General features: G+C 38.5%; 3 protein-coding genes across 4 annotated transcripts; 1 reads left to right on the top strand and 2 right to left on the bottom strand.

Moving 5' to 3' along the window:
* Positions 1–15,792: 15,792 nt before the first annotated feature.
* DUS2 (dihydrouridine synthase 2) lies at positions 15,793–44,123 on the bottom strand. Of its 2 annotated transcripts, XM_054840095.1 has the most exons (16): positions 43,992–44,123; positions 43,378–43,517; positions 40,362–40,407; positions 38,736–38,827; positions 37,790–37,833; positions 36,930–36,990; positions 34,911–34,958; positions 31,581–31,646; positions 27,110–27,180; positions 26,537–26,623; positions 24,136–24,304; positions 23,067–23,188; positions 20,266–20,409; positions 19,126–19,213; positions 18,421–18,494; positions 15,793–17,191 (listed from the first exon to the last, which is right to left on the bottom strand). In XM_054840095.1, the coding sequence occupies exons 1-16, from the start codon at positions 44,095–44,097 to the stop codon at positions 16,954–16,956; spliced, it is 1,596 nt and encodes a 531-aa protein (XP_054696070.1). In that variant the 5' UTR covers positions 44,098–44,123; the 3' UTR covers positions 15,793–16,953. The 2 variants fall into 2 exon arrangements, with proteins under 2 accessions (XP_054696070.1, XP_054696071.1); XM_054840096.1 differs by lacking the exon at positions 43,992–44,123 and having other exon boundaries at positions 34,911–34,954; positions 36,926–36,990; positions 43,378–43,938.
* DDX28 (DEAD-box helicase 28) lies at positions 44,096–46,321 on the top strand. Its single transcript, XM_054840094.1, has one exon. It carries the CDS (start codon positions 44,096–44,098, stop codon positions 45,722–45,724), a length of 1,629 nt encoding a protein of 542 aa, XP_054696069.1. The 3' UTR covers positions 45,725–46,321.
* A 2,467-nt stretch (positions 46,322–48,788) lies between these two features.
* Positions 48,789–66,510, bottom strand: LOC129212058 (galanin receptor type 1-like). Its single transcript, XM_054840107.1, has 3 exons — positions 65,502–66,510; positions 63,852–63,917; positions 48,789–49,106 (listed from the first exon to the last, which is right to left on the bottom strand). Exons 1-3 carry the CDS (start codon positions 66,207–66,209, stop codon positions 48,789–48,791), a joined length of 1,092 nt encoding a protein of 363 aa, XP_054696082.1. The 5' UTR covers positions 66,210–66,510.
* Positions 66,511–66,885: the final 375 nt, after the last annotated feature.

Genomic DNA, 66,885 nt, shown 5'->3' with positions numbered 1-66,885 from the left:
CCAAGGATATCTTAAGTTAGTACTGCTGCCAAATGCTTTGTGTCACGAGACAAAAGTGCAAGAGCAGTAGTAGTCACTGCACATGCCCACAAAGGGCAACAGCTCGAGAGAAACATTCTAATATACTGCCGTCGTATCAATGTTCTTTACAAATGCCAGTGAAAAAACCTGTGAACAAGTATATAAATGAACAGATGATATCTCAAGAATAAATGCTGTGAATACATTGCTGTAGAGTGACTTCAGAAGAAAACCTGTGATGAGGCTGATCAATAGTGAAACTTGGAGAAAGTAAGTCTGAAAAGTAAACAACGAGGTTTATTGCAAGAGATAAAGACAGGGCTATTGAATTATTTGCTACAGGATTTTATCTTGTTAACCTTAGTTTTAGAGATACATTTTGCATTCAGTAAAGAGAAGGATAATCACTTCAAAATTGTCAGAAATAAGTGATATGCAATAGTAAATCATCAGGAAAAACAGACTGAAACTTACTTCAAGTAAGAGAGAATCTTCAAAGCACTTAACAATTCATTGATTTACCCCCTCCCCACAAGTCATACCAGTAACTCTGAAAACAAACAATCTATCTGCTAGGAATGATTGTTGTTCTAAGCCATGGCCCTGATGAATATATTTTTTAGTCTCAGATATAAGAGCTACAAAAGGTTAAAAAATGTGGGTATAGTTCAGATAAACATCTAAGAGTTTGGAAATTCATCTGAACGCTTTCTGTCAGAAAAAAATGTGCTGTAAGTCTCGTGAGAAAAAGGCTTATTTGTGATGTTGCTGGCACTTTTATTTCTGTTCTCAGCTGGAATATGATGAGAGTAGTCAACTCACATGGTGTTTTGTCTTCAAGAGTTGTGGGGAAAAAGTTCAGTTCTAAAAATAGAAGATTACAGTAAAACTCTTATCCTATGTAAACTGACTTAGCTTCTTGTTACTAAAAGAGACAACGGGGTGGTAAAGTAAAACTTTGGTGAAAACTGAAAAGTTGCATGCAGTTAAACAAGAAATTGTTTTCGTTTTACAATTTTAAAAAATCTCCACATATTCAACTTGAAAGATGACTTCTGATTTTTAGTTACTTATCACTAAATGAAAGATGCCCCTCAACTTGAACAAGAACTCTGACAACCACCAAGTTCTTACGGCAGTGCCTTGAAATGAAGCTTGACTATCTACAGCAGTAGGACTAGGGTCTTAGCTAATGACAGCGTAAATTGTCTACAATAGGTAAGTTCCATCCAAAACTAAATTTAATTTCCAAAATACCTTAGAAATTTATCAGTCTTTCATTATAAGTCAGTGGGATATAGTCTTCATTATTATTTCTCAAAATGGAACTTGAACTTTTAAAATACTTAGACTTGTTGACAGTTTTTTTACCAACAGCTTTATGTGGCAAATACATGTATTTGCAGGGACAGGCTATGGGGTACATCTGCACATAACTTTTCATGCTGTAGCTCCTGCAGACTGCTCTGTCTCACCAAGGGCAGCTAGAGAAACAGCACACCACTTCCATAATGGCAATTCTCCCTTTTGACAGATCAGGTATTTTTTTGCTGAAACAAATAGGTAAGGTTTATTCTTCCTTGGAGTACCTCTACTGGGAAGTCTTTAACAGATTTCTAACGTCACAGACATCCAACTCAACCAGGTAGCTAATATCTACAGGACATAGTCTGATAAATACCACTTTTGTCAGCAGTGCTGACTTAAACCACCCTTGCCTCCAGGCTCCTTTTTCCCCTTCTTTTCTTTCTTCCTTTTTGCCTCCAAACAGCTGTTGGGAGGGTTGGTGGAAGGAGTGTAGAGAAGAGGTTGTTATTAACCTGTATCAATTCCCTAATTTGTTTTACCACAAAATCCCATGAACAGTTGTACTACTGCAACTGAGTGACAAAGATGTGGGGAATGAACAGTTGTGGACTGAGAAGCACAGACACAAGAAAACGTGTTCAAACTACAGCAGCCATCCTGTCTGAGCATAAGATGTTTCTGGTACTTATCTAGGCAGCCAATTAAAGGAGAATTCTTGGGAAGCAAAAAAGGTGTCAGTTAAACATGGCAACAACACTTGTCCTTTAAATAATAAACTGAAACCATAGCAATGCCATTTAAATAGTCTAGAGTAGAATCCATTGACTTCCTTGTAAATAAGCACTTTTGTCTGCCTCTTTGCAAATCCGTATTATAGCACATTTACTAAATGTACAAAACTGGGCTTGTTTACACAGGGCTTATGTGTTAAAGATAGTTATTAAAATCTCAAAAATTTTTAAGGGTCATATCTCAAAAGTATCTCTCAGAACTCACAGTTCAGCTGTCATTTTGTGCACAAAGTACATGGCATAGCCCCTTTCTTCCAAAAAAATAACATCCACCTATAATTCAGACTTGTTATGAGGACCAAGGAGATGGCCACTTAAGAAGGGTCACACGCAGCTAAGATCACATTATAATAAACTTACTCTGCTTAGTCTTCAAGGGGATCTCTCCTCCCTCCCACTCCCAATACTGTTGCAGTTGCATACTGCTTTTGTATGAACAAGCTTGTTGTTACTGACTCCTGCAGTTTATTGGAAAATTAAAAATTAAAAATATGCAGACTCTTTTATAACCACATATAAATGTACAAACTTCCAAGATCCAGTATGTTTTCCTATCCCCAAACCAGCTTACACAATACAGGCATTTGTAGGGGAAAATTCATAGACAGAGTTTTAAAGGCTCTATAATACTCAGAAAAGAACTGTTAAGCAGCTGCTCATTCCCCACTTTTATGAATACAGGGCTGAGTTATTACTCCATATAATACAGTACTTGTTTTGACATAAGGTAGGAGGTAATCCCTAACACTTAGTCTGTTTACAGGTCATATCTGCCTCCCCAGTGATACTGCCAGAGCCTGGTAAATTTTCTGAAGGCCAGTGGGACTAGACTGGAGTACCCTTCACATAGTGACCAGTGTATATGCTCCCTATATAGAATCTCTATAAAGATATTCCAAAGAATATCCTTTTGTTTTAGGGAACAGAGGGACATTTTTGTTTTGCTCCTCCCCTCCCAAATATTTCCCTTTAGAAATGACTCTTGGTAATCCTGCACATTTGGGGTTTTTTATTCTATAGACAAAAAATATGGAACCAGGAGTCAGATGAAAACTAAAATGCATAAATCCTTTTAAAAGAACTTCTGTCTTATCTAGGCTTATCTAGATGTGGTAGGAACATGAAGACCTGAGCCAATTGTATTATTTTTGCCAATCTGCCTTAATGTTCAAAATTGAATAATGTCAAAAAGTTTGTATGCTTTCCCAGATATATGTTATTTGGTTCAGAGGTAACAATGCCTAGTCTGTCTGTCACCTATCTCAGCAGCTGTAAGAAGTACCTGCATTCATGAGGAAGACAGACTATAGAAGATGTCATCATCTTCTTAATTTAGAAGATAAGATTCTCAGGAGCAGCATCAAAGAATATTGAAAAAAAAGTTACTGTGGATCCTGGAACGAGTTTTCTTTCAATTCTTTCCCCTGAACCTTTGCCTTCTCCTTACATTTTTCCATCCCTTATGCTCTTTGGGACCAGTCCAGTATGGAGGATCTCTCTGCAAACCTTGGCTTCACTCATAGCCAAGTAAAGCAAAGGATCAAGCTCATTTGTCTGTCTAGAGCAATCAGAACTTCAAGTTTATCATTCAGAAATCATATGGACCATAAACTGAGCATTTATTTGGCTTTTTATTTTTTTGAAAGAAGAACTGGTATCATGAGGCACCTTGAGAATGGAGTTTGTCTTCCCTGCCTTGATCTGAGATGAAGCATTACTGAACTTGAGGACATAGTCAGATAGAGCAGCTGATCTGTATTAAGAGGTGAACTCCTTCACACCGCCTGTAGTTGCCAGTCCTCTCAGATCTACCAGCCCAACTACACATGGAGCCACTCCCTAACCTGGTTCTGTCAAAATAATCTGGGTTTTGTGGCAAATAATCTGAGAACCATAGGAAAAGAATGAAAGAAAAATGTTCCTTTTTGTTGGCTCCTCTTACTCTAGGGACTGGACAAGGTTCTCATTGACAGTTGGTTACCACGGCTATTAATACCCTCAAAGTGCATGAATACCATGATTTAGAAGAAAGGAGCAAAATCTCACTAGAAAACCCTAGGAATATCATAGGAGTAGGCAACTGTATAGCAATTTCTTTAAAGAGAAAAAATGATGACCATTTGGAAAAAAGTCTTTATATTTTAATGATCTGTAAAGTTTAGCCTCTGGCAGTTCTATTTTAAAAATAATCTTTTACAATTAAAACCAGTTAACTCAAACTGCTGCAAGATGAAATATATTTGCTCTCTTGTCCACATTTTGAATTGCCCCCAACTTTTGTTTGCTGCAGACTAACCCCCCTCCAAATATTAAATGCTGATATCTTGCTTGCCTACAGAAGAGACACAGCATCTGTTACACAGTCAAGAAACAACTCTCACTGCCTTACTGCCAGGAAAGACAACTCACTTTGTACAAAGAATGCTATTTGTCTGTTAGCCGTGCAAGAATCCACTTAGCTTCCATTTCAGCTCATTTGTAGTTGCCAATATCTACCCTTTAAATACTTACAGCTGCCACTTCTGGGTTGAAAAAGTATCTATTTTCATCTTTCATTTAGGAGTAAGACACTGTCCAAAGCATCTGGTAACGTGAACTGTGGGGCCCTGGATAGCCGAGGAACTATATAGCCTGGTTCAAAGTCATTCTAGTTGAGAACGAGAGTGTTTCATGAACGGTTCTTCTGGCAGCAGTGGCCCTTGGTTATGAAAAGATTCCACCCAATAAAAACACTCTATTTTGTTTTTACCCTGCATCAGTTCCCCAGTCTAGTTAGCCAAACAGTTGTACACATAGTTGCACTTGCAGAACTGAGAGGGCAATGCAGAGGCAGGAAGAGATGTCCAGGGTTACTTTTCTAGAATTGACTTCCAGACACGCTTGTAAAACTGACTTGACCACACCGTATCTGAATCATAGCAGAGGACTTCAGCCTATACAGACACCAATCCAAATCTTTTCCAAAGCACTAATTCCCAAAGCACAAACATTTAGAAGTGTGCTGTGGATTCAATATTTCAAAATATTCTTCATTTTCAGAAAACAATAGTGGCAAAAGAGGTAAAACAAGGTATTTAATTTTAGATTCTACACTTGACTGAATTATCAGCTGCCACAATCCCTATTGTGGACTAGCAAGAGGCAATAAAATGCCCAGGATTTAAAAGATACGGTCTTCCCTAAAATCACAGTTTAAGTTCAGAAATGGACATTTCCATCACAAACTCACATTGCTGCTATATGCATCAAAATCAATGGGAAGTCCAGCAGAATTACAACTATTTTACCATTAAATAATGCAGATACTAGCCCACCAACTTCTCACGCTGTGACTGACAGTACATGTACACTGTAGGCATTTTTAGAGCTACAGCTCATGCAGGCATAGCCAGCCTGGCTGTCAAGCAGCTGTATTAGCTATTGCTAATGGAACATCAGATTTCATTGCAGGGATGCATGACATTCTACAAAACTGAATAAATACTTGAGAAGTTTAGGCAGCTCTGAGATCTGTTTTGGTCTGGCTCTTCTGCCAGTAGCCAGTCATTTTAACTGGTATTTTAACAATACAACTGCAATTACATGGAAATAACATTTGTGTTAGCTGCTCTCAAATCTCAGAACTTGCAAAGCAAACTGTTTCCTAGTGTACAGTGTTCTTATTCAGGAGGGCTCTATTGCCATGACTCTCAGCATTTGTAGGGATAATTTGATGCAAAAAATGACAACTCCAATTTGACTAACGTGAACCCTGCCCATAAACAAGATCTGCAAATGCCAAGATCAGGCTGCCAGGAGGTACTACTTTGGGCCTGAAGCCAACGAGGCTGTAGCTGTACTGACCTCTGCTAGGTGATGAATATTGACTTTAGCAGTCCCAATTTCCCCTCCTTAGGCACTCTCCATTCCCACGTACCCTTTCTCGCCTCGGTGCCATCCTTGCTGTTGTGCCACCACTAACTAATACTCGTGTGGTCCCAAAAAGAATCAGATCAGGGAATTGATTCACCTGAAAAATAAAAGGAACCATAAGCAAGTGTCTGTGCTGGCACAATCGAGGAGATAATAAGCAATGGCGGTTGCAACAAGAAGCAGTAGGCAAGGACTTGATAACTTGGTTTGAACCACAGCCTATTATGTGAGCTTTTATAACATACAAAGTTTCTATGCTAGCAGAGGAACTGGAACTGTAAGAGGATGAAATCACTAGTGAGTCTGAATAGCTCAATGAAGGAGCTCAGAATAGATGTCATCAGCTTTCATAGTCCCTTGCCTTAGTTATACTCCACACTTTTCAAGAAAGAAAATGTTTAACATTTGAATTGAATGCTACAGTAGTTTATTTAGTAGCTTTGAGTATCTCTGATAATTGTGTGTTATTTGTTTCAGGAATATACTGGCAACATAGTTCAAACACAGTGTCATTCTAATACACCTAGGTGACTCAAGGACAGGTAGCAACTTCCTAAACTGATAGTCATTCAATACCCCTTTTTGGCATTCTTCAGTTCACCTCCCACCTCAGAGAAATAAAATACATTTCACAAAAAATCTCCTGCAGTCCCTATGTAGTACTGGATACCAGTTCCTTTTTAAGCACACAATTAAAAAATTTCAAACAGAAAAGGGCTTGAGGCAAAATTCCTTGCCTAAATAGCTTCTAAGTTTGTGAGAACTTCGATCCAAAATACATTACTTTAATCCATCTGATGTACCCAGCATTTCATCCTTTGTAAGTAATTCAGTCTCAAGTTTTATAGTCAACTAGCAAAACTTGAAACAACGCGGATCTCCATTTTAAATAATCTCCTGTCAAGAACCATATATAAGAAAGTATGTGACTACTTCCCCTATTTGTAGTGGGTAGATCTGAATTGGGGACATTATCCAGCATCTCAGAACCATATCTACATCACCAATAAAAGCACTCAGGGAGGTAGTAAATCATTTTACTCTGACATTGATATGGCTTCACATAACCTCAGTTCCAGATCCCTGACTATTTTAACTTTCTTCTCACTGGTTCATCTAACAACCCATTCTTTAAGCTGCTTTATATGAAATTTTGCTGTCTCCCATGTCTTGATTATGACAAGTCCATTCTGAGTTCCTCAGCTTCCTCCTCCTTTACCACATCCATCTTTCTTTGTAACAGAGAGCACAAAAAGATGTACTCCAGCTTCTCCTCTACTCTCGTGAAAAATGGGTCAGTCAGCTTTGTGCTCCTCCCTACCTTCAACCCTTTGTGTACTGTTATATCCTGTCTGCCCTACCTTTCATGTTTGTTTTCTTAGATGGTAAATTCTTCATAGCGGATGCTCCATATACTCTTACCACTTGACCTATTTTGGATGTTGCTATAATATAGATAATATTCCACACAGACCTGAACTTCATCTCACAACAATAACAACCAAATCAAATCCTGTGCATAATTGCTAATGTTTTTAAGTCATAAAAGTAATGTTGGAGTCTATTTTTAGACATTAAGTTTCACTCATGTTTGATAATCTGCATTTTCCTTCTGTGGAGTTATGTTTTGTTTCTAGTTTAGAAATTGTGTGTTAGATCTCACATGATGACCTTTAAAATAAACCGAGCTGAACATCTTCATATCCACAATGGCGTGGGAGTCTAAAGATGTGGTTGAAGATACTTGTTTCTCGTTAGGAGGAAACTAATGACAGATCATGCCACTTCCTCAGTTATCAAGGAAGATCCTCTTGGTGCTAGTTTTATGTTAAACTACAGCAGTTCATGATGCACTGTGGGTATATTCATAATATATATACACAAGTATATATATTGACAGAGCTCAATACTGTATATTGTTCATTGACTAACCTATACAAATTAGCAGAATAAATTTGATAGCTTTTATCTGTTATGCAAAGGTTATGAACTTGTCCACAAAATACTGAGCAGTCAATAGATGGGAATAATACTGGACAGAAATATGCCAGACATTTCCCAGTTCTGTTTCTTGAATCACAAGGAAGCATATCAGTCAACTGCACATCCAGTTGGTCTGTATCTTCTCATCACACTAATTTCCATGCTAATTTGCATAGAAGCATCAAAGAATGACAATTATTACATTCTTTTAGATCAGCTACGCTGTAGAGAGTAACAGTACAAACTCCACAGAAGGCCGTATCACTGACCCTGAGTCTTGATCTGCAGATACTGTACTGGAAAGGACTAAAAAAAATATATATATATTTTTTTTTTTTTAATGGCCCTTTTCTTTTTCTGCCACTGATGCTTGTGCTGAGGTTGTCAACAGGATGTTGTGTGCTAAGAACTGGACTGTAACCAGCAGCTCATTCCACTTTAGTTAAAACATCCTTACTACCTGCATAGTTGTTATCATGAGTGCAGGTGCTACAGCTGTATCCCCATCCAGTTGTGATTTCCACCTTCATAATGCATCTGAGTTATTCTTGCTACATCGCTGTTCTAGCCAGTCTTTAAATGTCAGGTAAGGCACTTCAGGTGTTGACTGACATTTGGTGGCAGACTTTGTTGGGGCCAGCAAAGGTGGTGGCCACTCTCAGCTGTCTGCTCTGCCCTCGTGCCAGATGCCCCTGCTGAAGGGATATGCGCATGCTGTTGGGGACCCCAGTTACCACATAAGGAAACATAACAAAACCAAACACTGACACCAGTTGAATGCTACCAGCTGTGCACTGCAGAAACCAAGGAAGAAGTATTTGTGCCGTTTAATGATCTCTACCTACAGAAGCGATCATTGCCAAGCAAAGATAGGAAGACAACAGATACGGTTTTTTGTCATCCCAGCTAAATGCCTTCTTGAATGGAAGTCAACCCCTGCACAATACTGTTCCAGTAACTCAGGTGTAACAGCCGAAATCCCAAATTCATTTTAGTGCACCCAGGGATGCAAGAAAGGCTTGCAATGGAAATTCAGGGATTAACAAGGTGACTCTTTATGTTCAGATAAAAAGATTGGTCAGCTTCTAAATACTGAGGTGGAAGAAAAGAATGGTATTTACAAAAGCTAACTTTAGCTTAGTGAGGCTAAGACGACAACTGAGCAGAAACTACTCTGAGTTACCATTCAAAATATCCTCTCTTCCTCACCCACACTGACTGGAGTGACAAGTAGCCTCAATAAGCAAAGATTAGCTCTTGTTAGTATCCCAAAATCTGTTAAAAAGTTCCAGACAGCTTCTCTAAAGGCCAAGCTGTATTTAGTGAAAACCAGTCTAAGTCACAGTTACAGAAAAGCCAACTAAACTTATTAATGCAAGAAGGAATACAGATAGCTGCTTTCTGTGGGTTTAGGATCCTAGAACTGTAAAAAAAAAAAGTATCACTGCATACTAAACTGAGGAATGTCCCTCCCATTTGCTGATAGGCATTTAGCTTTGAACCAGCAGTAAGAAAACTACAGACCTAGGTGAGAATTCTGGCCTTAGAACAGAAACATTTTCCACTGGCCCCAGGTACCCAGTTGCTAAGAATATAATTAGAGGATTAGAATGTCCTAAAACAAGACAGCTAGTATGTTACCTCTCTTATTTTCCAAGAGGGGAAGTTTTCATGGCTTAAGGATCAGGTTTGGCTCCCATAAACCCTGTAAAATTTGTAGAGGACAACGTTCACTTTTCATACATGCATTCACACAGAAACATCATTATTGTCTTGTTTTGTTAGGCCATATAGGATGTCAGTACAATGACAGCATGCACGTGGCGTTCTAAAGCACAGGGGAAGTGAGAAGAGTGAACTGTGTGGGCGAAATGTTCTCTCCGACCAGGTGATCCGGTGAATTCACAGGCTGGGCTGAGGGAAATAGTTCGCATAATGGCAGCCTAGCAATGATAGGTGAAGTTGCATGATGTTTTTAATAGGATGAGGTTAGCTCTTCCTTTCATGGAAATGCATCAACCCTTTCTGGAAAATCTCCTTTTCATCTAAATTACTTTTTTTTTTTTAAATTACGATGTATGAAAAATAACAAAGTGGGGGTGGAACAAATCTGTTTGTCTTCGGTGTGGTTCTCTACAAGAAGAAATGAAATGGAAACTGTCCTCCATCATACTTTGAGCTGCTTTTGCTTCCGTAATGCAGTGGTGTAGGGCATCATTTAAATAAATGGTGTTAACACATTTTGTCTCTAACAAAGAACTGAGAATTCTTTTACTACAGATTAACAAGAGTTTAAATACTGAACATGAGGAAAATGGGTAAATGCCAAATCTATGGGTAAGTGCTCAACCAGTACTATTGCAAAGACAGACGTGGAGTTTTGGGGGGTTTTTGTTTGGGGTTTTTGGGGGTTTTCTTTCTTTTTTTTCCTTCTCTCTATTTATCCCTTCACCCCAGCATCACTGCCATTACAGGATATGCGCATATCTTGAGTCACACTGCGTAGTCTTGCGTGTTACCTATACTAGTGAGCAAACTACCACTGATTTTCCAGTCTACATTACAACATTTGGCATGCTGATAAAAGTTAATGGGAGAGACGATAATTTATTAAATCTCTATTAATTCAGTATTCATAATGCAGTATTTATATAGGCTAAGGGCTATAAACACTGTAAGTACCACAACTGTTTCCCATGCTCAGGCAGAGCAAAATATGAAAGCTGGTATTAAGAGAATGTCACAGGGCAGCAAGACAGTAAACTAGAATTACCATGTCACTGATATGACAGGTAGGCATCATGCTTTAACTGTATAGTGATTTACTGGCTTAATCCTGCAGTCTCAATATTCCAGCTTTCTGAAATGACATCATTCTGATGCCCCTGCAAACACTCTATCTGCCATTGCCTCTCACCTAAGGATCTGAACACTGAATGTTCATTAACTTCTGAAAAAAATTACAAAAGAAACACATTGTATGCCATACAGGGGAAATAAATACATGCTTCTGCTGAAGTGAAACTGTCCTATATTGTTTTTAACACTCTTAAGATCTCATGGGTTTTGTGGTTCATATAGGTATCTCTACCCAGACATGTTTACTTGTGTTCTTGTCTGGTGTCCAGGATTTGGCTCTATTTCAGCACAGTGAGCAGAAAACAATGTCAATGGTTTCAGCTTTTAACTTGTTTGTTGCCTGAGACTTATATGAGTATGTAATTAGAGCAGATACACAGATGGCCAAGAAATTTGCTTTAAATTTTATAATGATTCAGAGAGCTAGTGAAACAGTGAAAGTACTAAGTGGCACTCATGTCTTTGCTGCCTGAGAAACTTAAAGAAAATTGCAGTACTTAATTTAAGTATATAAATCTCTTAAGTCACTGAGAAGCTTCCCAATGAAGTTTGATTAGAGCCTAATTTTTTTTTTCCTAACTTTAAAGGAGAATGTTTTCCCACATTTGAAATTAAAAAAAAGTACAAAAAAGTACTAACTTTTAGTTTAATCTTTGTAACTCTAGCTTTTTTCAGACCACAATGAGGGAATCCATTTGATCAGTTTCTGTTTAAGAAGTTTAACAAAGATCTATGACCAAATGCTAACAATCCTTGCTAACACTTGTGCACAGAACAGACAATGGCAAGTATACGGGCATGCACGGCACATGCAGCATCCTAACACTGCATAGATAATTTTACAGATCAACAAAAAACCTTATTAGGAAAAGTAAAATGTTTACACAGTTTTAAAACAGCTAAAAAGTACAGACTGAGGATCTGTACTCAAATCCAGTCCTGCCAGCTCTATGCAACAGAATACTAATCAAAAAATCCACGTTCACAACTACAGATAGATTATAACCATTTCAGCTGCAATCACCAAGCAATGATTTTTAACAGCAGTTAAACAGGAAGCTCATTTTTCATATCAAACACAATGACACACTGAAGCATTAACAAATGTATGGAGACTATCAAGGAAAATTACGTTAAAATAAGTGCCAGATTTTTACTACAGTGCTTTGTAAGCTCTCACAAGAGGATATCTCTCAGACAATAACTTTCTAAAAATGGAAAACAGAGACTCTCCCATCATGCCAGGGCAAGGGAAAAAATATTTATTTATCTAACAGATATTTAACAGGCAGATTCACATTAACTCCTACAACACAGTTTCATTTTGGAGCTAAGTGAACACCACAAGTGGTGTGTATTTTTTAAGCCTGCTCTCACAAAACCACTGACGTTAATGCTCCTTTGAGTAAGGATGACTGGACTAGACTGATTCCCCCTGGGCTCATCAATTCTTCTCCTTAACTGACCTAGGCAACTGCTGTTTAACAATACAGGAGGCACTCCCTCCTCACTAAAGGCTTTGCATCTGGCTTTTAATGTTTTTCATCAGCTTTGTCATCAGAAACTCTAAATAAAAGCCTCAAACATTGGTCCCCTGCACTGTGGTACAGATGGAAACTTAAGCCTTACAGGCCATCTCATGGACATAGCTTCTTGACTCGCAGTCCAAATATAAGCAGACTCCTGTTAATAAGGCAACAGCTCTCAGAGCTTGCAGGCTTGATGAAAGAGGTGGTGACAAAATGCTTTTGTGAACGAAGACTTCTTCCTAGCTAACACCTGTTTGGGACCTCTTGCAATCTTGCCAGTTAACGTCTTTGAAAGGCATGCCCTTCTGCAGGTCATAACGGGTAAGTAAAAAACAAACCAAAACAAAAAACATCCTACCTCCCCCTCTTCCCCAAGCATGCTTACTCTTTGAATCAGAGAGCAGCTGAGCTGACACATGGTTCACTTGCCAGGTTTCTGAAATTGCAGTACTGGGGAACTCTAGGATTTTGATATTCAAACTCTGTATGTGTACCGCCAACATTTAACCTCACATTCCAGGGTGGGGTTGGGCTCAGAGCCTGGGACATTCCAAAAAGCATTCCAACCAGCCAGGCCCTGGAGGTAGCCCCACAGTGAGCGCATCCATGCTAAAAGGCTAGTAAAAAATATCTGCATTCTCATTCACGTTTCTAATAAGCAGAGTACATGTAGGCTACAGGGAGGACAAGTTACAGTTCCCTCCATACCCGTGGATCTCACATTGGCAGGTATCGTTACAAATACTTTCTGCAGCATCAGTATCAAGAAACAAAACGACTGCTTTTTTGTTTGCTTGCTGTAGCCTTGCGACAGAAAAAACCAACCAGTTGCTTCACTGAATTCCATGGGATTAATAGTGAAACATTTTCACTAAACAAATACTTAAAATAGAGCACAGCTTCCATTAGTATTGATGAAGTATCATATTCATACCACATTAAAATTAAAAAAAAAAAGACTTCTGAATAGTGAGGCTAAGTATCCTCCAACCCAACTGTGGTCTCCATTGCCACCCTATGCAAGAATGCAGAAGTGCAATGGCTGGATTGTTAAATACTGCACAAGTCAGCATATTTTTCTGAAATGAAAATTAAAAATCTGCCACCTTCTGTTTTTGAAAGGTACAGCAGAAAACAGAAGCACAGGGGAAACAGACGAATACCAGTGTAGTTTGCTCTTTAAAACTGATGTGAATAGAACAATTTCTAGAAGAAAAGTACTGATCACTGAAGTAATTACTTCAAAACCAGCGCTGAGAAGGGAACATATGCAGTAAATATAATTATCCTATCTGTAGGACTGGTTAGGATGAATTGAATAATCCAAGTAGGATAATAAATCACATTAGCTGGAATAGAGCTAAGAGGAATGAAAGCATGTAACACAAAATCATTAAACCAAATCATTCTAACCTATACAGGCAGATACACAGAATTGCAACTTTTCTTTAGTTCTTTTTGATGCTGATCAAGGGTGTCAAACTTGTTATGCTTTGTTGCCATTTGCCAGAATTTACAGCTCTTCTATATTTAGCATTGAATGCTCATTCCAACAGAGTGACTCCTCACTCCCATTTTCACGTGCTCTGTTTGGCCTAACTATGGCCATCCATAATTACAGCACAGACAACCTCATTAATGTATACAACTATTACAATGAATTAGAGAGGAGTAAGTGTAAGCATTGGTGACTGCATAATAATTTAAGTAAGGATTTGAAGACATACAGTTATTAGAAAACAGAAACACCTCCCCCCAAACTTTTAGCACCCATTTGATTTAATATAAATACAATACATACACTTCACAGACTAGTGTTAACATAGTGCTTGTTTCAACTCAGAGAGCTACAGATCCAGTATTATCCAATTCACTCCTATCAACCAAACCAAGGCACATATTCTGTAACATAAGATTACTAGTAAAGCATCTATATGCTAGGGTATTCATACCACCTTTGTTTAGGTATCTATCTCCAACTACAGCTCCATGTGAATTTTTGACAGCATGCTGCAGAAATCTGTTCAGCTGTTCAACATAAACCCAAATTTTCTACATTCTCAACTGCCACTGAATTCACCTATCTCTCACCATAAACACGGGCTCTGAATTGCATTTTAAGTTAATTGCTGGAAGGAAACAATATGAAAAGTCTACATAGGCTCATTAAGGAGGCAGGAAGGATGCATATTCATATCATGTGACAAAACATCAGGAGGAAGAAAAAAGGTACAAATACTGTTATGAAGGCCTTGGCTCCTATATTGAATGGCCTGTATTGAATGACCTGAATGATCCTATATTGAATTTCTTTCCTGGCAGAAGTTTGTATCAGCACTGGCAACACTTTCTCCTGAGTAATTTTTTGGGTGGCATTTTTACAAGCCAAGACAGAAATCACATGCTCCCCATGGCTGGCTTATCTACAAATTGGTCCACTGTAATTTCCACCAACCCATAGTAACTGCTGCCATACAAGTCCATACTGTATCTAGGCACCACTACCTATAATAATTGGGGTTTATCTAAAGGTTCAAATTTTAATTTTAGACAGACAATGACAAGAGATGAAGTCAGATTCTTTCAAGTGGCAGAACTAGAGACAATGGGCACAAATTGAAATACAGGTTATTTCATGTAGATACAAGAAGAAAAAAATCCCACTTTTTTACCATAAGGGTGACCAACACTGGAATAGGTTGCCAAGAAAGGTCGTAGGTGGAGTCTCAATCCTTGGAGACATGTGAAACCCAGCTAAAGCAGGGAAACCTGCTCTAGTTGACCCTGCTTTGAGCCAGCAGGTTGGACCAGATGAACTCCAGAGGTCCCTTCCAAGCTCAAACATTCTGTGATTCTATGATGTAAGACCTTGCAAGCCACACTGCTAGCAGGACCCAAGAATGACTTTTTCTTTATTATTCTATGATGGCTCCATGTAGTCCTGACAAAACCAAGATACCCAGATAGCACTCACAATAGGAAAATGGCTACTTCTGAAATTTCCAATTAATATGGAAAATTCTTTTGCTGCTTCGGAGTAAAATTCTAGCCCTAAAGTTATATCAAATGTAAGTATATCCAACTGCATTTACTGCAATGTACAAAATGAGCAAGAAAAACTGTCGTCTTCTTAGACCGTATAGATTTACTATAAATTACTCTGATCTAAACAGCAGACATTTTAAATATGAATACACATCTATTTAATTTCACCAGTCTGAATATTACGTGGAAAGATATTGTTCTTGCTTTGTAAAAGAATAGTTTGACGCTGGCACTATCACTTGTGGAAAAAGATTCAAATTTTTAAATAGGAAGACTATTTATGAACTACATCCAAATGAATTTATTTTTTATGGTCTTTATACAAAATACTTTAGAGATCATGGTATGATATATCCCTGTCATTTTATTTTCAAAGCAGAGCTGATAATTTGAAGATCCCTCATCCTGTTGAGGGCAACAAAATCACCATTTCAATAAACTGTCAATAACAAATCCCTGAATTCTCTTAATCCATTAAGACATTCTTTTGGGGATTCAAAACTCAAATTTAACTCAGACAAGCTCAGATAGATTGCCATGAAGTCAGACTAGGTCTGTATCCTCTCTTGGCATACAGCATGTACTTATAGTTTACTTTAATAGGAAGTTATTATTATGGCAAATTAAGAAGGGAACATGTGCCTTTGATTAAGACCACCAGTATCACCAACAACTAAATACTGAGGCAAACTAGGTCACATTTCAAGAACACACACATAAGGTCATATTTGGATTCCCATTATTGCAAGTAATATACAGTAAACATGTACTAGAATTTCCAAGTTCAAAAGAACAAAAAGCTCAAAGTGCCTTCATTCAACAAATTCATGGCTACCAGGCTTGGCTCCAAGTCCTTAATGGTAAGGCACAGTTGTAATACCTATGACCAGGAAAGGATGGTTAATTCTATTGTCATATTTCTGGAGGGTAAAATGTAGTAGAAATTATGAAAGTAGAATGTTATTTTCATACTTAGTGTTATGATTTCTAAGTCCTTCTTTCTGCAAAAACCTTTTTCTGGATCGATGATGGGTGTAAATAAAACATGCATGACATGCATAAAACTGATTTGACAAAACCATGTCTACTTGGCTACTAATATTTTCCTACATCAATTTTTCTGATTAATGACATAGTTCCATAACAAATCCATCTGCTCATGGATGATGCATTCATACATCTCTTACCAGCACACTGTCAACTTCTTAAAAATAAAAAACAAGTAATAAAACCAATGACAAAATTGCTGTGAAAATATCTGATATTTTTAAAAATTTTATTAATTGGGATAATCTTCTCAGTGTTCTTTAAAATCAAGTTGCTAATTTATCCTGTCTGAAAGGCACCATAGGGACAGCGAGTGGCAAACAGTAAACATCTCATTGGCATTTTTCACAACTGGGGAATTTATCTGTCTCTGAGAATCCAAATGAAATGTGAACAGCAAGATATACAAATAGGAGCGAATTTGTAACTGCATAGGCATGAAACCTCTAATTTCCATGCTATAGTGGCATCTTAGGCACATTCATGTCAGAAGTTTCTTCAATAAAATTAGCTTTTTTATGGGAAGGCTCAGCAAGATCTTCTCCATGGTCTCTGTTATTCAAGCGCTCCTGGTCTTCCCTCTTGCGTTTGTTAATCAGGTGATTTTCTCCCTCACACAGCTTTCCCTCTGGGACACCCAATGTTCTCAGACAGACAATAGCTGCAGCCTGTTCTGCTAGTTTCTTTGACTTGTCCCTGAAGAGCAAGCAAACAGAGCACAGGTAAAAGTAGAAACTGAAGTTTCTACACTGCCAAGAGACAATCAATTTCCTGTCTCTGATGCAACATCATGAAATAAACAGCGTTTGTAGTCATCTCACAGCAGAACAACAAAACAGGTCAGTTCCAGAAGTTACTTGAATCTTGCTAGGTGTCAATGTTGATGCATCACTCCTGATGCAATATTCCTAAAAAATCTGTTGCTATAAGGTCTTGTGTCTCAAACACTCTTCATTTCAAAGGTAGGAAGTCAACGTGTGTTTGGCCCAAGTGGTTGCAATCCTCAGAAAGTTAATTTTCACAAATATGATCACTAAACAACACTAACTGAGTTTTCAAGGATCACTTTTCTTGAAAGACACTCAGACCCAAATATAATCTCTGGTAGGCATACAAGTTCATTGACGCTGCCAAAAGCAGGAACTGTTCTATAATAATAAAAGTTCTGCCACTTCCAAGAGGGACTGCAGATTACACATTTGTGAAATTCAGTATTTGAAAATATTTTCTTCTCAAAGTTTCACATCAGCTGAGTTTAACTTCCTAAAGTCTCTGAACAGGAATGCTGCAAACACCAGTAATTGTTGCGTGCATTTGTCCTCTTAAAATGTTCGATGCTGAGCTCTAGTTTTGCAGTTAAATCAAGATCAATTTAGGTGCAAATGCCTGAAGTCAACTCCAGTATTAATAGACGATGGTATAAAATACCATCATGAAACTTTAGAGCAGCCCTGGATGTAACTGTTGACTAACTGTGATCTCTGAGAAGCCACTAAATTGTCCTCTGCTTCACTGTATATAGACAGTTAATCCTGACTTGTTATTGAGAACAGATCTGGTGTAGTGGCTGAAGACATTACCTCCTTCACTGCCTCCCTGGTTTAGTTTCTGAACTCTTCACAGACAATTGAACCAGGTCACCTATTTGCTCCCCTTCCGATACAATTTGTGGACTAAAGTACTAAGTGAATTAAAATCCATAATGGTTTACTTGATTATGCCAAAGCTTACTTCCTCTTGTCACGTTTAATTCTCAGAAATTTTTAATCCTTTCTCCCTCCCAGAGGTGGCTTTAGAAGGTAGCTTTTAGTTGGCTTTGATAAAAGTCAACTGGAATAAAGTGGAGTACCTTTTCATCGCAAGGTTTAAGCAACATTTCAGAAACAATTACAATACAGCTGCAAAAAACATTAAGGGTAGCTTACCACAGAGTTGATCTGTATTTTTGCTCAGCTACTGTCACTACCGAACAGAATAATCTATCCAGTGGTCTCTGAACCTGGAGAGAAAAAGATTTAAAAGAGAAGGTGGTGTTAAAAAAAACAGTTGTCATTTACAGAACAAACAACATTGTCAAGGTTCTTTGTTGTTCTTGTCTTTACAGCACAATCAAGTAACACCTTTAATACTACTGTAATTCACACCACAAGTTTAACCTTGTGTACTTAAGATTAAAAAATAAGAAGTTGTCCAAACTGTAAATATTTTTGCTCTATGAAAAAAATAAATCAAATAATGTCCCCATCTAACCAAGCAGTTGCTCCTGTCCAATACAGTTCCTACCTATAACAGCATGCAATAACAGAAAAAACATTCTGAATTCTAATTCTTTACTTCACAGAAGTAGTAAAAGTCAGTCAGTCATGGACTCCTAGGAAATGACCTGTAGTTACAGCAACTTCTTTCACACATCAATCAAAACCAGACTGAAGGTCTGACTTTTGAATTTTTATTTTCTAATAAAATAAGCTGCTATTTTCACACATGTATGTATTACCATTTCTGAAGTTGCTTACTCAAGAGCTAAGCCAGACTAGGAAGCAGAATTTCTCACTACTTTGAGTCCTGAAATACTTAATTTCATAGACAATGAGAGAAAGAGGTTTGAAGGGGTTTCTTCATTGACTCACAGTTTCGTAAACAGGCTGAGGATGCTTTTCTTTCCTGCACCATTCCAGAAGATACATTTTTGGAGTAATCTGCGGTGGATATTCTCGCCTAGACAGAAAAATTGGTGGTCAACAACTATGCACAGAGTTCTATTTTAAAACAGATAGTGCTGCTTATTATATTACTTCTACCACTTACTCTTTGTGGTTTAATTTTACAGCTCAAATTATGAGAAAAATGCTGCTTCCTTATTAGAAAATTAATTCAAGTAATATGTCTGACATAATATCTAAAATAAATTCTAAAACTTTTCTATTAATTCTTCCCAAACATTCATATCCTGTAGTAATACAACTAGAGAAAAAACAAATTTACCAGAAAGGAAATTTTAACTAAATATATGACACAGTCCCTTGTATTTGGCAGAAAAAAAATAAAATACTGTAAACCCCCTGTATTCAGTTCTCAGGGAGTCAAGTAATATATCCTGTAAATATTAAAGCATTATGACAGAATTTGAGAAGCATTGTATATCACACTCTTCTTGACCTGTTTGATAGACTTAAACATAGCAAAAATAATGAACACAGGTATAATATGGAAAGTAACAGCAATTATATAGGCTTCACAGATTATAATCAAAGGTTACTTATAATAATATTGTACATTATTCCATGAATTAATTTTTCAAGGAATACCTTACAAGTGGAACACATTTAGAAGACTGCAGATGAGCACACATGTTATCTGCTTAGAAAAGAGTATTATGAAATTTGGGCATGACTTTTTCTATAAAAAGTATTGTTTTAGTTAAATTTCACTAAAATAACTGAACTCTCTATCTTTGTATACTCACATTCTTCTACATACAGATGTTTGAATTTTTTTATAAATCACTCAACGTTTAATAAAGTTAACTGAAAAAATTAAGCAGTCTCAGGAAGCCTGGAACTAAAGAAGGTCTTACAACATCCAAATAGTAGAGGAAGAGTGGTGATGCTAGTGATTATGTAACGATGTACGCAAATTGCTTCATAAAAATGCCCTCAGTAAGCACTGTTATGCAAATTGTTATTTTTAAAAAACCTGTAAGGCACTATCAAATTCATGGTTTTTATTTACAGATGCAAGATAGTAAAAAATTTAATTTGCATGCTTACTTGTCAAATCTAACAGCCATTTTTATTACATCTGGATCCTCCATTTGGTCATCTTCATCTTGTGTCTCAGTTTCTAAAGATGTTTTCTTTGCTTTGAAAACAGCTGTTGTTTCTTCATAGAAGTCAGCCATTTCAAAGACTTCACTATTCAAACAGAATTCCTTTGTATTAGAGATCAGCTTATAAGTTTTTGTATCACATTATGATAGAGAAAAAGTAAAGAAATCAGTTGTGTTTAAATAGAGTACATATGTACAGAGAATCACATGAAAGCGTGGCTATATTCTGCACAGTGACAATATATTGTTTCTCCTTTAATTCTTATCAGACACTGTTGAGCTACAAGTACAAAAAGAACGTTCTTATTTCCAGCACTATATATTCAATTCACAGCGTGAAAGTCCAGGCAAAATCAAATCAGAAATACAGGTCCTGCACTGTTCAAGTTATTAGTTCAATTAATACTTGCAGGGAGATGAATCAGCAAAGAACATCTCCAAGTGACTACTGGTGCATCAGATCCAAAAGGGCAATATGAGCAGAAAGTATGAAATATATTCATCTTCTAATTTTAGTATTTAAAAATACTATAAGCAATAAACACTATAACATCCAAATACCTCAACATCTCAGATTTTCTGACTTCAAAGTATTATTCACAAGTCCCAACACAAGGGAGGAAGCAACTAGGATTTGGGTCAAAGGCAAGAGCCTCAAATCCTTTTAAAATTCAGATCTATGGTAGGCTGCATCTACTTGCAAAAACTGAGACTATTCATTTTCTGCAGATGACAACAACAATAAAACCTGCAGCATAAGAAAACTTTTACTTTCTGACTGTTATGAGAATGTTCATTGGTATGAGGCTGTTCAATGTCCAAATGAATTCTGGTCATCTCCAATGCTTTAAGTGGAAAGCAATGAAGCCAAATAATGCTAACTGATGCTTCTAAGAGAAGACAACTTGTTATGTACTGTTACATTTGGGGTTTTTTTTCTGAAATGCAGCAGCCTGTTCTCTTGCATTCAGTACTGAGGTTAAAACCTAGAATGGCTGTAACGTGCCATCACCACCAGGAGACAGCAGTATTAAGTAACATTTTTGTCTGAAGATGTATATGTGCATTTTCAATAACTGAATGTTCTTCAGTTATCTGAACATTAAACAGGCAGTTTAGAACAGTGGTTAAAAGACTGAGTCTGCTGATAGAAAGCAGTTTTACAAGTTTTCAAGTATCTCTGTCCCTCTCACTCACACACACTGCTTAAGCCAATTTTTAAACTGGTATTGCATCACACATGCAAAAAATAATTATGTTCAATTTTGGATGCCCCTAAAGAATTGTTAGGCATAGCATATAAACCCAAAAGTTTTAAACTAGACCTCTAATTCAGTGTTTGTGTACAAACTGCGACTCTTCTAATTACCTGTTTAAAGGCTTGATTCTTACTTACAATTTCTTTTCTTTACATGCTATGCATTACTATTCATTTAGTAGAGAACACTACCACTCTTTTGGCTAAGATTTATTTGAAGTTGTAAAAGATTGTTTCAGTTTCAGTCTATACTATCTCTCTTCTAACCAAATTGGAAAACTATAAGCAAAGTAGATAGTAAGTTACTATATTAAAAATTGTTCAACTATTTACATTGCAAAAGTGAAAAGAAACTTGCAAAGTGTAAATGTTGTAAATGGATTCCACTGCTCCTTTATGGTTAATGAAGGCTAGCTCCTTTTATATATAAAATACAAATGCCCCTCATTGTATTGTAACATGATAATCATGGACAGCAGCATTTAGAGAGCGCCAAAACTGGCAAATTGCAATAAACTGGCAAAAAGATTGCAGGCATTTCCATTCATTTTGGACATGAACAGAATACAGATTAGGAATGCTAGAAAACAATAACTCCATCTCCAAAATATTTCAAGCTTACAACATTTCTATCCATTTTCATACATATACGATAACACTTTCAGATTGTTTATTTTATAAAAACAAAGAGACTCTTCTCCTCCGTTCCATCAGAAGGACAGTTATAGCACACAACATGGATATGACACATGCAGCTCAAACCTTAATTTTGTTCAGTTTGGGATGGGTCCAAACCTGAATTCGCCTCCCTTCTGTGTGAATTCTTTAATCACATGTCGATTTTATGGTTTCTCTCAAACTTTTCCCTTCTTTTCTGTCTACCCCTTTGAGAAATTTCATCCAGACTGCTTCAGATGTCCAGGATGAAGAGATTCATTAAACCTACTGTATTTCCTTAAAAAAAGGTTGTCATTGTTCATGAGCATATTTCAGGTATGAAAATCAGCACAAAAAATACATTTAAGCATCATATAGATGACCTTCACACATTGTTTTGAGTTTATCTCTAAGTGTTCATTTAAAACAAACATCTTGTCATAAAAATTCCAGAAACATTACAAACCCCACATGCAAAAGGGGAAATTTAAATAAATATCTCTGGAAGAAGACAAGCTCCACACTATTAACCTGCAGACTAGAAAATGCTGAAACTTTTCTTAATCAGTTAATGCAACTATTGGATAAATACCTGTTGCTCAGAGAAACATCACTCAAATTAGTACGTCAAATATAAAGACAGTTTTGGTGTTAAAAAGCTTTTAACACTTGAGCATGGAGGAAACCTGGAAAAGTTTACTATATTATTCCACATCTCACTAACTGGTTTGGTTTTTGTTGGTTGGTTTGGGGGTTTGTTTTGTTTGTATTTTTGTTTTTTTGTTTTTTGTTTTTTGTTTTTTTTTTTTTTTTAAGTACCTGCTTACCAGATCTCCTGTGTGGACTGCGCAGCATGCAGCTTCTTACCCTGTGTAGTTTCCAACTGTTCTCTTAACATCTGACACAAACAGTATTTTGTGTTGGTATAGTGATTATCATATCTCACTGCCTGGAAGAGAGAGACAAAGTATATAAAAACTTACCAAACAAATTTATCTTGTATAATGCTCATGTTTCTTGATGAATTTCAAAATCGTTTTTGAAAGGCAAACCACAATGTACAGTTTTCTCAATAACATATTCAAGACTATTCATGAATGTGAGTATATGCTGATTATTTTGGCATGCTTTCATGAACAGAAGTTCCACTTATTCATACACTTAGGAAGAAAGAGTTGACCAGTTTACATAACTAAAGATGCAGTGATATTTTAGTAACTAGTTAATGGCAGTCCAAATTTTCAAAAACAAAAAAAATTAAATTGATGACATGACCAAAGCCACAGATTTCTGATTTATTTCCTATTATGTCATTAAAATTGTGCATTTTGAATAACAAATAAAACTTTATATAACAGATGACTTGGCTCATGGAGCTACAGATCTACAGCATTACTTTACTGACAAATCATTCGCTTTGCTTCCCTGTGTTAAAAATTCTTGACGGTATTTGTGAAAAGCAATTAATTTCTAAAAATGAATCCAGCAGGACCTAAGTATTTAATATTTCTTCACATTTCTGTTCATTATTATTTGTACTATTTGTTACTATTGTAACATTTGCTTATGTATCATTACCTTTTCAAATTCCTAGACATTTTTAGATAGCCTTGTAAGCCTCACAAATGTTTCCAAGAAACTAGGGCTTAAAAAGCACGGTATGTAAGAAAAGAATGCTCAGAAAAAAACCTGTTTTCTGAATACAGATCTCTGAAAATTTTTTTCTGAACAAAATAAAGTAGAGGAAGCAATGGTTGATTTGCAAGACTCATGTCATATGCAATACGTTAAAATATCCCCAGAGCCTAAGTCTTTGAAATTAAGAGGAGTTAGTAAGATTTGGATTAACAATTCTAAACAACGTTAACTACAAGCAAGATCTTCCAGAAAACATACGTATTTGATGTAATCTTGCATGACTTCCTTCAAGGAGAAAAGACCCTCTTTTCTGAAGATAGAAGGGTTCCACATGGCAGCACGAGCTATCATTACTGATGAGGCAGCTGTTGCTTTCTGGAAGGTCTCAATATCTGTATATTCTTTGATGAAGTCATGAGATCCTCCACTAAAAATTAACATCACTATTATAATCATGAAAGTTTCATTTGCTATTACTTGTACTTTAACACACTCTTGTATTTTTAATGTGATATTACATCATTAATGGTGGCAGAGTCTATGTAGGATATTATCTCAAATCTAAAAGAATAAATGGGTCTGACAGTTTTATTACCAATTGCTCATTAAAACATTGATCATATATATTTTGTTATCTGCATACTTTTCTTAAAAATAGAAGACTTTTTATGAAGAAAGGATATAGTTTGTGTTTTACACAATTCTTAATGGATAAGGGTCACAAAGAATCACATCCACATTCTTTGAAAAATGATACCTTGTAATTGTCAGTTCTGTAACCTTCAACTGCATACTAATTGTGCACAAGTGATACTCAAAACAAGTTAAGCATGGACAGCATCATTCCGTTTTCACTCTGGAGAGTACCTACAAGTAGTACTTCTGGATCAGTTACACAGCACTAAGTTAAATGAAGGTTGCACTGCTTCTGTTGTACTGCCTCTGCTTTCAAGTCAGCAAGTCTGATGTGTTAGTAAGCAAAAAAAACCCCACCACTTTAACCACCTTTTCTTTCTCTTAAAGTTTCACTTCACAACATGTTTTAAATGTAAAGTAAAAGTTGAACTTCTGAACTATAAAGAGTAGGATCTTCATCCCTTCAGAAGTAGAAACACTATTAAATTCAAAATAAAAACTAGAGAATGATAAATTACTTTAAAACCAGACATATATTGTGAAGACAAAACAAGTCTAATGCACTAATGAAAGATGATTACATAGACATAGTATCATGCTAGAAATCATAGTATCAATTCAAATTTTCTTGCCTTTGTTTAGCACTAGCCTACTTCCTTTTAATCACTCCTGTATATTTACTGAGCAAGCTTGAAGTACAAGTGGTTAAAATTTTCAAAATTTCTTTAGAGAAGGAAGAGTTTCATTAAGTGGATTTAAAACAAAGCACATATCCTTTCCAGAGAAACCATAAAAAAATGGGATTGTTAAGGTTAGTTCAGCATGTTGGGACACTTGCAATGAAGTAAACTGATATAGTGATTAATTAGAAGCAATTTATCAACAATAAACCTCTGATATTTTTATATCTTAGTTGTACACTTCTACATCATAGACAGTACTTATACATAGTTGACATTTCTGTGACATGCCTAAAATCTAAGAAAAAATTGTTAGCCTCATCTTTTACTTAGGCAAACAAAGAATTCATGGCAATGTACAATGTGAATTTTGCTTGTTTTTTTAATTCCATATTGTTTAAAAGATTATTCTGAAATCTAGAAAGGGGGTGAACCACTGAAAAGTGGATCAAGAAAGATTATCACAATGAAATATCTCCTTTGGCCATTACAGAAACAGGTCTTCTAACAGCAAAAACCATGACTTTCAACCTATTTTCTATATAGAAATATGAACAGGAAAACAGTTCTCAAATTCCTGATCCAAGTACATGGTTTGCAGAGACGCAGCTTTTCCATGAAAACTCAAGATCAATGAAGAGAGAACTTCATTTAAGGACACTCTTTCTCTGGCCAAGGATATTCTACTGCCACTTATAAGCAGGTAAAACATCTAAATATCTTGGTCAGGCAGATCAGAAACAATTCAGGACAGTTTGATACTTTTTCATTACCCTCTGCTTCCAAGATTGCTCTTAAAACTTACTTGTTTGTAACTAAACTTTTCTAAGACTGAGTTCCTTATTTTACTATCACAGAGTTATTGAAGGATCTGTCAATACAAGCACACAGATTCAGTGGGATCATGTCCTTGTGTCTGGAGACTAAGGAGGTCTTAGGGAAATGTGAGGCCACAGAATATAACACTGGTTTTGACCAGTGGGACAGGTGATCTCTAACGTGCAGGTGTCCAAGATACACAGTAGCAGGGTTAAAACCAGTCATTGCACAGAACTTAAAAGCATAAAGAATTCAACTGCTGGATGCAACCAGAAATGACTTGCATGGGATAGATTGTGACACACAAAAGCAATACTTTGTGAAAAATACATGGAATTTTTAAACTAAAAACTGAGATATGGTGATATTTCATAAGGCCAGCTTCTGTCACTGCTACCTCTGTTCACATTTGATCTTTGGCAACAGGCAATGTTATATTTGTCCTATGTGAAGGATCTTTTTTCCACACTTGCAAATCTTAAGTACAGGCATCTAGCAATAATAAGCTCATTAGTCCAACTTACTTTGCTATTACTGGAATGGAGACTGCTTCAGATATGGCTTTGATCACATCACAACGGACAGGGTGCTGAGGCCTCTCCTCCTTCTTCCTTTCCAACACAGAAAAAAAAGTTAGACCAAAGATTTTCTATGGAATTTGTAGATATCTGAATCACAGCAGATGTAACTCAAGGATTATTGGGACACACTTATTTCCACATATTTATCTTATGTATTTGATGCAATTGTCTTTTTTTCTTTGGAAACACAAGAGAAATCCTTCATATCAAATAGGTTTTAAAACATTGTTACTCTAATTCCATAGCCAGATAAGTAGCATTTTTTAGCTACAGAGCATGCAAGATAATTTTAGTTTTATTTGGTCTTTGAGACAAAAAATTTTAGAAAAATAGCAGCCAAGTGGTTCAATTCTCCAATTACTGGCCTGATTTTCTACAACACCAATTTAGTTAACGGTTGAAATCAGAACCAGATATTACATGTAGAGTATACTTTAGTCACATCTTACTGTGCTACGTACATCAGCAAACAAACAAAAAAATAATCTAAGTCTCTCCTGCCTAAAATCTATTTACCTTCCATGGACTGCAATGGCAGCAATACCAGTTTTTTCTATTCTCTTTACCAGATTCACAGTATCCTCAACCTGAGGGATAAGAGAGAATAACGTGATTTTAGTTCAAAGAAAAAACAATAACTATCATACAATCATTGTACAAACAAATGATGGAAGTCTTTTCTTTTGTCAAGAGGGATATGATTCCTATTTCAACAGTAGCTCCCAACATGCATAACCATTTATTATATACTTCAATTACAGAACTACATATTAAAGCAAAAAGCATAATACATTTTCAGTACTTCCTTGAAACTACAGATTGCAAGTTTTCTCAAATCAGGTATCACGATACTCTGTAGTAGGAGAGTATTTTTCCAATGGGTTTTTAGACTGTCATTTGAAAGTGATACAAAACACTTGATTAGCAAGTCCACACTAATGACTAGTCTGTAAATTGTAGTTGAAATGCATCTTAATAAGAGGATGCCCTCTGAAATCAATGTAACATGCAATCACACATCTATAATCATAGAATCATAGAATGGTTTGGGTTGGAAGGGACCTCAAAGACCATCTAGTTCCAACCCCCTGCTGCGGGCAGGGACACCCTCCACTAGACCACGTTGCCCAGAGCCTCATCCAGCCTGGTCTTAAACACTTCCAGGGATGGGGCCTCCACAACCTCTCTGGGCAACCTGTTCCAGTGCCTCACCACTCTTAACAGTAAAGAATTTCTTTCTAACATCTAATCTAAATCAACCCTCCTTCAGCTTAAACCCATTACCCCTTGTACTGTCGCTACACTCCCTCATAAATAGCCCCTCACCATCTTTCCCATAGCCCCTTCAGATACTGGAAGGCCACAATTAGATCTCCCCGGAGCCGCCTTTTCTCCAGGCTGAACAATCCCAACTCTCTCAGCCTGTCCTTACAGGAGAGGTGCTCCATCCCTCCGATCAGCTTCATGGCCTCCTCTGGACTCGCTCCAACAGCTCCATGTCTCTCCTGTACTGGGGCCCCCAGAGCTGGACGCAGTACTCCAGGTGGGGTCTCACCAGAGTGGAGTAGAGGGGCAGGATCACCTCCCTCGACCTGCTGGTCACACCTCTTTTGATGCAGCCCAGGACACGGCTGGCTTTCTGGGCTGCAAGCGCACACTGCCGGCTCATGTGGAGCTTCTCATCAACCAATACCCCCAAGTCCTTCTCCTCAGGGCTGCTTTCAATCCATTCCTCACCCAGCCTATAGTCGTACTTGGGATTGCACCGACCCACATGCAGAACCTTGCACTTGGCCTTGTTGAGCTTCATGCAGTTCGCACGGGCCCACCTCTCCAGCCTGTCAAGGTCCCTCTGGATGGCATCCCTTCCCTCCAGCGTGTCGACCACACCACACAGCTTGGTGTCGTTGGCAAACTTGCTGAGGGTGCACTCGATCCCACTGTCCCTGTCGCCGACAAAGATGTTAAACAGTGCCGGTCCCAGTACCGACCCCCTGAGGAATGCCACTCGTCACTGTTCTCCACTTGGACGTTGAGCCATTGACCATAACTCTGAGTGTGACCATCCAGCCAATTCCTTATCCATCCTTATTCCTCTCAAATGTGTCTTAAAAACCTAGTATCTAAAAAATTCCAATTATATTTGTGCATGAGCAGCGAATCAAAAGATACAGGGGAAAAAGGAGAAGCTCCCAGTATATCTTCAAGAGGTAAGATGCTGTTAAAAGGCAGAAAGAAATTAGGCACACTGCTGGATTAGCCTGTCTTGTGCCGCTTATGCCAAACAAAAAAAGGTAAGGAACAGTTTCTTTTCAAAAGCTGGAGAATGATCTGTGGCCCATCACAAAAACAGCACATTCAGTCTTTGAAAAACGCAACATCTACCAACTGGCATGGGCCTAGAGACAAAAGCTCACCTGCTGTTCTGATGGATGACATGTTATGCAAAAGCAGCTTGAAACAAAAAGGAAGAGGCTCTAGGATAGTTGTAGAAAATAAAAAGGAGAGGTGCCAGTTCTTTGGTTTAATACTTGAGAACAAAAATTACCTTAGTTACTGATTCTTTTCATACATGCTTCATTTGTTCATTTAATCATTTTAAGTGCACGTGTAAAAGACTTTTGAACAATAGCTAGCTCAGTTACAGTTCATGCATCTACAGAAACATCTATCCAGTTCATCTGCAATCACAGTATCTAGGCAGGTAAGTAAATTTACAATTGCAAAATAATCAGTCATTTAAAGAGAAGGCACACCATCTCCTGGAGGTTTAAAAAGTATGTAGGGAATTCAATTTAAAAAATCCAGTAAGAAAGCTACGTCAGCTGTAAAAGGAAAAGAGTACCTATGTATTTTCACTACATTCTTAGTATTTAAATTCTAGAAAAATACTGACAAAAAAAAGTAACAGCTTTAGCAATGTAACAGTCTTACCACAATTTCTTTGCAATGAATGATTGCACCCAAGAATCTATCTAGAAAAAAGGTCATTCTAGTTACAATGAAGGTGTTGCTTCTGAGAAGGAAGATTATGAACCTCTTTGTATTAGCTAGCAATTTCAGTGCTTCAATCTATCAAAGAGTTTCTAAAAAGGCTGCAGAAGGTGTTTTTAATTCGGGTATCATTTGTAGTATTTATTGCTGTCATTGCATGTACAGTAAATCAGGAATCAAATGCAAAATTTCCTTGCAGCGTAGAATATGAGTAGTTTATAGAGCATAGGCAGTTTTCTTTTGTAAACACAATTTCAGTAGCAAAATCTTCATTGTTAACATGAATGTTGGAAGTTGAAGGTGTAACATTAGGACTTGGTCTTTCCCTCTTGAAGTTTAAACTTCAAGCAGACTGTCAAGAAATTCCAAGTTAATTACACTGTGCTTATTACTCTCAGTCAATTCCACATTTGGTGGTAGTCTTTTAAAATAAGGGTGCATTTTTCCTTTTTATTTTCATGTAGTGTTTATCCACCAGTAAAAGCTTTGGGATTAACTTAGTGGTTACAATAAACAGGACTAAAATGCTTTTTCAATAGAAGTATCCACATTTGGAGTTCAATGGAATAAAACCATGTGTAGACATTTAATGTTTAGTATTTTCTTGACTTTTTACATTAGAGAGGAGAAATAAAGTTTGGCATCTGATGTGAGCAGCCAGAAAGGTGACCTGGTTGGAAGGGGAAAATTACTGAACAGAAGAAAATATCTTTCAAAAAATGCCTGCCAGCCTGAAAACCATTAGCCTGGGAACTAGGCCATTGAATCAGAAGCATCCCTGGTAAGCACAGCTGGGTACCTAAAAACCAGAGACATCTTCAGATACCATTCATAAGTGCAAAACCAAGGAACTGTATCAGCAACTCATCCTCTGAAAAGGTAGAAAATAGTCTGGAAAAAGAGGAAAACATCCTGAAAAAGAAAAAACCTGTAACTGCCATCAGCTATTCTAACTACAAGAACAAGAAAAGTGTCTGGAAAAAATAAAAATCGGTCTGAAAGGACAGAAAACCATTATCTATTGGCTGCCCCAGATGAAAAACAGGAATTAACAGCACATACTGGCTGCTCAAGGGGTGGTGTCCTACACTTTCTTATGCCTATGACATAAAAATGTCTTAATTTTTATCCAAAATGAAGCTTCTCTGTCCCTCAGAGCTTCCCATGCTGCACATACTTTTGCTTTTCCAAAACAGGTTGAACTCTCTGCAGAAGCTTACTACGAGATCTTGGATTCTTGCTGACTCCAAACTCCATGCCACACATCACCTTTGGAGTGAGTGTCTGTCTGTTACTTTACTGGTCCCTCTCCAGGCCTACTTTTGGGGTTGGTTCAGTTTGTCTTCCTACTTCTGGGATGGCTGGGTCCCCTTTTGGGATCTAATGCACTTGATAACAGTATTATTACTATGAACATACATATATATAAAATATATATGTCTATAAAAAAAGTCATCTCAATTATATCTGCTGTTATACTATTGATAGGTTTGCTTCACTAGTGATAAGTTTGTAGTAACTTGTAATAGCATATACCTACTTGATTGTTGCTGTTATTGATTGTTGCTATAATTGATTGCTGCCATATTAATCATTGCTGTTAAACTATTGATTGTTGCTACTAATAATTGGTAATAGCTTGAGATATATATGTATCTATCTTGCTTTATTAATCATAGGTCTATTTGCTATGGTGATTTTTGTGGTATTTGTGGTAATCTGTAATAAAGTTGAGAAATTTAGGGGATAAAAGCCTCTGTGTCCTTGCGTATCATGGAATCTGACAAACTCACAATCATGATCTCTATACACCTGCAGGTCAGATAACCCTTTAGATCATGACAGCATCTCCAAACAAAATTATAATTCCAAGTGCTATTTCACAGTAACAGGTCTAAAACGCCAATATATTAGAATGCCACATACTCTAATTGATTTTAAATCACAGAAATAAAAAACCTAAACACTGTAGCATAATGATTTATGTTCTTACTGAAGGCAAAATGCGGATTTTGCAGGTTACTGGTTTACAAATTCCTTTAACAAGGGTAGTCAATATCTGGAAAAAGAAAAGAAGACAAAAATGTGATCACAACAGTGACATTAAAGCAGCTCTCCTCATTTCTCTCCTGAAGATACAAAGAAATTGGAGTAATAGTTACACTTCCTCTACAAAGAATCTTACATGCTAGACAGACACATCCAGTCTGTAATAGAGTATATCATTTTATCTGATATACAAACCTATTTCTAGTCTAAGCCATTTTTATTTCCACTTCCTTTTTTAACTGGATTTTTACAGAGCAATTAACTGCTGCTGGAGTTTCAACACTATTTTTAATATGAGGTGACCAGTAAAATCTGGTAATTTCAAAATAATGTGCAAAGGTTTTTCATTTTCATGCAACTGTTTTTACAGTTGTCTTATATTAGAGTCATAAGTTTCTTATGAAAATTATATGTAAGTATTCCCTAAAAAGAGATTTTTTCCAAAAGGGAAGAAAGCCTTCAAAATGGAAGAAGAAGAAAAAAAAGAGAGAGGGGAATATCAAGCAGCATCACTGAATCATCTAAAAGAAAACAAAGGTGGTAAACTGAATTCCATGCTTCACACAAAGCACATTTTATTCATTAAAACAAACTCAGAATAGGCAGACAAATGATCAGTTGTTAGGTTAACCATCAAAGAACTGAGCTGTGGAAAGAATCTCTTTTTCACAGGCTGAATTTAAGTCCAACAGACCATACCTAAAAGGGCCACGTAATGGCCTATACATGTTTAAATCACTGTATGATTATACAGTAAGTGGTACCAGAAATCCAATAGCTCTCTAAATATAAGAGTGGAAACCAGCTGATCCTGACTCTTTAGAAATATACTTGGTTTTCAACTGTTTTTTGAGATATTACCATGCATGTTACTCTGAGTACACTTCCTTGTATAAAATGGATGGAACTGCAGGTAAATGATTTCTTTCAGAGTTGTATATACCATGAAACTTGAATTTTGTTTACTATTACTGCCCTTATTTAGCTTCCCAATACAGAAATGGGCTGTTACAGCTAGCACTCACAAGTTCTTATACTTAGAACGAGTAAATAGTGTCACCTTGCACTGTCTACTCAAATCTTTCCTCAGTAGTGTTCTCTCAAATAAAACAGTAACATCCAATAAAATTATCTAAAACACTCCTCTCTAGTAGTTTTAATTTGTATTATTTTTTGCATAAAAATCTAAAACATTGTTTTCCAAACATCTTCACTATAATATTTCTCTTACAATAGCATCATCAGCAAATCTTGTAAGTTTTCAGTGTCAGCCTCTTTAAGGATTCCAATGTGAGAACCAAATTCTACACTTTTTAATCATACGGAAAGCTTGATTTGGACCTGTAATTTCAGATGTCTTTTGCAGGCTATGAGTTTAGTTATCCCTGTCCAGTTGGCTAAGAGTAATTTTTATGCCTAAGATTTTGCTGCCCGTTAACCTCTTAAATTGAAAAGAAAATTCCAAGTTTTTGAACATCAAGCTTTCTGCTCTTCTGAAGATCAAAACAAAAGGTAATGGTTGTAGAGGGAAAGGGAAGCCATTAGAAATCACATTTACAACTGCCTTTCATTCCTATAAGAAATATTTTTGCTAGATTTACTTCTAGCCTGCTAAATATTTTTCTCTCAATTCCCACTCTTCATTTTTTTTTCTGTCAGCCTTCATCACCTCATACTTCGTAAATTACAATTTAATTCTGGATGGTATCACCTACCATTCATGCAACACCACATAGGCTTCAAAAAATTGGGTTCTGGGTCCAGTTCTGTTGCCTATATTGTTAGCCGACTTTCTGCAGATAACACTTACCTGATGCTGCTTTCTCTTTTGAAAAATTGAGACTGATACCAACCTTCTCTAAAAACGTTTTGAGATCCAGACTGGATCACTTGTACTTTTGCTTTTCCCATCAGCTAATGAAAGAGAGAGTACTAGGTCCAGTCTATTCCATTTAAACTCTTGCTTTAGCACAATTAATAATGCTTCCAGTTGCTGAATGGTCAGTTTATACAGCTTGGCTAACAACGTGGCTCTTGACACCAACAGATTCTTACATTTGGCAAAAGGCTAACACTCCATCATGATTATAACTTTGATAACATGCCCTTCTAATGACATGTCCTCAGAGAATGAAATACATGATGCCCAGCAACCTGTTTTCATGTCTGAACTTACAGAGAATAGTAACTATGCAATAGATCAGTTTGTTGAAACTGCAGAAGTCCTACTAGCCTACAAAGCTGAATGGTGTTATCACAGTAAGATGAAGCACTCACAAAAGAAACACTGACACAACATCCGTTTCAGACAGAAGGAAAAGGCATGAACTGCAGGAATCAGAAAGACACTGACTATCATTCAGTGGGAAAAAAAAAAAGAAAAAAGTCGAGCAGATGAATGTAGAGAGTCTGGTCTCTTTAAAAGACTGATCAAAGAACCCTTAAAACAAAACTCAAAAGCCACATGGAAAAAGGTAGAGCAATGCCTTTGGTGTTTTTGTTTTGTCCACATCTGCGTACTTTAGCTAGTACAAGAAATAAAGAATAATTGCCTCGAAACATTTGCCAGTCTGTGCCATGATTCAGTTATTACTGAGAGGTGAATTGTAAACTAGAATTGCCCTCAGGAACTCTGAAGGAGGATACAGTAAAAGCTAAAGGGAAGCAAGACAAAGTTCACAGTCAACTCATCGAACTATGAAGAATTAGGTCTTTAAACAGAAAGAAGATAATGAACTACATTCTAAGAATATTCCTGGGAACTCAGAGCAATGTCTGGACTCTGTTTAATCTCAGGAAGCTTAGAAGTCCTTAGATATGTAATATGTTGGGGTCTTTTTCCTATCTATATTACATATAGATAAATGTGTATATATATTTTTCATATAGGTTCCTACAGGTTTTTATATATATATAAAAAAGTATACACAAATAAATATATACATACATATGAACCTTTTTCATACTGGTTCACACAGGGGTTTATACAGATTTACAGACATATGTATGTAAAATTCTGCCCTCTGCAAATATAGCACCACATTGTGAAATTTTTTAAACTGAAAAGCAAGAAGGTAGCAATTTCATAGTCCAGACAGTGACAAGGAGAACTAAATCAGGATTATTTATCCATAACCTTAATTTTAGTATTCAAAACTGATTATTCCACTCTAGCTTTTATAAATTTGTCTTCTATGCATTCATTTCTGCTTCCAGGAGAGCACAGTACATAATACCTTTCAATGCAGTTCAAAACCCACAACATGATACTTACAGACTCTATTTTGTCAGGATCAGACAGCAGTGCTGCGCCCATACCTCCCTGGGAAAATATACAGAAACTGTTACATACTAGGTAAACACATTTTTTTAACTCATTTATTTTTACCTAATAGCAGACCACAGCAAAAGTACAATGTTATATTAAGGAGGGAGCTGGGGCAAAATCTAAAATGCAGGAGCATTAGTGAACATTTTGGTAAAACATTTCCTAGATTTGTATCAGAATAATGAAACAGTAATTCAGGGCACCAACTTGCTCCCATTATTTCATGGAGCAGACAGAATTTCAAAAAGCCATTTTTAGCAATTGTAATCATCTGGTTTCTACTCATTGACAGCTGAATAGATTTAATGTTTTAACATTACACACCACATTTGAGAGGTCTTCATGTCAGTAGTTTCTGTCTACACACTACATTTAGAAAAACAAGCTAAGACAAATTAAGTGGCTGTATTGAACACAAATCATGAACACTTCATCAATTTAATATTTTAGCTGTTCTTCCTGTACTACTTCATCTGCATACATATATCTAGAGGCCAAGAGGTAGCCATAAGAAATAAGTTCAAAATCGTATGAACTTTTTTGACGCAAAACTACTGTCAGAGAATAACCTTTCACCAGCAATTGAATTTTTGATCTTTCATCCAAGTACAGGGTGGATGTTTTGGTGTTTTGTTCTTAATTATGATTCTGTGGAAGAATAGTCTTCCATGTAATTAGTTATAATGCAGAAGAAAGTAATAAAGGCTAAAGAAAACATTACTGGAAATATCATCAGATCATTATGAATTTAATGACATGTCCTCAACACGACTACAGTTCCTTAGTAATACCACTTTATCTCAAAAGCCATCTGGCAGAAAACCAGAGGAAGTTACCATTTACATTTGTGCTCTTGCTTTAGTAAAAGGCTAGTAAAAAGCTTCCTTCCATGGAAAGACAGGTAACAATTAGCAAGTGAAAGTACCGCCCGTGTGGATATATTGTTTTTCCTGTTTAAAGGATGAAGCATTACAGCTTCACATGACAGAGAACTTGCTCCAAATGCTAAAAATGCCAATACTACAAAGACTAGAGGATAGAAAGTTTAAATGCAACAGCCAGGCTTCCTCCTTGGAATGAAGTTTTAAGTCTAAGTTGAAGTTCTTTGACAATAAGTGCAAAATTTCTCTCCTCTATCCTGCATGAACACCTGACATCAAAATGGAGCTCCACGGTCTAATTCACTGATATTTTACCTATACACTAACTGTACAGTGCTAACAACCAGTTTGACTAGTCCTCTACCATCTGTGGCTAAAACAGTAGTTTAGAATTGCATGTGCTTAACTAAAATAAAGTTTTAACAGATTCATCTTCCTCCCACTTAAAATTGACCAATAATTGAACTCAGCATTGCTAAGTTGCAAATGTTTACTTCCTCAGATGACAAACTGTGATTCCTTTTTTTATTAAGGCTAAGCAGAAAATACTTCTCTCATCCAAAAGTGACCTCGGGAAAACATAAAAAACCCAACACTTTATTTTGTCCCACCTTACAGAATTTACTTTTAAATGGAACATACAACATAGCCTGTCAGTTTTTGTAATTCTAAATAGCATTAACTTTGTACAATAACACAATTTAACAATCTCACTACATTTTTCTCAATGTTCAGTGGTTGTCTCAACAGAAAATACAATCACTGCTTGCTCAGTGGTACATGTCCACACTAACCTGAGCTTATAAACTTCACACGTGCTTACTCACTTAAGGATATGTATGTTTAATTTTATGACCAAACCTATTCTTACGGGAGATTTCTAATAGACTATGTTATTTTACTGTATTAGGGGCATGACACCTTCAAGACTCTCTTGTTTATTGCAAAAAAATAAATTCAAGTTTTTCTGCATGAAAATTTTACTGCTTGAATTTGTTCAATCCAGAAAAGCAGAACATGTATTCCACACTCCACACCTCTAAGAAAGTGGAAAGTTATTTAAGAGTAATCAAAATCCACTTGCCTTAGTAGAATATTCTTTTGGGCATCCCATGTTGATATCAATACCAGCTACATCACTCTCTCTGGAAGAGAAGAAAGAAACAATTAAAAGTATTTTTCAGCATATTAGAACAAGAACCAGAAAACAGAAATCTTTCCAGGAAGCCTGTTCCATCATCATCAAGGCCTAAATGAGAATTTAAGGTTAAGTTTTTATTTGAACTTCTGAATTTTTAGCTACTCACTTATAAGTTACATACTTATTTTAACAGTGGTCTGAAGATGAGTCTTTCCACAGGTTTCAATGACCAGTGTTGCACATAAGCTGCAAATGCTCATCTTAAATATGTTTCTATAGGATTAAGTATATATAACTACATCCACCACTGTCACTAAAGCAAGTCCTATTGAAACTTCCATCTATTTAAAATCGAGGCTTAAAAACACCTTCTAAAAAGGTTTGAGAGACACTTTTCATTTCTGCAGAATACTTTATTGGGGGCTTCAAGCCACAAAAAGTAGGAGACATTTTCAGGCATATTGGTCTTACTTGCAGCTGTGCAATACCCAGGGAAATTTCATATTGGAGAGATCAAGGACACACTTCCTGCACTAGCAAAGAGCCATCAATCCCAGCATAGAACTTATGCAGCTGCTGCTTTGAGCAAAAATTATTTTAAATAAAAGCTGCAGTTGCATTATTGTACTACTGTCCATTTGAGATGCTACACTTTACTGAGCAGCTCCTACGTAACTTGTCTTTGTCCTATCAAGACCTACCTTGATCCTATCATAAAAAAATGTCTTCCACAATAATTCCTCCATACAAAAAAAACCCCAAACCAACCCACGGTGGTAAGGACGTGAGAGAAGATGACTTACACAAGTTTAGCTACTGCCAGGGCTCTTTCAGCATCTGCCGAACCCTGTTGGTAAAACAAGGGGATTTATAATTAGCAAATATCATCAAGTTAATAAAAAATGTGTTCACTTATAACTATATTTGCTCTAAACATTTAGTACAAAGTGGCAAAGACCCATTAAGGGCACAATGGATAGCCAAAACATTTAGCTAAAGCATGTACTAGAGTCACCCACGGAATGACAAAAGGTGATGCAAAAAGGAATACGGAGAGGTCTGTCCACCCTCTTAACCTAGAGCAGTATCAAATGTTCTTAGCCCATCACCATTAGATATTTATCGCATTCTTAAGAAGCTCCGCTAATAAGAATTCTACAGCCTCTACAAGCAACCTATTCCAGGGCTATCATTACCACTGAAAACCATCTTTTTCAGTATCTAATGCAGTCCACACTTCTCCTTCCCTCCAACCCCCATCATCTCTTATCCTAAACAGAGTGGTCTCAAAGACCAAATTACTATCTTTTTCTCTCCAGCAGCCTTTAATCCATTTGTGCAATGTTAATGCACACATTAATCCTCTCTTGTCTACACTAAACAATGCCATTTCTTTTAGTCTTTCCAGTGAGACTGTTTACTGGACAGTGCAAGACAAACTTGCGATCAAACATCAGCATAATTTATATTTGGTATCTATACATTCAGAAATATATCATAGATTCCTATTATAAAAACAAGCTGCTATCATAAAGCACAGAACTCATCTTAATCACCTCTTCTGAAAACAGCTGTACAGAGAGCTTATAATGTAGCATCCTGATCACATGTATATCAACAGATACCCCCACCTGAAGCATCAAGAAATTGAATATATTGTCTGCAATAGAGAGCTGCTTTAGACTAACATTACTAGCACTACCACATTTAACTATATTATTAGAAGACTACCTGCAGTTGGTTTCTTACCATTTGAAAGACAACACAGTGCCTCTCCCTTTCACAAGTTCTGAAAACAACTCTTTCATTAGGTGCAACAAAGTCCACCGTTTCAAGTACTTCTATATGATATGAGAAACAGATAAAACAGACAAAAATTATATACAAATGTAATCTTAAAGGAAGTCATATGACTACGTAACTTTTAAATAAATGAAAATGCTATCAAATAAGTCCTCCATGAACAGCTGAACTAACGGCACCCTGCCACATGTCCTCGCAGTACATTATTGCACATTGCTGTTTCCCTCCCACAGTACTCCCTAATCATCCCCCAGCCTGTTTCTCTGGCAAGCATCAGCACCAGAACAAGTCCAGTGATGAATCAGCCAGAATGAACATAACAGTACTACTTTTGGTAAGGGGCAGGAGGGGAAAGTAGATTTGTAGTGGACTTCTGTTCCCCAACAAGGGCACTACAAACAACTGTTTCTCATGCCACTCAGCTGGGGAGGTCTCAAAGATATCTTCCTAAAAGCTTGTCTGTGAAAATCGTGTTAGGGCAAATCTAGCCCATGGACCTCAAATTAATAAAAGAATGATATACAGTGAGATCTTGTATGTCTTGCTTCCTTATTGCAGTAGACTAAAATGTGTGTATATTGTAATGTTACAAACAGATAGCATTTATAAAGACGATTGGAAATTGTCTCTACTACAGTCCAAATGAATTTGTTTCATGGACACTATCAAACTTTTCTTGAAAAATTAAAAGGCTTTGTAACTAATATTAGTAGTTTTGCTCAGAACATTAGATTTTATATTAGCACGTACACATGTAAAAATTCTGAAGAAAAAACAACAACAAAAAAACGCAAAAGAAAACAAGAGTTTTTCACTGTTTATTATTATAATAGCATACAAAGGCAATAGAGAGGCTGAATCCAGTATGTAGATACAGAATTGAGAAGGGTTAGCAGTTAATTACAATTTTATTATTTGTCTTTTTAACCCACATAAAACTAAAAGCTTTAGCATTTTAAACAATACACCAGAACTTTAATGTCCTGTCTATTCCAGCTACTAGTTTCTTTCGCCTACTTCCAGGAAGCATAATGCTGAAAGATTAGTAATGGATTTCCAACACTGATCCCACTTTTCTTAATAAAAAAGGGAAAGACATAATTCCAGGATTTAAAATTATATAGTATTTCACTTCAGAAGGCCTATACCTGCACACCCAGTGACGTGACCTCTGTCAAAGAGTTTAAAAGAAAAATCATTGAAACCTTGTAATAAACTAAGTCAATGGTAGAGAAAGACTTTGTGTCAGGTCTCTAAAAAGAATAATAAACTGTCAGTTACTAATATGTTAACCGTGACATAAATATTTATGGTTTTCCTGAGGGACACTAACTGAACTACTGAAATTCCTTAAGAAGGGAAACTGAAAATTTGAAAGTGTGGAGGAGCAGACAGGTGTAGGGCAGCACTTCAAAAGCTTATTTTAAGTCCTTAGACACAGTTTAGAGAGATTATATGGAATGATACCTCATTATAATCACTATAAAATTACTTCAGAGAAATAATTATCTTTTTACTTAACTAGAAAAAAAGAATGCTTACAGATATTAACAAAAGAAATACTATACTTACCATTTACAACCCTCTTACACTGCAGCATCTTTATGTCAATCAGCTCCTGAGAATAATAAAAATATCTAAGTGAGTTGAAGTGTTTAAGCCACCCAGCTCTAAAGAGTTACCCATTTTATTAAATAACTAGAGATACCAAATATAGAAAAAGAATGCAAATGCAAACAAGAGCTTAACTATACAATACATTCAACTGGAGTTTCCAAATATATTCATATGAATATAGGAATACAACACATTTACATAGCTCTAGAAGAACCATTTTGTTCAAATGCCTATCTAGCAAGCTGGAAACAAAATAGAACGAACTATCTAGAGTGGAAGGTAAGGGTAACTTAATAGTATAGCAACAGATCACCTCAAGAATCAGTATAGGTTGGTACTGGACAAATGCATAGATGAGCAAAACAGCAGTCTTCAGTTTAAGGCTTCTTTACCTTAAGTCTGAGTCTTAACAGTTCTCCACATTTGTTAAAAAACAAAAAAAAACAACCAAAAAAACCCCTTTATATTAGCCTTTACTAGAGAGCTTAACATACAGTTGCCATTCTTCTACAATTTGTGGCTTTCCTTTAGAAACCAGAACTTCAATCTGCGTATATTAACTTAACAGCAGATTTATGCAATTCCATTTATTAAGGACACGTTTGAGTCCTTTCCTCATATGTATCTCATCAACTTGATTATAGGTGAGTTTTAAGACAAACTGACTGGCTTTAATTAACAAAGGGCTACAGCTTGAGCCAATAAAACTTGTTAGCAGCTGAAATAAATATGCAGCTGTAAATCCAACAGTTATATAAATTGAGGAAAAAACCCTCCTATGGTATAGTGTTAGTTACTTGAAGAAGTTCAGTCTACTATAGAATCTTTGCTTTAGCAAATAAGACAAGGTTTAAAGCCTGCTAATTTACAGGTAAGGAATAAGCAAGCAATAAATTAGTCCAATCTCAATCTGTTTACATTATACTATAGGTCTTATAAGTAGTGCTTTTGATTTAAGTTTTTAACTAATGCTTCTTATCAGGTACTGTTTATGTTAAGTTCTGAAACAGCTTTGAGCCCCTAAATATTGATGGGATTGGGGTGAAATAATTAGAAAACAAAAGGATAAATCAAAAACTGGAATTTTACTATATAGGAGTGAAGCTACAAAATACAGTTATCTAGGCTGTTCTATTGCCAAACAACTACAATGTAATTGCCTAAAACAACTCTATTTTATACTATCCTATCAGTTCTTAAGAAAGCCTACAAAATATAATATTTCTGATAAAATTTAAGATAGATCTCTAACTGTAAACACTAATCCATGTCAAAGGCATCCTAACTCTTCTTGTCTCTCAACAGCACTGTGGAAAAAAAGACAGCGTAGGAGATGTTATTTTTGAGGTGAGATAAGGAAAACTACAAGTTCTTGGCTACGGGAATAAGTTTTGTTACATACTGCAACTTGTTAAGTAAGTTTGAGGGTCTCTCCTTTTGAGATACTGTTTCTCTGGAATTGTGCAAAAAGTGTGTGTGAGAAACTGCTTTAGCTATGCTGTTTACAGTGCTGGATAAATTAACTTCTCATACCTGATGACTTTGGCAGTAAGCAAAGTAATACCTTGATGTGTGTGGTTTGTTGTGGGTTTTGGTTGTCCTTTTTTAAAAACAATTTCTACATCATTATCTTCTACTAATTTCCTATACAATCACCCTGTCAAATGTGTGGTTAGTGAAATCCAGTAACTGCTCAGTAACAAGGTTCTTTGCTATTACTAAGAAGTGTAAGAGATATTGTAAAAGCACAAAGGCTGTCTGAACCCTGACTCACTTCTAGTGTTTAAGACTTCTAGATTCTGTAACTCTATACTTGTGATTTCTCTATACATGATCTAAAGTTAGCCTCTCAGAGAACTAAAAAATATATATTCTCAATTAATCCCATGTAAAGCAGAGAGGTCATAATTGATAAACTGGGAAACTGTTAATTATGTTTGTCAAAAGAGGAAAAACATCTTATTACTCCCAATTTTAGGACAGCAGTATCTGTTCTACTGAATGTTGAGATTTCTGAATCATCTAGCAATAACTATTCTTTCACATGGAGGTGATCCAACTAATTAAATAGCACTCATAATTCTAGAAGCTAGAGACAAAAGGTGAGCAGTGGTCAAGATAAAACCAGCATACTGTCTCTCTGAGAACAAATCTTTCCATTCTTCTCTACCACAAAGAGCAGCAAGCTAACTCACAAGAGAACTGCTGTGAAGATTCCTGGAGAACACTGTAAATTACTTATTCTGACAGTTTTTCAGTCTGTTCTACTAGCACAGATCAAACTTTCTCTAGGAAAGAGTACTTAAGCTATGTTTACATTATGTTTAACTCTTTATTGTGTTGTTTTTTTAAAAAAAATCTCAGCTGACTCATGTATCTTGTACTGGTACCTACATTTGAGAAGAGCTAATAGTGCTGAAGGGCAAAATGGGAATACTGATGCACTGCAACAATAAGGATAGTGAAGACTAAGTACCTTAAGTTACAGAGCAGTCCTACCAATATCTGCAGCAAACCAGAGCCTCAACTTCAGGCAGCTTTAAGAAAAGTGGTTAAGCAACAAGGACAGCAGTGCCACAAGGAGTATATATGGATGCTCTGGGTTAGCACAGTAGAACTAGCCAGGTGAGAGGGTAGGTCAGTGTAAGACTTCCTTCAGTGTTATGACTCTGCTCAAAAAATTAAAAATCATACCCTGTGCCCCCCAAAAAACTATCAAAAAGCAAAACATAGTAGAATGTGAGGAAATTGTTATGGTGAATGATTTGTCTAAATTGAAACTTTTGAATGGTCTTAAAATAGGGGTTTGTCATAACTTCAGGACTGCTCAAAGGGAAATGCCCTCAACCATAGAGATTCTTCATTCCCCATTTTTCTAACGAAAAATGTATGTAAGAGGAAAAAGTTCTACAGTAAAGTCTATTTGTACTTCTCTTAATCTTATCAAGTAAGATGGCTTCATTTTTCATACCTCACAGTACACGATATCAGCACCATAGTCCAGAGCAAGAAGACGCATTGGTAATGTTCCCACTCGGACCATTGGAGCCAGGATCTTCTTTCCTCTAAAACAGAGAGGTGTGTTCACCGTCATTCCTGTGGTGGTACTACCTGAAAGAGATAATCAAGAAGGATAGCCATAGTGTCTTTCTTCCTACCTAAACGCCCAGAACTTTCCTTTGGCGGGAAGGGGGCAGAGGGGAGTGCGTGGCCCTGTCAAATCTGACAGGGTTCCTTCCCTCAGTAGCTCGCAGGCCGGCTGCCCCAGCGCTGCTTTACTCAGCTCCCGCGGCCCTGGCGCCAGTTGCGTTGAGCCGTGAGAGAACTCAGCGGCGCCCTGAGGCGTCGTGGTGCCTCCGGCGGCCCACGGGGAGCTCCCCACCGCACGGGCTCCTTCCCCCGCGTGAGAAGCGCCGAACCGGCTCTGCCAGAGCCCCTCAGGGCCATGTTTGCTCCCGCGGGGCGCGGCACGGGGGTCAGCTCTCAGCCGTCAGCTGAAAAGGCAAACGTGAAGGGATCGCCGCCGTCACCGTCGCCTCCTGAGGTACCGGCCGCGCGCGCGCGCCCCCCACCCGTGGCACTCACCCTCCTCGCGTGGCTCCGCCGCGGCTCCGGGGGGCGGGGGGAACCGGGGAAAGCGTCTCTTGACGGCGTCATCGAGCAGCGCCGCCGCCACGTGAGAGGCCGCCATGGCGCTGAGCCGCGGCAGGATGGTGGCCGCCCTGCTGCTGCTGCTGCCGCGGCGGTTGGCGGCCACCCGGGCGGAGGCGGGCGCGCAGCCCCCCGAGAACGTGGTGCGCGTCCCCTGGGCCCTGCGGCTACGCCTGCAGCGGGGCGCGCAGCGCCGTCGGCGCGGGCAAAGGGAGGCGGCGGCAGCGCCGCATCCCGGAAAGCTGCTGCTGCGGAGCCGGCGGCCAGAGCTGAGCCAGCCCCGCTGGCAGACGGTGGGGCGCTGGGAGCGGCCGCAGCTGGTGTCGACGGGCTGGAAGCACAGGAAGGCCTGCGGGGACTACTTCCAGCTGGAGCCCTCGCAGGAGGCGGCTCCCGCCCTGCAGGCGCCGCCGCCTGACGCGGGGCAGGGCCCGTCCTTCGCCGAGATGGGGCTGCAGCCGGCGCTGCTGGCCGGCCTGGAAGGCCTCTCTGTCGGCCGCCCCACGGCGGTACAGCGCCTCGCCATCCCCGCGCTGCGCCGCGGCCGTAGCGCCCTCTGCGCCGCCGAGACCGGCAGCGGCAAGACGCTGGCCTACCTGCTGCCGCTGCTGGACGGGCTGCTCTCCCGCCCCGAGGGGCCGGCGGAGGCGGCGGGGCCGGCGTCGCCCAGCGGGTTAGTGGTGCTGCCGTCGCGGGAGCTGACGGCGCAGGTAGGCGCGGTGGCGGAGGCGCTGTGCCGGCCGGCGGGGCTGCAGGTGCGCGGGCTGACGGGCGGCGGCGCCGCGGGCGGGCTGCGGAGGCAGCTGCGGGCGCCGCCGCCGGGTGCCGCCGTGCTGCTGGGCACCCCCGGGGCGCTGCGGGAGGCGCTGCGACGGCGCTTCCTGGCCCTGGGGCGGCTGCGCTGGATGGTGTTGGACGAGGCAGATGTCCTGATGGACGACACCTTCGCGGAGCCGCTGGAGGAGATCCTGGCGTATGCGCCCCTGGCCGTTGGCGCCCCCGGGCCGGCTGGCCCCGGGGAGGCAAGGACCCAGGTGGTGGTGGTCGGAGCCACTTTTCCTGCGGGGCTGAGCGAGACGCTGGGGAAGTTCACTGATGTGAGCCGGTTTGTCACCCTCACCACCCAGAGCCTGCACCGCCTGCCACCCCATGTCCAGCAGAAGTTTGTCCGCCTCAAAGGCCAGGACAAGCTGCCTGAACTGCTGCAGCTACTCAGGGATCACCCAGCGTCCGGTGGGACTGTTCTCATCTTCTGCAACAGTGCTAGCACTGTCAACTGGCTGGGCTATATCCTGGATGACCACAAAATCAAGCATCTGAGGTTACAAGGACAGATGTCAGCAGCTGCTAGAGCTGGCATCTTTGCCTCCTTCCAGAAGGGTGATGCGTCTGTCCTTGTCTGCACTGACCTTGCCTCGCGGGGGCTGGACACCAGCAGCGTGCAGCTAGTGGTCAACTATGACTTCCCAGACACCCTGCAGGATTACCTGCACCGTGTGGGACGAGTTGGACGGGTTGGAAGCAAGGCACCTGGAGCTGTGGTTAGTTTTGTCACCCATCGGTGGGATGTGGACCTGGTACGGAAAATAGAGACTGCAGCCCGGAAAAGGACAGGTCTCCCAGGCATGGACTCCTCTATTAGTAAGCCTCCATCTAAAGGAGGTTGATCCAGGTTGCCAAGAAGTAATAAATGGCCTGGTAGGGACTGAGTTTGAAGTTATTAAGGCAGAGCGAATGAGCTGCTGTGCGTAAGCTAGACTGAAAGAGTATAGAATTGAGTTTCAGAACCAGGTGATCAGGTTAACTTTGCACACTGTTCTGGAACCTGCAGTTGTCATTTCCATAGGCATCACAACTCATGGCTTTCCAAAAGGAAGCTAGTGAGTAACAAAATACCTTTGGAGAAGACTGAAGAATAATCTCATCAGTTGCTTTTGTTTAATTTTGTTGAGACTTTTAACTTAAATTCAAATCAGAATGAAAGTATGCCTGTATGATGTGCAGCTCTGGTGCATTTCATTGCTTACAACCAGCAGCAGCTAAACATTCATTAACTTTAACTAATTATAGATAAATGTAGAAAGACTAAAGGACAAATTATATTTAATTTTCTTGTGATGTCGCAGTTCATTCAGAGGATTCTAGACCAGATGCCTCTGAAGTTCAGTGAGAATGAGAAAGCACAATAAAGCTTGAGGCTTTTTCAACATCTTAATTTGTCATTTTATAGTTATCTTTCACTGAGAAAGGGAACCTTGCTGTTCTGTTAAATAAAGTAAAAAAAAAAAAAAAAAAGCCTTAGAGTGTTTCCTGCTCTTTTTTCCTGCCTGCTGTAGTGACGTGTCCAGTCTCTGAACTGACTGTATGTAAAAAAAAAAAAAAAAAAAAAAAAACCCAACCTCACAACCCAACCCACTTCAAAATATCTAATATCTTCTGTTAAAGGAAAGAAGTGTGTTGACTCACAGGTAACAAGAATGAGTACAAGATTTCTTCTGAATTTTGTGCCATTGTTCTCTCCTGCTTTAAACTAAAAGGATTAAAGTGAGGCTGAGGTTATTTCATATCTAGCTGTTAGTTTGTATCCATGGTAAATAATCACACAAAAATAGCATTTCAGCTGATTTCTGTTGCAGTGATTTATCACAGCCTTTTAGTGGTTGTTTTTCCCATGCTATCTACTTTTGCCTGTGCTAAAACTCGGTATGTAGAAATAGTAAGCTGTTAAATGAAAAGATCACAGCATAGCATCTAAATCTTTTTGTTTCTGAGGAAATAAGGCACAGGAGCTACTCTTAGTATACTGAGAGTAAAAACTAAAGAGAAAACTTGCACAGATAATCACTTAAGGATAAGGCTATATAACTTTATCCTAGAAATTGTACACATGTGCTTTGTTCACATTGCACAGTTAAGGGGCTCTTAGGGAAGTTACAAGCTGCGGTAAAATTATTTAATACAATAGAAAACTTTCAATTTCATAGAAATACAGATCCACTTGGAGACTGGAAACCTTTATATTTTGGACCCATTAATTGCATGGACTACTTAACCTCTCATCTGTAGTTCATTCTTTAACAAAGGAAGAGGAACAACAACAACAATGCTAATAAAAGCATCTACCAAGCATGTGATACACTATGCCAGTTGCTCACCACCCAGAAACAGAAGCCTGGCCAGCTTCCTCCCCCTCCCTTATATACAGAGCATGACATCATATGAGATTGAATATCCCTTTGGCTAGTTTGGGTCAGCTATCCTGGCTGTGTCCCCTCCCAGCTTCTTGTGAAAACTAACTCTATCCCAGCTGAAAAATTGGATCATCTGCTTCATTTGTATCAGTAACTAAGTGGCATTGGTGATAAGAGAGTAGGGTTTTTATTGAGTTAAAATGTGGAAGGAAAATGGGAGGAAGGTTGACATCTGATGAATTATCCAGATTATAAAAGGCAATGTGGGCATACAGAAATTAATCATGTGTGTTCTGATGGCCGTAACAAAAGACGATGTTCTACAAGGTTATATTTGGATATTTTTGCTATGTTTTTAAGATGTATAATTTATAGTTTAACTTCCGTAACTCACTCTTAAAAATTTGGTAACATTGTTTATGACCTGGTATCATGTTATAGTGAATCCCATGACAGGTCATTGTGGATTGGAGCACACAATATTATCAGATATTATCAAATTAGACAACACAGTGAAATAATAAAGTTCTTTCAGCCATATGCTTCTTAATTTTGAAGTAACATGCAGTTTATGTGTTTACAAACAGTAACCTTGAACTCAGTACTAACTCTAAACTAATTGTTGCTAGGGCACTGCTGATCAAAACAGTTTATCAAAAAACAACAAAACAAAAACATTTTGGCATTGATATACTAAAGTGGTCAATAAAAAGCTTTGGCTAGATATACTCGGAGAACACTACATTTAGCAATAAAGCCTTTTGTAAACATTTCTTTCAAACAAAACCACAGCTCTTTTAAGCATATATTGAGAAATACAACTTTCTTACTGTTCCTCACAAAGAGACAGTTAGCAAAGCCAGTGATGAACAGCAGTAATTACATTCAGGAGCACACAGACATTCAAACCCTGGGATATATAAGCTGATACAGAACCACCAAATGCAGACATTCACATCATGTGAAAGGTTTTACTACCCAATAAGTAAATACTATAGCAAAGCCTTCAAGGAGATTTAGAGACTCTATCACAGCTAGCGAGCTAAAAATATATGTAGCTCCCATACGGTCAAACTTGTTTAAGAAACAAAAATTCAAAGACTTTTTAGTGTGACTTTTTGCAAACTGCTTTTCAGTGCTCTCTAAACATCACATCACTCATTGTTCACATCCTAATGACTGTCTACACACATAATTAACTGCTCCTTTCTTGTCTGTCCATAATCTACCTTCTATGTAAGTCTTATTTTAGAATTTGTGGGCATAACTACAGCTGCATACAATTTCTCTTTTATGGACGCTACAAGGACATTCAGATACTTCTGTTGCACGTAGCCCAGTGCTGAGCAAGTTACCCTAGGACAAGCTGTAACAAGTGCCCTAACAGTCAGAGGGAAAATGCCTCCTACCAGTCGGTAGTCTGACAAAGTCCACCTTTTTTCAGGCTGCACTGCTCCCTGAAATGCACTTGTGTACCTCTTCTCCCCAGACAGCACCCTTTCCCCTCCTCTTCTTCCTGAAATATATTTATGAGCCCAATTTATATGTTGGTGGTCGAATGTGTGGTAGAGAAGTTCTCCATGCGTATTCTGGCCAGCATCTCAGTGGGAACAGACCGTGGGAAGAACTTGCAGGTGAAGACTTGCCGGCAGGCCTTGCGGAAGTTTTCCGAGAGGAAAGCATAAATGATGGGGTTGATACAAGAGTTCCCATAGGCTAAGCAGTGAGAGATGATGCGGAAGGTGAAGGAGATGTTGTTCAGGGGAAACTGCCCAAACTCTGCCCACATCGTGATGATGTGGTGTGGCAGCCAGGAGAGCAGGAACACGGTGACCACGAGAAGCACCGTCTGCGCTGTCTGGAAAAGACAAGATCACGTATTAAATGGTCACAGTGATCAAGTGAGTTTGCCTTCCTCTGTCAGTAGTGAAGGCAGCGTGATACAGGCAGCACTGATGACTGCCAGGTGGGCAAATTATGACAATATGAAAAAGGATGCTAAAAACAAGGGTTGCCTGGTCTTGGCTCAAGTAAATAACTCTAGAGGCAATGGAGATAGTGTCCATAAAACCTCAAATCATACAGAGGCTGCAACAGTAATGGTAGCTATGTTACATGGAAGAGTGGAAATCCTATTCCCTGACATTTGGAGGCTGAGGAACATTAAGGCTATTGAAAATAACTGCAGGGGAAAACAGTCTGGCTGCAAGGAAACAGGCCGCTGAGACGAGTAGCAAAGACTGACTCTGTGTGTTTCTGAGGAGAAAGATTTTTCTAGTAGCTTCCCTCTTAGGGGAGAAACCAAGAAAAACAACACATGGAGAATGATTTATTTTTTCAATATGCAGAGCTCTTTGGTTAGAAACATTCCTAGCTAGGCGATTACCTGAGGGAGGCTCACTGTGCCTGTGGGATCCCAGCCTGCATGCTGGCTGGGTTAGAGGTGTGCCCCTGCAGTGCTTGCTCTCCAGTTAGGCTGGCCAGCCACTGTCACAAGGTGTCATTTGTAAGCCCCAAAGCTTGACCTGAGGTAAAATTTTCCTGAAAACATTGTTCTTTGAAGTCACCATCCAAAATGAAGGTTAATATGAGGAGAGCTGATGACTGCAGTTGTGGTAGCCCTCACAGCTGTGGCTGGGGAAGAGAAATGAGGATGGTGCCTTGGGAGGGCTGAAGAATATGGCGGAGCAGTAAGAGGAGGTGGTTGGGTGTTGTCAGGGTGGGAAGGGTACAGGGAGAGGCAGCCTTAGCCAAAGGTAGGTGGTATAAGTTGCTTGAGCTATTTTGGTGTGAAATTTAGTAGGCTGTTTCTTTGGGGTTTGTTCCTTTTGTTGAGGGGAAATGGTAGCTTGTGGAGAGGGGCTCAGGCTGTGAGGAATCTGTATGAGGAGAGGACTGAGGGTGAAGGCTGGGGTGCTTGTTTTTTGGGGCTGTCTGCTGTCCCTGAAGTGGAGATCCTCACCAGTATAGGCAAAATCCTTTACCCTATAAATATTAGTGTGAAGTTAATGTTCAGGGGACCTGCAGGATGCATATTTGGAAATAACTTGGTCTTTATTAAAAGGTGGTTCTCCTCCTGAACAAAAACTCCTCAACCTGATATATAGTTAAGAGTGTGCATTACAACAAAACCACTCTTTAATTGATTAATTAATTTTCCTGAAAGCCTTTGAAGAAAAAGAAGAATTACTTTTATTTACTGTAAGCTACAGTAAATAAAATTAAACTACAAGTCACTTCAACTTCCTTTCTGTAAGACCCTGAGGCCTGTGGGAGCAGGACCTCACCCTTCAAGTTTAAGAAGGCCAAGGGTGTTGCTTCTCTCTCACTTTGTACTTGTAGCATGCTCCAGGAATACCTAGCAAGGCTTGGAGTTTACTGACTTGGGGCCCCTGAGAGCCTTTCCTAATGTTTTTGCAGGGCTAATTCCACCTGGCTTCAGCAGTTTTCATACTAATGGTAATATAATGTAAGCATTTTTTTACGTATTTAATCCCTCCTTTTTGGGGTACTGTAGCAGGTGCACAGTAGGTGACTTCCCTCCTCTTCCCCCACCTGATTCTCAGCAAAATGTGTGCTTTTCAACTTTAGTATTTAGTGTTTCTCAATTGTATTTTGTCATTTTAATAAATATAACAATTTGAAAATATGCAGATATTGTCTTTCCCCTAAGGAGACTTGTACAAGTAGCAGAAAAGCAGTGGAGAAAAATGGAAACTTAGGCTTCATTTCAGCTTAAGGTTCACAACCTTACTAGTCTAGGTCAATGTTTCTATCAATAATTCCCTTGTATGATTTCAAGTCAATAGTGTGTACTTACTTTCCTAGAAGAGGGATAGTTTTCTAGTGAACAAAACCTCATTTAATCCCTGGTTATAATGGCTACATCTAGCAGTTGTTTTGTCTGCTAGAGAAGACATGCAGGATTTTGTATCTTGTTTTAAAGCACCCTATAGCATTCCATCACTATACTTGTTATGCTAAAATAGATAAATAGAAGTTATAAAGACTCAGGCTTCAGGCTTACATATAGCTAACACCAAAACACCGAGGCTGGAACAATCTTTTAGGAGAAGAGAAATATTTTTCTCAGCTCCGCCCCACCCCCCCCCCCCAAATATAGTAAATGTATTTTGCTGCTGCAAAACCTCTGTATGTTCTCTGACCTTTCTGTAGCACTGCACAGTTGGCATGACTTGCCAAATTAAGCATGTCTCCCAGGCAATATTTCAGTGGTGGCTTGGGTGGCTGAGTAGAGCTGGGCTCAGGAAGGAGATTATTTGGATTCCCATTAAACTGGGAGGGCATTCCATGGGTCGCTTGCTCTTCTTTTGGTACTCTCTGTGGTTGCGTGCTTTGAGTGAGATGGAAATTGCAGCATGTTTTAGTAAGTCTGCCCCTCTACGGCATGTGCTTGGCCTTGTTGGAAGTGTAATATGAGGAAAATATGAGGGGCAGAACTAACGAAGTAAGATTTCCTGAGGGGCTATGTCTTAGATGGTTTCTCTGGTGCCCTAAAAGACGGTAGTGGTAAAACTGAAATACTTCTCCTCAGTGCATTTGTAGTCTTTCCCTTTTCAGTGGCTCTCCAAGTATTTAATAAAGTTTCACTTGTTTAGAGTCTACTTTAATGATGTCTTTTTCTGTCTTCCTGTATAAATGAATTAGATATTGTGTTCATGAATGTATACTGGCTAACAGAAGGCTTCTGTATTGCAGATAGACTACTACCAAGATCATGTTCTGGAGATGAAGACAGTATGGAGAAATGACAGCGTGATCCAGGGAAGAGTGGAGTGATGTTACTTCATAGTAGAAAGAATATAAGGTGATTAAATGTTTGTGTATAACATGTGGGATTGTAACAACTGATAGCAGTCCTATACATGAGAATAGTGGGAGACACTGCTGAAGTATTTATAAACAAGTCTTATGTTTATAACCTGGCTTGTTCAAAGGGGTTGGAGATATGGGGTGAAACTGCAGGAAATCTATTTGTCTTCCAGGTGGTTCTGTTTCACTGTAGTAACTGCCCTATAATGCTCTTGAACTTTCCTATGATTATTTAGAACTTTAAAAACCTTTTGTTTTGATTTTTTTTTTTAGTATCAAAATACTTCAAAAGCCACTTGCAGCTCTAAGAAACTTCTACACTTATATGTTCAGACATAGTTCTTTATTAAATACCTGGCTAGGGTTTACTTTATCTAGACAATTGGAGTTGGATCAGTAACAGTATTAAAACCTGCAGAACATGAGGGCACACTAGAATTCTAATTATCGTTTATAACATATATTTAATCTGATCTTGCATCTGAGTGAATCACACTAAAACATTTATATTCAGCTTGCTAGGACAGTAGTAACTTGGGGAAGGCTAAAAGGTACTTTACATGGTAACTGCTTTTTCTACTTGTTTAACCCTGCAGAAAAATCAACTGTGTGATAAAGAGGGGGTTTTGTCTATGTTAGACAGGCACCATCTTACATAGTGGGCCTTTACATAAGGCCTGCAGCAATGATCTCCTGCAATAAAAACAGATGATTGTTGAAGTAGAAAAATGTGTTTGGATGTGAGCCAAAAGTGCTACCTTCACTTGTCTTAACTACATTAACAAGCCAGTTAAATCTGTTAACCTCTCTAGGAAGATGTTATTGCATCAGATTGAGGTTTCTGTGCAGATAAGAGAAAACATTTGCCCACAATACAAGTTAAAAAAAGAAGGGATTTCTGTCAAATAGGTCTCTCAAGCTTGTATTAATTTTGAAAAGCAGTATCCTATAGGTTCATCCTGAACCTGGCATATTTCAGGTGCTTGTTTTGCCTATTAGAATGTTGTCTAACATATGAGGGACAAAGCATGTTACTGTGTGAGTGAACAAGCTCAGCTCCCAAACGTCCTCAAACCAGCCACACTGGGAACGAGGTGCTATCCTTAAGAATATACTGGTAGATTAGATGTTGATGGAACTGAAAGACTCAGATGTGTAGTGGTCTTGTGGAGTCTAGCTTGCCTACTGTGATATGATGGGTACTAAAGAAATTATTAATAAACAGGTCCCATCCTTTAGCATTCACCAGCAGTAATGGTGCTACTTTTTTACCCTCTATCAATGTGAGGTAGCTTAGGCTTGTTACCGAGGCAACCTTTCATAGCATCCTTCTGCTTAAATTAGGGGGCTACAAGCACTGAAATATTCTTTTGAATAAGGAATATATACCTAGATTCTTTTTTCCTTTTATCGTGAAATAGCAAACTGCACATTTAACATAGGGCTGGGTATTAAAAATGGGTTTGCAGTTGCTATGTATTAGCACAAAGCTGTTTCTAAGGTCCAGCTATTTGGGATTTTGCAGATGGAAAACATAGACAATACTAGAGCAATAATATACATAATTCATGACTGGAGAAACATGTTTTGGAAATGGCACTTGTGTCTGTTTTTTCAAGTTAAGGAATATCTAATTAAGATAGAGGAAACTGAAACAAACCATTATGTTTGGCTTTTAATGTGGTAACTTTGTAGCTAAAACTAATGTTAATATAGACTGTTGACCAGCTGTGGAGGACTGATCCAAATAGCTTGTGTACTGCTTCAGTTTATTCAGTGGGCTGTGATAATTTGCACAGTTAATGGATTACTGTTGGTCTAGCTGTGCCCACTTAATGCTAGCTTTCTGGTTCATCTCTGAAGGTTCAGTGGGTCCATAATAGACATGTACAATGGCCACTACTGGATTATCTAACTCTCTCTTAATACTCCTAGAAGTCTTTCAAGCAGCTCCACAAAATAACAGTGCTTTATTTGTTGTACAGACAAAGTAAGTGTGCGTAAGCTATACAGTGAATCAATAGCATGGTGGGAAGTAGAGACTAGGAAAGTCACAAATATTTTTGTTTGTCAAATAAATAGATAAACTTCTCTCTTATTGTTTCTGCCATGCACAGATTTCTAGAATTTACTTGCTTATTGTTTTGTTATCTTTACAGGTGATCTGATTCTCATTTATGCTTTCTTGCTGTTCTTTGTCTGGTTTTCCTTTGATTATTTTTTTTTTCAGCCCTGGACAAGCTATTTCTTGCTTTTAGCCTTTCCCTATCCTTCAAAAAACAATGGGAAAGATGTTTAAAAACCCTTTTGGGGGGAGATGCCTCATTCTGAAGGATGATGAAGTCTTTAGCATTTAATTGTGTTTGGAGCTGTTGTCCTTGATAAGCTTCTGATGAAGCTGCCTTAACTTGTCAGGCAACTTGACAAGGGCAAAATTAAGATTGCCCTGTAATGAGTCAAATGCTTCAAGTATTTAATGGATTTACCTATTTTTGGTAGAACCACCTGGTACGTTAGATTAATAAAGTCCTGAGATTAAAATACAGAGTGGACAGAACAGTTTAAAGGTAGAGAGTTTGTCACTTTCCTGATCTAGTCATAGTTTGAGACAGCTAGCTGCACATCTTTTTTCAGAGCTGATCAGACCATCCATTTGTATTGTGTACAGAATCCCATGCAGAAATGGGAGAGAACATCGAATGAGGTTTTTATTAAATGGTACATTCTCAATAGCTTGCAGAAAAACTGGGCTTCATTAGTGAGACAGCTGCTGTTTTCTGAATATGGTGCAAGTTTTTTACTCTTTTTTTCTTCCATGATTCTGAAGAAAGAAGCATAAAGAAGCCTATGCCTGTTCTTCCACACTGTCTTGTCAGCCAACAACAACTTTATTACTGCTTTGTTGGAGGATGGGGGATATAATGAACTTGTTTTGCACTTTGGGTCTTCTTCCCCTTACTCCCCAAAACTAGTTTCAATTAATAATGTTCTGCTGTGACTCCAAAGGCAGACTTATTCTAGCTAGTGCTGCTTCTTCGCACTATACCATATTTCCTCAGCCTTTGTGTATAGGCTGGGACTTTTCTCTTAACATCTAATATAAAGCCTATCTGATGATGTGATTTACTGATAAATTCTTTTCTCCTGTTATGGTCATCTCTAACTTGCATCTTCTTTTCCCTAAAGTTTGAGAGACAATTGTGTGTGTTTTGGTTGACCTAGGCTTGATTTGGGTAAGCTACAGAGTTTTAGACTTGGCTACATATTGTATTTTTACTGTAGCGAAGGCTCTCTAAAACAGTAGTGACCCATGGTGCCCCAAGCTTTTGCTTTTAGGTACTGCAGGTACGCTGTGTTGGTGCCCAGGAAGGACATGCAACTTAGCACAATCTACCATTGTACTGCTGGAGGTACTTACCAACTTCTGAGAAAAACAATGTTTGTGGCTTTAGATTCAGGGATCCTCTGAAGACAAATCAGTCAAGAGCATCCCTTCGCTCCAAGTCCCTCTTTAAGCCAACGTGCAAAGTGAAAACTGTCAGTTTCTTCTCTCCTGGTGCCAAGTTCTGTCATTTGTTCACAATTTCAACTCCCTCTGATGCATTTGCAAACATTCTTTTGCTTTCTACCTTTAAAGTTCTAACAGAAAGGTCCCAAAGCACAATATGATTTCCAGAAACATGCTTATAGCTTAGTGATAAACACACAATGTTTCAAACAGCTGATTCTAAAAAGGCCATGCCTATTCTTAACTAACTTAAATGTTAGATAGCAGCTTTCTCTGCTTCGGAGCAAACACACCTACTAATTACTTCTGAAGCTCTTCTCACTGCCCTTTGGTCTTTTTTATTACACTTGAGTGTAATACTACTCTTCAGTGGTCTGAAAACTATATTGAAAGTGTTCTTTTTCATTGTTCTGTATTTTCCTTCTTGCAGTCAGAGATGGTAGCTGGCTGTCATGGAGAAGGGATTGAAGCAAATAGATTTTCATTTGTTATCAGTTCATTTTGGTGACTTGCATTGCTCACTAAGAGGTGGACTCTTCATTTCCCAGCAGCTTGCTTGCAGTGTTCTACCTGCTCATCTGCACATCTCTCATTCTGTGATTATCCTCTGTTGATGCCCTTAATACTTACTTTGTATTCACAAATGCCTATGAGCATTATGATATTCCTATTATCCGCTAATTGGTAATGATGCTCTCTATTCCTGCTGCCCTAGGCTCTTGTTAGCAAAACAACTTGCAGGATTTCACTTTTGATTAATATTTTCCTGGATGGATCCCAGGATCTCCCATGCTCCTTTGCTGTACTTACTGTTGTTCAAGTGCCAAGGCCTTGAACATCATCTTCATTAAGTCTATATGAAAACCTTCCATTTATGTGAACAGAAGCCAAAGAAATAGTTCAGGATATAGTAAAGCAGTTATGGTGCAACTTTTGTCTGCCTCTCTTGGCCAAGATGTTCAGGAATACCCGTCTACCTTGAAGGAATTCTGTATGTTTTACCTCAAGCTGTTCTATGACCTTCAAAATGCAGTGCTCCACAGAGTCCCAAATCTACTCTGTATGTATCTATGTTTACTTAGCTCTGGGAGCAATGAACAGCTCATTTGCATGCAGGTAAATGTAAGGTGGTGAATATATGAGCTGAGGAAGACAACAATCAGCTTCATAGAGAGAGATGTGCTTTGAACTAACCATTACAATTTTGGAACAAGATCTTGGGCTTATGATAGTTTTGTGAATAGCTTGGTTCTCAAGTAGTGGCTCAAAGAAAGGAAACTTACAAAAAGGAATGAAATAAGACAAATCAGATTTTAGGAGTTGTTAAGAAAGGAATAGAGAACAAAACAAGAGAGACTGCTCTCCCACCAGGTAAGCATCGTTCCCCTTTCTATTGTAGCTAAACAATAGAAAAGCATAGTACTAACTTGTTAGCATTAAATGGCTCAATTGTTCTGTTAATTGGAGCTTTTGGCCTCAAGGTTCCGCAACTCCTACTGCCCTTCCAAGGGAGCTTGCAAAATAGCTGTGAAATTCACATCCCCAGAAACATTCTTAAACTTAAGAAAGCATTTCAGATTGTTCGGTTTGCATATCTTTTTATTTGTTCTTTAAATATGTACAGGACAAAACTGAGTAAACATTGAGGAACCCTGGTGTGCTCCAGAGGCCAGTAAAACACCACAGGGCCATTTCATGATCAGAATAGACCTTGGTTTGCATTAATTTCCGTTGTTAAATCATCTTATTTGCTGCAAATGTACGTTCAGAGTTCCTAGGGCTGGGGTCTTATGAAACACTTTTCGATGCTGTCAAACAGGGAATTGTTAACTTTCCTTAAAGACAAATTATAGATTTGCTGTACTCTCTGCATAAAGCAGAAAAGAAGTAACAGAACTGAAATATACTTTATCTGTGAGAGAGGTGTGCACAGGATTTCTTAGCATGTGGCCTTGCTGGCTGGCCTCAAGAAATGATTATTCAAACCTGCAAAGGGGAATCCTGAAGCATCACACCATCTCAATTTTAAAGTTAGCAAACTTGTGCAGCTAATATGGCATTAAATGGGGAAACAGACAGTTGTGTATCTCTTCTGCAAGCATGGTCTTAGTTCATCATGCAGAATTTCAGCCTAAGCTTGCAAAAAGTCCTAAACTTCTTCCTTGATCTAATGCACAAATATTGCATATAAATGAAAAAGCATATTAAATTGAGCATGTCCAATGTTGACAAGTAGATGGCAAGCATATATAAAAATGTGCAAGGTAGGAATCTGAATTAAAGGTCAAACTCATCAGGATGCAACAAACTTTGTGCAAGAGAAATTTCTGCAAAGTTTCAAGTGTGCGTAAATTGAAAAGACTACTGCAGTTTGAACATAATCATGCTGTACTTTAAAAGCTTAAAAATTGCAGCCTAAGCACAGAGCCTTTTTTTTTTTTAATGTATGTGTCTGGAAGATTGTATGTCATCTGTAGGATTCTGTTAAAGGTAAACTTTTTATTTTCAGTGACTGTTTGAACATTGACTTGGAGGGAGCAGCTGTCAGAGCTCTCTGGGTTATTCATAAACTGGGTCCATTCAAACAAAATGTGTTTGTAATTAATTTTACAATCATGTATCTAAACATTGCCCACAAGTAGGTTGCCCTTAGAAAACAGAGCTCTCCTATCTGTCCTTCTAGCCCCTATATATGTTCATATAACATTAACTTTCAGTACAATATTGTGGCAAATGGAACAATTATAGCAGAAAGATCACAAATAATGGAAGAGAAGGGAAAGGTGATTTTGCGAACACCATGCGCAGAATGAAATCCATACTGGAACCCCAGGTATATCTTGGGGCAGTGTCTTCTGGGAGACAACAGCAGTGTCTTCAGATCCTGCTGAAATGAATCCTGGCATTTAAGACTTATTTAGCGAAGGTGCTTCATATACCAGTATGCACTGGGAACTTTTTGACAAGGCTCCCTTGAGGGGAAATGGGGTGACAGTGCCACTCTGTTTCAGGTGTATGTGTCAGAGCTCCTCTTAATTGTGCAGATAGCTAAAAACCATACAATCGTTTTAACTTTGAACTGGGTTTTTGTGTCCATACTCGGGTAACATACAGTAGGCACGCTTGTCTGCATGTGCAGCTCTGCTCAGTCCCTGGGCAGCTGGTGCTCCTCTGCTGGGTGCAGACAGTACACACCAGGTAAGCCTGTACAGAAGGCTGAGCACAGCGCTGTGGGGGCAAGCACTGGAAAACCATGCTGTGCCAGAAAAAGGCAGAAAGAAGTGGCAGAGAAAACAAGCAAGAGAGTTCTTAGAATAACAAATTTCTAGTACTGTAGTTCATTAAGCTTTGTTTCTGCGGGTTATTTAAATAAAATAAAAGGTATTGATACAGATTACTGTAACAATATGATCATTAAAGGGAGAGGTTTAACTACAGTACCAAGTATCTGGGCTTCAGTAACATACTTCACATGCTCAGATTCAGTTAAATCCAGTATTATTTTGCTTTCTTTGCTACAGCTGTGCAACTAGGAAATTCAGACTTACACTTGCACAACACTGGGACTGTTCATTTGGCCATGCTATAATCATCTCTAGAAATTGCCCTAGGTCTGTATCTAGCAGTCTGTCACTTGTTCTGTAAATGTTGGCTTTATCCAGATTCACCTGTTGTTTTGAGATTCACAGGATGTACTAATAGCAGATAAAATACTGGCTTCTCTATGACCTTTCAGGTGGCTTGAATTTGGATTTTTCCCTGTAATATCTCCTTATTGCATGCATTTCTGTGTTCTGTTGCTCATACTATGTGAATTAGAATGTCTCTTCTGCCTGTTATGAGTGTTTACAGGATTTGGGGCTGGAGGGAATGGTATTATACTAAGACTCCAACAAGGTCAATGAAAGCTGTAGATCCAGAAATATGTCTTGACACTTAAAAAAAATCTTAGCCAATATTAGTGGGTTTTTTAGAGGCAGCCTATAATGGAGAATAATAGCAATGTGTTTTCAGCCAGCACGTGGAATGTTGTTTGAGAAGTCCCTTCCCTAAGCTCTATGGCATTTGCTTTGTTTCTTAACTGTGATTTATCTTAGAACTCTTCTATCTTGAGTCTGTATAGTACAAACCAGAAGAGATTATATAGTTTCTGGAATTCTGAATTGCAAAACAGCTTGCAGTGGTAATGCAGGCAACCATTTCACTGGAAAATCTTGTTCAACAAGGACTCTAGGTATGCAACTTTGTTCTTCTGAGACTTTTACTCACATATGTAGCTCAGATGAACATAGTGAAATCTGAACAAATAGTTGTTCGCAAAATTTACTATTTACTGTTTAAAAAAATCCCAACAAATCAAAACCCAAACCGATACCAAACCCACAAACCAAACAGACAAAAAAACGCCAACAAAACAAACAAACAAAAAAACCTGCACCACACAACCCCCCAAAAAAACCCAAAGAGAGCAAACCCCTTAGGGTGGGAGGAGGAGAACAGCTCAGGTGTCTTGCTTTCTTGAAATCATGGGAATGAGGTAGGAACTGAGTAGTCATAGTTCCAGACTGTACTCTTTTGTACCAGTATGACACTTTGTTTTCCATATCAGTGTGATCAAGATACACACTGTGAATTAACTGATGTGAATCAGGTAATTTTATCACCTCATATTGGAAGACTGCTTTTGTGTTACACTTTATTCTGATAGATCAAGGCAATTAGGGTTTAGCCACTGAATTCACACGTGTATTTCAGAACAAGCTAGATGTTCTGTGTATGGTAAATTAACCTTTCAGACATGGAGCAAGATTAATTTGGCAAACATCTTTGAGCAAAATAAGCAAAAGCTGTTCACTTAATCTCTGATAAAGTTTATGAATTAAAACTAAACAAAACTACTTGTCACTAATAGAACAATTAAGTACATATGGAGGAAGCTAATTTAACAGAACTGACATGCACATACAAATTTCCTATTAGGCTCTAATTTGAAGTGTTCTTAAGATCTACTTTAAATGATTGACATTCAATGTGTTTCAAGTATACTTTGAAAGCATATGCAGGAATTGTGTGTGTTTGCAACCTACCCAAGAAAGACTTCTTCTAAAGTGCTAAGAGAAGTAGTTGAAACAAAAAATGCTTGAAATAGGTACACTAAAGATGCTGTTTGACCTGCAAAAAGGCTAGATGAGCAATTTCTACACAGAAAGTGCTGGAAGAAGACAAATTGTGGAAGATGTTGTGTGTATATTTGATTTTTCTTTCATCTGCAAGGATCACCTATTTAACTAGGCCTAACTGTGCCCAATGGAGCAAGAATTGCTACCAGGTGTTCCAGAATTATAGCCAGGGAAATGCTTAAGGGGAGGGAGAAGTGCTGTACCATTAATTTGTTTGAACACATGAAGTCAAAGATTGATCCTCTCAGCCTTCTCTAATCAGGAAACACAAAGCTGAAGAAGTTGTAGAGCTGTTTTTTTCATCTAACTCTACAAGTCAAATCTGAAAACAATGCAAACAAATACATTTGAAAAAATGAGTGTCATAAATGAAATTCTGTAACACTGCTTCACAGGAAAATGACAGTAGTAATTTTCGACCATTAGTAGCATTCTCTTCAAATATAGCAAAGAAATGGATAGTGTGCCATTCATATATATCTAAGGAAAGACAGGAGGGGAATTTAAACCAACCAAACTGTTTAGGGATTTATTGGTGATTTTGAGACCTAAAGCAACTTTTCAAACTTATGAAGTCATGAAATTATTCTGTGCAAAACAACAGTGCTTCTTAGCACTTTATTTGCTGTATTTCACGTAAACAAAATTGTCAACAGGTCTTGGTTGCTTTTTCTCATGGTAGCTGTTAAGCACACAAAAGCCTAACTGTGCTTTCTGCTTGTAGTCTGCACTATCTGCTCAGAAATTATACTCTTGGTTCTCAAATTTTAATTCACAGTATATCTATAGCAGCATCAGAGTTTATCAGAAAGTCAGTAGGCAAAATAAGACATGGCATTCTCCAATGCAGTCTGTTTCATCTAGGTCTGGTGGTGTTCCTGCAGCAGCCAATATATAGCAGATAATTCTTACATAATTTATTGCCTTAGAAAAGGTGATTAAAAGAAAGTTTATAAGAACCTACTTGAAATTAGATGAGCTGGACTAATAACATTAATCTCAATAAGGTTCAGGAACAAGCAGATAAACACAGTGGTATTTGTGAGGCTTTATGCTTACTTTGTGAACTCAGCAACTGAACACAGAAAACATGATCAAAAACACTAAGGGGAAAGAGAAAGTAACTCTCATTAAACAAATATTGTGTGTGGTGTATTTTAACTTCTATAGTCATCTTGTACTGTGAGATAGTATTGCAAATACCAGTTGAGTTTTATTCTTACAAGCAGTGTGGGTGCAAGACCAATTATGGATTGGTACTCATAGGTATATTACCATGAAAAATGAGTGTATGTTAGTGAATGTTATGAACTGGTAGAAACTAAATATAATCTATAGTTAAATCTGGTTAGGATTCATAGGAATAAAGGACTGGCAAAATCTCTGTAACAGCTCTAAATCAACTAGAAGCAGCACAGACCAGACCATTAACACTGTAGCACAATATTACAGAGGATACAGCTGAAAGATATTATTATTTTTGTATTAAAAACCCTTAAGTTTTGTTTTAGATGCTACTATAGCTGCTAAACTGCAGTTAACCTCCTAAAGTACCTCTGCTTTTTCCTGACTAGGTTAATCATGAAGACATCTATGTTGATGAGAACTGTACATTTTTCTGTGATACCTTAGCTGTATACAGAACATTAACCTACTAAGATTGGTTTCTTTCTGAGATAAGGAACAGATGGCGATGTTATGTTTAGGGATATACCTTTTTGTCTCCGTTACAGTAAGTCTCTCTGGCAAAAGAGAAATCAACAGTGGTACAGGTTCAAGGTTGTTATGAGGTATAGCTGCAGCATGCTGAAAATCTAGTATTTTGAATTCCTCATCTTGTGAGTGATCTAGATTTACAGGGGAGCCCTGTAATGCTAGTGAATAAATCACTGGATGCAACTTGTCATGCCCAGAAGTGGTTCTGTGTTTCAAAACATCTGTAGCTTGTTGCAGCTGTGGTACCAGTGTCTGTGGGGTTTTTTTGCTGGAGTCGTGTCAAAGCTTTGATTTTCATGTCTTGCACCCTTTTCAATCAAATGGCCATGTTTGCTGTAATGACCCACATTTTTGTCACAGACAGCATCATGGCAACATCTTGTAGGGCTGCTCTAATGTGGCAGGTAGCCAATGAAACTCAGCCAATGCCCTGGCCAGAGCAAATCAAAGCATTCCTTAGTCATCTTCACTGGCTGTCACATCTGCTCAGAGGCACATGCACTGCTCATTTGGGTTGTACAGTTGCTGTGCTGCTGGCACAGACTGTGACCTAACTATCCTATCAACAGCTAATGATAGTAGTCTATTAGTTACTGTCTTTGACTAGCCAGATAGGCTACAGTTTCATTTATTGCTTCACACTCAACAATTATAACATTTCTGATTGAAATGGCATTTTCCCCTTTTGCGTCAGTTAAATCTGATGTTGCTTCACTGAAGTTGGTGAGTTTTGCTACCTGAGAACTTCTATTAATTATGGCTTATTCACTTGAAGGCTCTGGTGGGGGGGGGAATCTATCCTTAACGTTTTTCCTTGTAAACACTTGCAATTTTGCTTATTTCATACAGCTTGAGCCAGGGATAACCCTGTTGTTTTGTTTGCAAAGGGTTCAAGCCAGGATCTGAATCCACTACCTGCTTAGATGCAAACCTTAAGAAAGATCTTAAATGCAAACTGCAGCAAACCCAAGTACTTCAGTTCCAGGGTTTTTTCACAGATTTTCCTTTTAGCTTGCTGATGTGTACCGAAAACACCTAGATATTTTTATAGTCTGAGTATCTTACTGGCTGCCAATGTGAAAAGATAGTATTTGTGGGATTCTATTATAGCACAATAAATCAAAAGGCAGTCCAGCAGGTGTGTATATAGAGATCAATATAACATTTCAATAATGGCATCATTATGTACTGTGTCTATAAAGACATAACAAATGGTCAACATGAATTCCAAACCTGAGCTGAAAGACTGGTATGTGAATGACACTTCAGTATGCAGCTGGAGCTTGAAAAGCCTATTAGTTATTTTAGAAACCTGACATATCTATTATATTATAGTCAGTGTACAGATTAAACCAAAGATATTTACCTTCTTCTTTGATCTCTCTGACTTCTTGGAAATGTTCTTTACTTTAGTATGGAGATGATATAAAACCTTGGGGGGGGAAAAGGAGCAATATATTGAATGGGAAATTGAATTGTAAGAGAAGTTCAAATACAAATATACACAAACACAAAAAAATTAAAAGAATTGTTTCAGCATGACTTCAACCAAAGTTGAATTTGATGCCTTGAGACTTTTTAATTTGAAGCCCCAAAGTTCTTTCTCCTTCAAGAAACAAGGTTTAGAAAAAGCATTAAAGCCACTATACTTCCAGAAGATGTAGTTCAGCATATATTAAGAGCTCAGCTGGCACTATGCTGAAATCCCCAGGAGTCTTTCCGTGGATTTTGAATTTTAGATTGTTATAGGGACATTTATTCTTTAGGCTGATTTATGTACAAAGGCAGAGAGTAGGCTGCCAGTACTGTACTCTGGTGTGACTGCCCTGTTGCTCCTGAATGCAGCCCTAATAAATGGGGCAGAGTGGGCTCCCCTTTCAGAGGGAGAGTCATAAGAAACATTAGACACTGTAGGGGGATTCTCAGTTAACAATATCTAGATCAGACTTTTGAAACCTCATTATAGCACAAGAATAACCTGGCAATGCTTATACCTTGGCATTTGGAGCTAACATACTAAATTTTTAAAGCAATTAAGGAACAAAAAAAAAGCCTCTATTAAATGCAGCTCACCTTACAGTTTCTGCTGTGTTCACCTAGGGCAGCGAAGGGACAAACAGCTGGAGGTACAGTGACAGGAGTTAAGAGCTCTAGTGGCTTTTTCCTCGTGACAAGCAAGGCTTGAGGTTTAGCGATTTTACCTTAAATCTAAGTGCATTGTCCTGTCCTTCGCACTGATGATAGCATAACAGATTAGTATTGAAAGTAATGGATTTTTTTGAGTAAACAGACATGAACTTAAATTCCAGGAAAACTTTTTTTCCCAAGGCAGACCTGCAACTGACTAGTGACAAGGAAGTCCAGTCCCTTGCAGCCCCGTGGCACTGCACAATAGGGTATTAATTCAAAATCCACGGAAAACTTATTCCGCATACACAACTCGGACTTACTATCAGTCTTAAACATGCTAAAGATCAGTAAGGGGAATAAAAAAAAAATTGAGCTGTAGCAATCCACAAAAAGAAAGGAAGAGATCTCTTGCTGAATAAAACTCTGATCCTAAGATCTCTTTTTGCAAGTCTTTGCAAGACATAGTGTCTGAGCTTTGTGTCAAAAAAAAAAAAAAAAAAAGAAAGAAGTTGGGGTGATTTCATTAATACTGTTTCTGTACACTCTCTGCATGGTTTCTCCCTCCATGGGTTTTTCCTCTTGCCAGGAACAAACATTTGTTATCAAGAGAGAACAAACTGAAAAATAGGAAAACTAGCAAGAGTCTTTAGGGGATTTGGGTGTCAACTTAGCAGTTGTAATCCTTTTTGTGAGCTGTTGTAATTTCATTCTCTGTTTTCCTTCCTTCACCCTGCCTCAGAGAAGTATTCTATATCAGGAGAGAATATGGGAACAATTGGATCTATTATTTGTCGGCTGGGTAGCTCGAGCATACAAATCCAAGCCACCAAGAGTCTGGGAAGTGATCTTTCCCTCCATTTAAACATTACTTGCATCTCTCACCCACCTTGGCATAGCAGCAGCTGATGAGCACCAGGGGCAGGAGGTATCCCACCAGCAGGATGGTAATCTTGTACATCTGCTTGGCTGTTGAACCATCTGCCCAGTGCTCCCAGCAGAAGGAGCTGTTGGGTGCTTGCTGATGACCACTCAAGAGGGCCTGATGCTGAGCCACAGGGATGGCAATGAGTAGAGACAGCAGCCAAATGACACCCACACCGAGGGCAGCATTGCGCTTGCTGCGGATGCAGAGTGAACGCTTGGCATGGACCACAGCAATGTATCTGTCCACAGACATAGCCACCAGAGTGAAGATGCTGACCAGCATTGTTGCCATGGCCAAGTAGTGAACCCATTTGCAAAAGAAGGCACCAAAGATCCACTCTGGCAGGGAGTAGATGGTGGCCTGGAAGGGAACGCAGAAGAGCAGAAAGGAGAAATCTGCAATGCTCAGGTTCAGGATGAAGATGTTGGTAGCGCTGCGTGATGGGCGTCCCCCAGGCCGGAGTCGCCCCAAAACAACCAACACCAATGTGTTTCCCACCATTCCTAGGAGGAAAATCAACCCAAAAAGCACTGGTACAATCACCACCTCCGGGCCACCCCTAGTTGCTCCTGACCAGCATGTTGGGGCACCTGTTTGGTTAGTCTCAAGGCTGCACTTGCTGGTGTTGGTTCTGAGGGAAAGCACGAAGTTGTCTTCCTGCTCCTCCATAGAGCCAGGCAGGGAGCAGTCGCTGCAGCCCTGACTGCTATCGGGCAGGTCTATGTTTGTTAGAGGTGGTCAGAGGCCAAGCTGAATACTTGGGTTTTCTAATGCTCTGCGTCTTCCTTTTGGGGAGCAATTTTCTTCAGATGATTCTTCCAAGCTCTCTGTCTGCGGTGCAGATTCTTCCAGGAACTGGCAAAAAAGGGGGTTGAGGAATTTGTCTCATCCAAGAGGTAACTGCAGGTTTAGCAGTTGTTGCTGGAGAAGCTCTCGTGGCAGAGGAAAAGTCCGTGCCAGAAGGGCTGAGGATGTAGCTGCCCTGGGAGCTTGGAGCAGAGGCAAAGCAGCTATAGCTCGGCTTCCTCACGCCCCTCCTCTTCTTCCCTCCCACTCCACTCCCTGGATCTGCGGCTGCCGTAGATCTCCAGCTCCACTCGGAGAACAGTGAGAACAAATGCTGTCTGTGACCTGAGCCCTTCAGAAAATAACCCCTGATCAGTTCTGTCCCCATACATTACTACTTACAAGGAGGGGAAGAGCAGAGCAAAAGCAAGCTCTCATCCAAATGGATGGATTGAGCAGCAGCAGCTGCTGAGCGATAGCGTGTGCAATTCTGTGAGGAAGCATTGGAACTGGATGGATGAGGAGGAAAAAGGCTAAAACATGGGGGTTTATCAACAGA

The sequence above is a fragment of the Grus americana genome, chromosome 13, assembly GCF_028858705.1.
Source record: "Grus americana isolate bGruAme1 chromosome 13, bGruAme1.mat, whole genome shotgun sequence".
In the NCBI taxonomy this organism is placed as follows: Eukaryota; Metazoa; Chordata; class Aves; order Gruiformes; family Gruidae; genus Grus; species Grus americana.
The sequence above is the reverse complement of the archived record's forward strand: the minus strand, read 5'-3'. Positions and strand labels throughout refer to the sequence as shown.

Coding starts and splice junctions, on each gene's coding strand:
- DDX28 (XM_054840094.1), top strand. CDS start 44,096: ATGGCGCTGAGCCGCGGCAGGATGGTGGCCGCCCTGCTGCTGCTGCTG.
- DUS2 (XM_054840095.1), bottom strand. CDS start 44,097: ATGGCGGCCTCTCACGTGGCGGCGGCGCTGCTCGATGACGCCGTCAAG. Junction 43,518..43,991: donor GGCGGAGCCACGCGAGGAGG/GTGAGTGCCACG, acceptor TATCTCTTTCAG/GTAGTACCACCACAGGAATG. Junction 31,647..34,910: donor ATCCTGACAAAATAGAGTCT/GTAAGTATCATG, acceptor TTCTTTTTCCAG/ATATTGACTACCCTTGTTAA.
- LOC129212058 (XM_054840107.1), bottom strand. CDS start 66,209: ATGGAGGAGCAGGAAGACAACTTCGTGCTTTCCCTCAGAACCAACACC. Junction 63,918..65,501: donor TCAGCTGCTGCTATGCCAAG/GTGGGTGAGAGA, acceptor TCCCCCCCCAAG/GTTTTATATCATCTCCATAC. Junction 49,107..63,851: donor CAGAGAGATCAAAGAAGAAG/GTAAATATCTTT, acceptor TGTCTTTTCCAG/ACAGCGCAGACGGTGCTTCT.